Source organism: Poeciliopsis prolifica, unplaced genomic scaffold, assembly GCF_027474105.1.
Source record: "Poeciliopsis prolifica strain line A6 unplaced genomic scaffold, Auburn_PproV2 SCAFFOLD015, whole genome shotgun sequence".
NCBI lineage: Eukaryota > Metazoa > Chordata > Actinopteri > Cyprinodontiformes > Poeciliidae > Poeciliopsis > Poeciliopsis prolifica.
Window position 1 is genome coordinate 138,063 of NW_026562390.1, and position 72,089 is coordinate 210,151.

General features: G+C 41.4%; 1 protein-coding gene, 2 long non-coding RNA genes and 2 pseudogenes across 3 annotated transcripts; 1 reads left to right on the plus strand and 4 right to left on the minus strand.

The window, feature by feature from the left end:
* Positions 1 to 2,542: 2,542 nt before the first annotated feature.
* LOC129366563 (MAM domain-containing protein 2-like) lies at positions 2,543 to 15,155 on the plus strand. The gene is given in 16 exon segments (XM_055040508.1): positions 2,543 to 2,616; positions 2,709 to 2,806; positions 6,602 to 6,841; positions 6,844 to 6,887; positions 7,498 to 7,582; positions 8,607 to 8,744; positions 9,405 to 9,682; positions 10,250 to 10,343; positions 10,453 to 10,599; positions 11,198 to 11,317; positions 11,401 to 11,543; positions 12,049 to 12,145; positions 12,628 to 12,786; positions 12,861 to 13,117; positions 14,674 to 14,758; positions 14,833 to 15,155. Coding segments are annotated over 16 exon segments (2,106 nt in total). The 3' UTR covers positions 14,880 to 15,155.
* A 29-nt stretch (positions 15,156 to 15,184) lies between these two features.
* LOC129366562 (proton-coupled zinc antiporter SLC30A5-like) lies at positions 15,185 to 23,871 on the minus strand (annotated as a pseudogene).
* A 4,205-nt stretch (positions 23,872 to 28,076) lies between these two features.
* Positions 28,077 to 31,292, minus strand: LOC129366561 (uncharacterized). Its single transcript, XR_008606632.1, has 3 exons — positions 31,131 to 31,292; positions 29,118 to 29,164; positions 28,077 to 28,975 (listed from the first exon to the last, which is right to left on the minus strand). It is a non-coding gene; the product is annotated as an uncharacterized LOC129366561 (long non-coding RNA).
* A 1,051-nt stretch (positions 31,293 to 32,343) lies between these two features.
* LOC129366645 (NLR family CARD domain-containing protein 3-like) lies at positions 32,344 to 34,836 on the minus strand (annotated as a pseudogene).
* A 3,135-nt stretch (positions 34,837 to 37,971) lies between these two features.
* Positions 37,972 to 39,540, minus strand: LOC129366621 (uncharacterized). The gene is made up of 3 exons (XR_008606640.1): positions 39,452 to 39,540; positions 38,215 to 38,346; positions 37,972 to 38,080 (listed from the first exon to the last, which is right to left on the minus strand). It is a non-coding gene; the product is annotated as an uncharacterized LOC129366621 (long non-coding RNA).
* Positions 39,541 to 72,089: the final 32,549 nt, after the last annotated feature.

Here is a 72,089-nt window from a genome sequence, read left to right on the forward strand (position 1 = left end):
TAGAGACACAATAAAAAGTGTCTCTACTAAGATAGATTTCAGATTTTAATGAAAACCAGGCATCATTTGCCTTCCATTCCTCAACGAAGCATGTTTTTATGGAGGATTGATCCTGCCAAAATTGTTATAAATGCATATAAAAAAATGAAAATGGCTGGATAAAGTAAAAACTGTGAATCCAAAAATAATAAACAAAAAAATAGGAACATATTTTATTATATGTGTGATATACAATAATATTTTCTCATAATTTTTAAAGATTATTTCTATTAAATGTTCCTATTTTATTTTCATCTTATTGTTTAATGAATTAGCTTATTTTATTTCATTAATTTTCTTATAAATAATTGTAACTTTTAATATAATGAATAATCTTTTATTTACTGACAATCCATTGATTTAGTTTCTCTTTCCGTTTTCAGCTTTGCTCGATTATTACAGATTTTTTTTTTTTTTATCACATCCCTCATGTTTTTTTCCTCTTGTCCTCTTTGTAAGAGTCTTTGGAAATAAAAATTAAACACAAAATATTACAAAACAATTAAAATTCAAAGCTGAAATAAAACTTACCGACAATAAATAAAACATATTAAAAACAGAAGATGAGACAAAATAAATAAAATGTGACAAAACAAGTGAATAAATACAGAATGTGAGAATACAGACAAATTAATTATAAAATGTTTGAAAATAACTAAATTAAAAATATATATTAAATACAGAATATGAAAAAAAAAACTAATAGAAATTAAATGAGACAGTAAATTCTATAAAATAAATACATAATGTGAAAATAATAAGTTATAAGTAATTAATAAAATAAAGCAAGTTAAATAATTCTGATATCAAACCATTTATTTTATTTCTATATTTATTGTCAATCTTGGCAGCATAAGTCCTCCATACATTTGTGTCTGTGCATCACTTCAAGCCTTTGTAAATCTGTTTTACTTTAAGGGTTTTGCTCTTTTCCCCCTTCATGCTTCACTCTGAGTCTGAGTTCATTCAACTGTTACAATCTGTTACTGCAGTGCTTCTCAATTATTTTCCGTTACGCCCCCCCTAGCAAGAAGAAAACTATTCGCGCCCCCCACTCCCCACCGTGACTATCCATCTCTGCATAACATTTTTTCCTTAACATTTTTTTCGCTGAAAAAACTCTAGCGGCTTATCGGCGTGATTGGGATGTAACGTATTTAAGTGACGCGCTAATTTATTTGGCTTCATGCTGTCCGCTGCGAACATTTTTAGACACAGCAAACACACCGGTCTTTCCTCTTCTCCAACTGTAGTCACAGTGAAGCCAAGCGCTAAATACGCTTCGTCGTATTTCCTCTTCTTAGCTTTCGGTTGATTTTCTGTTGTCTCATTATCTTTGTCTCTCTCCGCTTTTCTTTTCATCCCTGTGAAAAACTTTTTCATGTTGGGGGTTGTTGAATAACGGAGGCCATAGACAGAACGCAGTCGGAGCTTTTTGTTGACGTAACACTGCTAACCAAGGCAAACCTGTTGTCTTGTAAGTCGTAAAATGTTGCACTGTTGCAAACGTGACAGAAGTAACAATGAGAGCGCCACTGCCGCCTACTGTGCGCAATTACACTTTATACTAGTTCGGCCAAAAAAAGCCCCAGGATCACACGCCCCCCCAAAGGGGGCCCGCCACACTATTTGAGAAGCACTGTGTTACTGTAACTGTTGTAATGCACTGCAAAAAACACAACATAAGACCAAGTTTTTCTGATCCAGTGGAAAATAGTGCTGCAACTTTATTTACTTAAGGGAATGAGAACATAACTGTCAAATATTCGTTGCAGTAAAACAATAAAAGGTTTTTAGGCTCATGGATAATCGGTATCAGTATGATTGGATCATAAACACATTTGCTGTGAATATGTTTTAGAGTAATAAGACATTTACAGTAGAAACACTTGGTAGATTGCAGTGCAGATTGATGGTGAGATGTTTTTTTGCAGTGTATATTGATGGTGAGATATTTTTTTGCAGTGTATATTGATGGTGAGATGTTGTGTTTTGCAGTGCAGATTGATGGTGAGATGTTGTTTTTTTTTTTTTGCAGTGCAGATTGATGGTGAGATGTTGTGTTTTGCAGTGTAGATTGATGGTGAGATGTTGTGTTTTGCAGTGTAGATTGATGGTGAGATGTTTTTTTGCAGTGTATATTGATGGTGAGATGTTGTGTTTTGCAGTGCAGATTGATGGTGAGATGTTGTATTTTGCAGTGCAGATTGATTTCCACTGAGCTGAATGGTGCCAGCTGGTTTTGATAAAGTCCAAAGTGCCTCTGATGTTTTTCGATCAGGTTTTGTTAACTCTCCACATCCAAGTTTTCTGCTCTTTTTAGCTCATCATTCACCTTCTCTCCTCCTCCCTCCCTTCCTCCTCCCTGTTCCTCCTCCTCCTTGCAGTGTGCTGCCAGTCTTTGAGCTGGAGAGACACTCAGACAAAACCTGCAAACACTTTTTCTGCAAACACAAAAAAACTTTCTCTGTTTCTTTTACTTTCTGGACTTCACCACAGAGCGATGGCGTTGTTCCTGAGACAGAAAGCTGCGATGCTGCAGATCTCCCTCCTGGCTTTTGTCGGTAAGCTCTCACTGCTGCTGGAGAGTAACGACACTTGCCGATGATTCATACTAACCGTCTCCTCTGCCTCCGTTTCTATTCCTGCGCTCCAAGCCGCAGTCGGAGCCACAGCCGGCTGCTGCCAGGCTCATGTAACTTTGAGTCCAACACCTGCGGATATGCGTCAGACTCAGACTTCACCAGCTGGACGCTGCACGGAGACGGTACTTTGATTCCCTACTGCACCTTTAACGCTACTGTGTGTCACCATAAAACATGTTTTTTTCCACATTTGTTAAGACTGTCACCATGTTGTGAATGTATTGCATAATAAATATCGATTTCCTTCACCTTCTCCCTGAGCTGCTCGCGACCGAAACAACCAATCAGAACAAGTTACCGTTACAGAAAAACGGTTTGTCCGCCATTATCGGTGCTAACTAGCATTAGCATTTACGACACGCTATGCTAGCTGAACTGTAGTGATTCCGAAAGCACTTTTTGTATCATCAGTATGATAAAATGTTTTTTCATTTTGTTTGTTGAGATTATCACTATCTTAGTTTAATGTATAATATACATTTATTTCCCCTCTGAGCTGCTATCGCCGAAATAAACCGAAAAACAACCAATCTGAACAAATTACCGTTACAGAAAAACAGTTTATCCGCTATGCTAGCTGACCGGATCTGTTCCGGAAGCCCAATCCGTACCATCACTGTGCTAAAATGTACGGATTGACCTCCTCCTCTCATGGCCTCCTCTAATGACCACAAACAACCAATCAGAGTAAAAACTTAACATTACAGAAAAACTGTTTATCCACAGTCATCAATGGCTATGCTAACTAGCGTTAGCATTCAGGACATGCTGTGCTAGATGTAACTGGTAGCTTGGTACCACTTGTTATAAGGCGACATATTTTCCAAGACAATGTTATAACTATCAATAATAACTGTCATCATTTAGCTCAAATATTGTAATTAGATAGTACACAAGTCCCACAAGTCTAAACCGGAAGTGATCCTGAACCGCCATCTTGGTAGGCAAGCATAGAGTAGTCAAAAATTGTAATCAAGTAATAACTGTAATTTGGTTATATTGGTCATAAATCAGATAACAGTGAGGCGAGGGATAGTTCTAAGATGGTGGGTTATTTTCTGTTGTCATCGTCACTCAATGGCTACTTATACCATTAGAAAACAAAACAAAAAAAAAAACAACAAAGAAGAGGAGCTCGATTTTTTTATATGTAAAATAAAAAAAAAAAAAAAAAAAAAAAATATATATATATATATATATATATATATATATATATATATATATATAAAAAAAGTTACATTCTGCAGCTGTAAGGATGCAGAATGTAACTTCAAGATGCTGTTATTGCTGCTGATTTCTTTGGCTGAAGCATTAAAGCCCTCCGTAGAAAAAGGTCCATCTGGTCTGCATTGAGTGCAGCATCAGAGAACATCTGGAGAGAGAGAAATAGCACATTTCGGCTTTTCCCCTCGGGTTTGTAGTGCAGCTCATATGAATGAGCGCTACATCCCCATATCGAAGTTATGTCATCGTATATTTGTGTAGCTCACAGCCTGATGAATGAAGCTCAGATCGTGTGATTACACTGATTACTCTGCCTTTTGTTGTGCGTTCATGTGTCTGTGCTGAAAAGCAACGATTATGCACAGAGTTAGGAAGAATGGGGGCATGGACCTCTGGAGCTAGCACAAAACAGCTGGACTGCGTCAACTTAACTGTCACATGGAGTGTGGCCTATTTCAAGGCCACACTCCAGGTCACTTTGTTCATGGTGTTTAAAGATAAGCAAAGGATCTTGTTTCTCTTAACTTTAAGGCAGGTGGTCATATGGTGGTTGTAGAATCCTGATATTTGAAACTACATCAGCTTTAAATGCAGAAGTGCCAAGTTTATTTTGATTTTTTTACACCAAATACACCTGGACACATACGGGTTGATAAACAAACACCAACTGGCAATAAATATACACTTTCCCATGATGCAAAGAAGCTAACTAGCTAACAAACATGCTTGTAAATATTCACTTGTTAGCTACCTAGCTCAAATGTTTGCCTAATGGTAAAGTACAGAGAAAAACATAAGCTACATATAATATACAAGACTAAATTAGACATTTTAATTATATCAGTGCCATTGTAGATAAAAATAAAAGAAGAGAACTTCCATTTTTTACTAGAAAATGTCTTTAGATGAACAATGAAATAAACATGTTTGCACCACAGCTTGCTACCGTTTCCAAGAGGAGCGGCCATATTGGATCCTGAAATCGATGTTTGAAAAACTCTGCAACTTTCAGAATATGAAATCTAACTTCTGCGGGCAGTGCAGTTGATTTTCTTTCCTTCAAAAATCAGTTTTACTACAAATGAAACATTTGATGCATTAGTACGAGCCAGCAAGCAGTCATAGTCATGCTAATAGCTAATCACAGAATGCTAATGTTTTAGTATCTGCTGTACTAATTAATGTGAAAACTTTTGTACTTTACAGTTGCTTACATTGTGATTGTTAACTCTGTGAACTCTGGTGCTCTGGGATTAGCTTAGTGATGCGAGTTAGTTTCTTTTAAGCTTAATTTATTGAATAACTGCTTTTCAGTATTTCTGAAGAGCAAAAACAGATATTCTGTAATTGTTACTGCACCACCCACAAATCAGACAGCGCTGGAAAAACTTCTGTAAGCTTTCTCTGTTTCCATCCACCATCACTGGTTGAACTAGACTAAAAACTGCCCTGCTGCGGCAGCGTGACTCATGACTCAGTCGCTTTCCTCCAACTGTTTCCATCCTGGTTGCTACATCCTGACGCTTGTTAAAAAGCCTCAGTGGCGGCGCAGCCTTTAATTGTCGATTCCTTCTTTCTTCTGCTTTTGTTTATGCTCTTCTCACACTAACCAGCACGAGCAAACCCATGTCAACTACTGTTCACTGGATGCGGTTAGTTGACATTTATTGACAAACACGAGTGAAATTAGTTTCCCATTAAGTGGCTGTTTGAGTCTCCATTTCTGGGTGTTTTCCTCTCATTCTGCGGAGCTGCAGGGCTGCAGAGCATTCCACCGGGGCAAATAATAAATGACAGACCACTGAGCTCTAAACGCTCTGAGGCACACAGGGGTCACGAAGGATTTTATGCTGAACTGGGTCAGAGATTTATGACTGGGTTTTAAATCCTGGTCTGGATCACCATATTCACTTCTGAATATTGTTTCAGAGACTCTCATATAAACAGCATTTAGTTTGTTGGGGCTTTTCCCAAAGGGAAATCCTTTCTCTTTTTGGACTGAAATTAGCTGTATAGTCCATGTTTCAGTATGTTATGTAACTTCAACGTATAAGAAATTATTTTGCTTCTTCTGCTGTTTTTGTTTTACATCATAACTGGGCGCTGAGGGACGGATGCTGCATTTGTTTTGGATGAGATGCTGGAGCGAGGAATGCACACCGGAGTAAAGAGCTTTGGAGTTGGAGAAAATGATGGAAATTATGTGGCTTTTAAAGCTGCAGTGTGTAACTTTGATACAGAATGAGGTGAAGATGGATCTCCTCCACCTTTTCCTTGAGCTACTGAAGAAATGCATCGCTCCCGACCAAAAACAACCAATCAGAGCCAGGAGGCGGGTCTTAGCGCTGCCAATCACCCTCCTGTACTGGTAGTGGAGAAACAACTTACAGGAAAACTTTATTTGTCATCATCAGAGGCCATGCTAACTAGCCTTAGCATTCACAACACAGCATATTACCCTCTAGTGGATTAAACCTGCTATTGCACAGCTTCCTGTATGGTTTGATTCTTTGGAATGGTTTTAGTTTTATAGTTGTTGAGTATTGCTAACTCTGTTGCTAATTTTATTTAGCCTAATTAACCAGAGAAAGCAGATTATAAACACTGGATATTAAACTACTGCCTGCTGTTTTTTTACAACATGAGCTAAATGTGCTAGATATTCTTGAAGTTAGCAAAAATGTTTTGTTTAGGACATTTTGTTGCTGTGGAAACCGCGAGCGACGACGTGGAGGGCAGCTCAGGTTCTGGCATCGAACCAAAGAGAGAAGCGACCGGAGTCCTGCTGAGCCCATCCCTGGAGCACGACGAGTGGAGCTGCGTGCGGCTGGTGTACCAGATCGCCGGGTCGGGTCTCCTGGAGGTTCTGCGGCGCAGCGAGGGGCGGAGCTTCGACACGCCGCTGTGGAGCAGCAGGACGCCATCGGACAGCTGGTCATCGCCAGCGTGGATCTGCACAACGCCTCGGAGCCGTTCAGGGTGAGGAGAGGGTCCGCATCCAACCGTACAGCAAAACATCCGACTAAACATCCAACCGTACAGCAAAACATCCAACCGTACAGCCAAACATCCGACTAAACATCCAACCGTACAGCAAAACATCCAACATTAAAACTAAACATCCAACATTAAAACATCCATCCCTCCATGTTGTTTTGTGAATTTTCATCTTATTGATTGTTTTCCAGTGGAGTTCGGTTATTGGATCATTATTGATGAATTAATCAGAACTTTCTGCTGCTGCAGCAGAACCTCCTCAGCCCGGTTCTCCACGTCAGTCTAAAGTTAGTCCGATACGCAGAGCTTTTATCGTAGCGTAAACACAGAGCTGGTGTTTACGTTGAGAGGCGAGGCAGAGCCCGGCGGACTGGACCGGCACCACGATGATGAGGTGCCAGGCCTCCGTCATGTGTGGGCCCCTCATCACATAAACACACCGGCAGAGAGGCCTGCTAACGCCGCCTCGGCCTGCTAACCCCGCTTTCTGTCAAAGCATCAAGAAAAACTGCATGCATGTTTTCAGTTAGTGCTAATTTACAGTAAATCTGCTGCTTTCACTTCTCTGGTGTTCCCGTCCTGTTGTGAGCAGATTGTGATCCAAGGTCAGGCTGGAGCGAGCGCAGGGCAGCGTGGCCATCTTTGAGATCCACATCACCCCGGATACTGCCTGGTGGGTGACGGCGCTTCTGCTGTTCGACTCTCACATCTCCACTCAGATCAGAGCGAAACAGCACGACCTGATGGACAACATCTGCTGCTCGTTTCTGCAGCACTTAGAAAAACAAAACAAACACAAGAAGCAACAGGGTGAACCTTTGTTTTTTACTGTATTGTAAGTAGAGAAAGAGGGAGTACATTGCTGCCAAAAAGCTTTGAAATTTGGAGATTAATTCCAGAAATGACATAGGAAAACTTGGAAACTTCTTAGTTTGAAAAGTCAAAGATTTTAGAAAGGGTGTCAGAATAATCTGACACCCTTTCTAGAAAAACTGTAAATTTCTGAGTATGAAAAGATGAAAAAAACTGAGAAATGTTCAGATTAATGTAAGAAATGTTCTAGAATAACAAAATGTCTGAATGTGAAAAGTCAAACATTTGCTGGAAGAAACTTTGCAAGTTGTGAGTTTCAAAATTCAAAATTTTGCTAGAAAAAAGTATCAGAAATGTTAAAAAAAAGTCAGAAATATTGACCTTGAAAAGTTGAAAATTTGCAAAAACTCTCCCTAAAACAAAAAATATTCAAATTAATCTCAAAAATGATCTAAAATTAAAACCAGAAAATGTCTGAGCTTGAAAAGTCACATTTTGTAAAAAAAAATCCTTAGAAAACAATCTTAGAAATCTTCTCTCACTTGAAAAGAATTGTTGGATTTTCTACCTGCTAATGAATCATTTCAGTTTTTCCTTCCTTAATTTTCCTGATTTGTTGCTTAAATCCTGAACAAGCAGTTTCTTTAGCAAACAGCTTTGATTTGGCCATGAAATGCAGACAAACTAGAGACTCCAGGTATTTTTTAAATATAATAAACTGCATTTATCTTATGAACATGAACAGAAATAAGCAGATTAAATAAATTATTATAATTCTATGTTAATCTATAAATGTTGCCTGTAGGTTCTGGTCATTGCTGATAGCGGATGGTTTGGGTTTAGTTTTTGTCCAAACTGCAGGTTGATTTTTCCGTCTCCTGTCTGCAGAGTGTGATTTTGAGGAGCCTCACCTGTGCGGCTACAACAACCAGTGGAACGTAAACGTGAACTGGTACGTTGGCGGCGGCGGCGTCCAGCTGCTGCACAACGGCATGCCGGACGATCACACGTACCACAACAAGACAGGTGAGGCGGGGAATCCTGCTTTTAATTCTGTAACGACACAAAGACTGAAACGATTAATCGTGATTAATCAATCTTTGAAATAACCATCAACTAATTTACTAATCGATTAATCGTTAACTGGAGAGTCCAGCCTCTAAAGAGGCCGTTTGCTAGAAGAACAAAATAATCAAAACAGCCAAAAATTTTACAAATAATTTTACATTTGAGATAAAAAAAACTGTCTGTTTATATTGTACCTAAAACTTATAAAGTCATCTAATTTTAGCTTCAAATTCTATCCAGTTACTAATTAATTAAAGCTAATTAATGGAAGCTAATTTAACTAAACCAATGGAAAATCTGCACTATTGATTAATCGATTAATCATCACAATAATCAATTACTAATTGACACCCAAACAATCTTTTACAATAAATAAACTAAAAAAGTAGTTTGCAGCACTGTGTGTGTCTGAGACTAAAAGCATGACTCAGCGTTATTTTTAGACTGAGAAAAAACAAACCAGCAGATTATGGACTCACAGCTGGAAACCTGCAATCAGGAGCATCCGATTGGATTATAGTCATTTAGCTAACTGCTACACCCTGAAGCCGCAGGAAGCTGCAGACTCCGCCTCCGTGGTGGAGGGAATCTTCTTCCAGGTTTGCTCGTCTTCCTCAGGTCACTTCATGTACGTCGACTCCAGCTACGCCAAGACCTTCAAAGAGGTCGCCACGCTGGTCTCCCCCATGGCCACCGCGCCAATGTCCGGCTGCCTGAGCTTTCAGTACCAGCGAAGCGAGGAAAGAGGGAACATGTTCACCGTTTTCACCCGGGACCGTCTGGGCCAGTACCAGGAGCTGTGGAAAGCCGAGTCCGACAACCGGGTCGACTTTATCAACCCTCCAGGAGAGTGGATCCCTGTGCAGGTGGACCTGAAGGCTCCATACCCAGTGCAGGTCAGGCAGTCATAGCTCTGTGGAACTTTATTCTATAAGCACATACACTGCCACGGCACCAGGCGTTTGGGTCAGTAAGAGTCCAACTGGTCCATCAGACAGCATACTGGACCGCGCTGCAGTTTGGGTCGACCTGCTGCCGTCTCACTACACAGTCATTGATCGTTGGACAGAAAATGTCCCTGCTTGCGCCGCACTAGTTTGATGTCATGTCAGGCATTTGGGTTCAACTGGGTTCACCGTCAGTTTCCAGTCCAACTGCCGGTGGAGTCTCTGGAACGGCACCAACCCGTGTGATACCTGAACTCTTCCACCAAACCCAAACGACTGGATTCTCATCCTGGCACAAGAACCAGAGACTCTCCTGTCCATGAAGAGTCTCTGGTTGTGTCCAGAGGATATCTCTCTCACTCTCCTCATTTTTACAGTAAATCCACATTTCCTTCTGCTCTGGTTGCCATGAATGCATAAAATATGCACACAGGAAACTTGCAATATTTTTCAGATTTGTGGAAGAGCTGACATGCAGCTTTTTTATGGGTTTCTGTTTCTCTCTTTTACTTCCAGGTGGTTTTTGAAGTGGGCTTCAACAGCCCGCGAGGCGGACATGTTGCTCTGGATGACATTTCCTTTTCTCCAGAGTTTTGTAACAAAGACACAGGTGAGCTGTGACATCATGAATCCCAACAAGCCAACCAAACACCAAGAGAGCCGCAGAAATCATTTCTCCCAGAGAGCCAACATGCTGATCCCTGGCATTACTTCCACAGAGCCAGCCTTCGATCCGTCCATCGCCAACTGTGATTTTGAATCTGGTCTCTGCCTCTACACCCAGGACCGCAGCGTCGCGTCGTCTTGGAGAAGAGTGTCGGTGAAACCCAACATATTCAGGAATGGAGACCACACCACAGGAGCAGGTGAGAGAAAACTGCAAACACGACTTAATGACATATTTCACCAAACCTCCCAGATTCAGCACAACATGGATGGTGAAATATGTTCATTAAACTGAATTAAAATTAAATTCCGTGCACTAACTAATCAGAAATATTAGTTCTGCTAATGCTAAAGAGCTATTCAAGAGATTATTTAGTAGAAGCTAATGCTAAAGAGCTATTTCAACAGGTTATTTAGCAGAAGCTAATGCTAAAGAGCTATTTCAACAGGTTATTTAGCAGAAGCTAATGCTAAAGCTTCAACTATGTTGACATCCATGTTCTGTAATGACTTTAGGTATTGATTTATGTTTTTATCTTCTTCTCTACTGTTGGTTTTATTTTGTTCCTGTAGGTTTTTTCCTTTTAAAAAAGAAATCGGGGGGAAGAAGGAGAGGAAATGGAACGGCTGCTATTAGCGGATTAGCAGAAGTGTGCTCACCAGTTTCACACTTTTTTCCTTCAGTTTCAAGGAGTTTTGTCAGAGAGGAATAAAAACCAATACTTTCTTATGAAATGCCGGCATTTGTAGTTGAAAACAGATTTTCACCAGAAAATAAATGCCACCTTCTCCCACCAGGGTCCTTCCTGTTGGCCCACTCCCGGATGGGCCCGCGCTCCGGCTACGTTAGCAGCGTGATCAGCCCCACGCTGCCGGGGAACAGCAGGTTCTGCCTCAGGTTCTACTTCTCTCTTAGAGGTGAGTCGACTCCGGCTGTGAAGTGTCTCTGGTGTGAACGGTTTGCAGGAATCTTGGGTTTTTCTGAATGAAAACTGTGGCAGGTTTCAACCAGACGGAGCAGGCGCTGGTGGTTTACCTGCTGCGGCAGGGAGGCCGGCGGGAGAAGATCTGGACCCAGGCCGAAAAGTCCAGGGGAATCTGGATCTCAGCAGACGTGACCTTCCAGACGTCGCAGCCGGCCAAGGTCAGTGGAAGACGAGAGGGAACCGCATGTGGAAGAACGAACAGAGAGAGACTGGAGGGAGGGAGAAACCACGGGAAAATGAGTCCTGACTGCTGCAGAGGAAAACGAAATGATAACATGAGAGAAAAAATACACAGGAACTTTGGATTAAAGTTGGAAAAACAATAAAACCAAAACGGATGGAAAAAATGGGCAGAATTCCTGGAGAAATTCTGAAGAGTGGAAGTTTGGAAAAATATATTTTCCAAAGCTTTCATCCATCCTTTTTATAGTTTGAATCTAAAAATGTTTGAACTTTGATAAATAAATCAAAGCCTGAAAATCAATAGAAGAAATTTCTAAACAAGTTCCACAGATGGACCAGAACCAACAGCCTTTCTTACATTTTTGCTTCTCACCTTTCCACTCAGCTAGAAGCTCCCACTGCTCCACTGATGTGAAGCAGATCACTGATTGGTCAGCAGCCAGAGGGAGAAGCGTCTCACTTCCTGTTTGTCTCCTTCAGATGGCGTTCGTCAGCACCTGCAGGAGTTTCTGGGACTGCGGCTCCGTGGCGCTGGACGACATCAGCCTGAAGCTGGGAGACTGTGAGCTGACGGCCGGTAACAACGACTGTCTGTTCCAACACTAAACCGGATTTAAGGATTTATACACGTTAATCTGACAATTTTAACATTTTTATATGTTAATTTGTTTTTGTTGGGGCAAACAGTTACTTTCTTGTCAGGTAAACATTTATTATTATGTATATTTTTTTTCATGCATTTTTAAATTTATCTTATTTGTTTTTACTTTGATTATTTTAACTATCTTTTTCATGTAAAAAGTTACTTTTTATTTTTTTAAATTTTTATCAAAAAATTTTTAAGCAGTTTGTTCTTTATATATTTTTTTATTTTGTACCTTTAAATTTCTTCGTTTAATTGGAGTAAGTGGGTTATTTTTTAAAATGCCTTCAACATTTGTATTTATTATCCATTTTGTAAATTAAATAGTTTTTTCCTGGTGTCGTATCAGTCGGTTGGTTTGTTCTCTACCAGAGATTCTTTCTCGGGTTTGGACCAATCATGTGGTTTCGTCTCAGGCTTCCTGTCGGCGCCGCTGCCCGGACACTGCGACTTCGAGGCCGGACTCTGCGGATACTCCCAGGACAAACACAGAGACGGCGCCGCCTGGCACCAGAGGAGGGGCCCCACTCCCACCTCCTACACGGGCCCCAGAGGGGACCACACCACAGGACTCGGTGAGGTCACCCCCCGTCACTTCCTGTTTCCTGCTGCAGCGTCCCTCAGACAGCGCCCCCTCTGCCTGCGACAGGGTACTACATGTACATCGAGGCGTCGTCGCCCATGCTGCCGGGTCAGAGCGCGCGGCTGCGGTCCCGTCCTGTCCGGGGGACCCGGGGCCCTCAGTGTCTCCGGTTCTTCTACCACATGTACGGGTCGGGAACCGGGAAGCTCCGGGTGTTCGCCGACGAGGACGGGGAGGAGGCGTTGCTGTGGCAACGGAGCGGCGAGCAAAGCGTGGCTTGGCTGAGAGCCCAAGTGGAATATCAGAGCCAGAGGCACCATCAGGTGAGACAGAGATAAATCCTCCTACTGTTGATTTATTAAAATATATTTTAGTCCCTTCACATGTGAAAAAGAAACAAAAAGTATATATACATTTACTTATATATTACTGTATATATTTGAGTATATCTATACATTAAGGATGATTATCTGATATAACACGTTTATGTTCTTGAGGATTATGAAGAAAGTTATTTTTAGAAGTGATATTAAGATATTGGTTTAAACATTCGTCATAATTAATCTGAGTTGTCTGAAAATCCAAACAATTGTTTAGTTTGCTGCTCCTGTAAGGTTCAAATAAAATAAATGCCTATAATAGAGCTGGTATGTTAAAATGATGCTATTAATAGTAGCTGAGTATCTTAGGAATCATAAAGCATATTGGTGTGAGGGGCCCCAAATGAAAATCTGCTTAGGGCCCCCAAAAAGCTTTGACCTGCCCTGTTTAAGCAAATACAAAGTATTTCCAATAACCTTTGAGTTTATTGAATCAATGTTGTTAATTTCTTTCTGAAAACAACAGAATCTGCTGTAAATAAACATCATGCATGTTGTTAAAGTTTTCAGGTTGAATTAGTGGAAACATTTCTCTTCTCTATCATCGTCTCTCTCCTGTAGAGGAATCCAAACAAACAGAGTGAAAGATGGTGAAACTAGAAAACAAGGATGACAACATTTGAGCTGCTGCCATGACATTAACCCAGATAAGGAGATAATTTTGGATTCTTACTCCCGTTTATCCATCATCACATGGAAGTGAAGCCAAACATCAGCCATAAATGGTTCAGTGTTTCATCCAGAGGCTTAAAACGATCAAGCAGTTGGAAAGAAAGACGACAAGAGACAAGAAAATCTGACTTTTTTAAACTTGACAAAATCCAGAAGTCACTAACATATTAGCTTAAGCTAAAATATCCTAGCATAGCCTTTAGTTTACGTAATTCCAGCTTATATTAGCTTAGTCGTTCTTGTCTTCATAAGGCTTAATGTATTATTTTAGCAGATCTCCTAAATCAAAATTTAAATACATTCTTTTAGTTAAATTTAGCTTCTTTAGTTCATTCTCATTCAGATTCTGTTAGCATAGCTAAGTTTAACTTAGCTCACAGTTTCTTGTCTTTTCTCTTCACCATGTCCTCTGGCTTATGTTTAACATTTTTTATTTGATTTAGTTACATTTTAAAAAGCAAGCTAAAATATTGATTTAGCATGTTTTTGTTGTTTTTAGTTTTTCTCAATATAAATTGTTAGCAAAGCTTAATTTATTCTAATTTAGTGTATTGAACCAGTGTCAAGGCTTATTTAATTTATATAATCACTCCTTAGCTTATTTTTTATTATATTAGATTCTATTTTCCCTTTAGTTTGAAATTTGTTGTTTTAGTCTCATATTAGCTCCTGTTAATTCAATGGAGCTTAGCTTTAGCAGTGTTGATTTAGTTAAGCAACATAAACTTATTTTAGCAAAGATATACCTCGATTATCTCAGCCTGTATTATTTTAAAGTTGAATTAAAGTTTAGTTGTCCAGAAAAGATTTAATTGTTTTTTTCCCAGATCGTGTTTGAAGCGACTCGCGGCTCTTCAGTCAGGAGTGACATCGCCATCGATGACATCATGTTGGACAGCGGTCCCTGCCCAGGTGACCCTCTCTCCCTCTCAACTACATCACATAATCCGAGATTATATTCCTGACTCCTCTGTGTTTTCCTGCAGAGACGGAGGTCGGCGTCGCCGTGGGAAGCTCCAACGAGATCGAGTAGAAATATCAGCAGTAGGATGCATGAACCCTCCACTTTCCTCACTTTTTATTTTTGCACATCAGACAACCCGAAGCGCTGTTGACTCCTACATGTCAGCTGGAACATGTGGATTAAAGAAACTCAGTTTTGAATGGGGCAACATATCAGATATATCAGGCTCTCTCTGCACTGATGCGCCACAGATTGTCAGACGGTGTTTTCCTTCACACTTATATGCATTAGATTAATGCTCATCGCTTAAATAAACCCAAGACTGTCGTTGAATAAGATTGTTTGTTGTCATTTTGAAATAAAACGTGCAGGAATCGTCAGAACAAGAATATGAACCCATCATATTCGGATTTATTACACAAACTGTACATCTGTAGGGTTTTTCTTTGAGTCTTTAGACGGCGCTACATGATGAGAGTCCCGTCGTTGGGGTATTTCATGGACGCCATCTGCTGCGTCATGGCCAGAACATCCTGAAAGCCGGTGCTGAGTCCTGACATGTGCTGGAAGTACGCCTCCTTTTCCACCTGGACCGACAGATTGTTCACCCCGGCGTCTTTCAAGATGGCCGTCACCTGGAGCCGCGGAGACGCCACAGTCAGATAATCGAGTTGCGCAACTAATCTGCGATAATCGAAGCTGTGGAAGGAAACTGGCTTGAGCCGACCTGCTGGATGATCCGCTGCTCCACCACGTCTGACATGACCTGCAGGTGGACGGTGCCGGCGATCACGTTGGCCGAATGTCTCCAGAAGTGAAGGTCTCTGTACGACACAACTCCTTCAATCTTCTCAATCTGCAACAGGGCAAAATAAATGAAGAAGTCGGGTTTTAGCACTTAGCGGTACTTTCTGCTTAATACAATGTCGGTACAACACTTTAGCTTTAGCCTCCACCTAACATCCTGGTGTAGCGCTTTAGGGTTAGCTTTTGCTGAGTACCATTTTGATATTTCACTGTATCTTTACTTTACGGTCATAACATGCTAGTATGGCTTTAATTTCCACTAAATACAATGGTAATGTAGCGGTTTTTTTGCTTTTTCCTGCTAAATATTGCGTTGTTATAGCGCTTAAGCATTATCTTCTGGTAAATACCATCCTGGTTGATTTAGCATGTAGCATCGCTTTATGTTTAGTACCATGTTAGCATTAGCTACCGCTTAATAACATGCTGTTATAGCACTGTCGCTTTAGCATTAGCTTCCACCGTTACAATGTTAGTGTAGAGTTTTTGTTAGCTTCTGCTAAATGTTGTTAAATAACATCTAGCAGTATTAGCATCTGCATAATGATGGCAGAATTAACTCCAGTTTCTTCTTTCAGCTGAGATGATGTGTTGAAAACTCTCATTTTGTTGCTATAATCTCAAACTTTGGTGTAAGAAGTGAGGATCTGGGCCTCCTCACCTTCTCCAGCGCGCCGTTCAGCTCCTTCTCCTGTTCCAGAGGAGTTCTCAGGAGGAGAACCTCGCAGGCGTCCTTCAGCAGCGGGATGACGCTCAGGAAAATGAGCGTGGAGATGAAGAGCGAGCAAATCGGGTCGGCGATCAGCCAGCCGAACTGCCGGATGAGGATGGTGGAGATGATGACGCCGACGCTGCCCAGAGTGTCGGCCAGAACGTGGAGGAAAACTCCTGGAAGAAACGAAACGAATTCAGAGAATTATCGCGTTTCCACGAACTCCTCGGCGCCGCAGCGACAAACCTCGCATGTTGGCGTTCATTCCTCTGCTGCCCGAGCCGTGGGAGTGGGAATGGGCGTGGCCGTGTGCACCGTGGGCGTGGCCGTGACCACCGTGGGCGTGGCTGTGCTCGCCGTGGGGTGGCCGTGATGTGAGTGTCCGTGGTTCGTGAGAGGAGCAGCTTTTCCCGCCGTGGGAGTGGGCGTGGCTGAAGGCGCAGATTCCCACCAGGTTGACCAGCAGACCGCCAACCGACACCGGCTGCAGGAACCACAGATTATCGTTTCAGGTGAACGAGGATTAGTCACTGCAAAAAAATAAATCTCTTTTTCTCAGAATTCTGACTTTAATCTTCTGGCATCAAATGACAGAAATTGGAGGACAAAAAACTAAATTAAGAAAAACGATCGAATTTTGAGATTACGGTCAGATTTCAGAGAAAGGAGGTCAAAATTCTAGAAAAAAGATAAAATTAAAATTAAAATTTGGAGAAAAAAAAACTGAAAAATGGGACAAAAATTAAAAGGTAAAATACTTGGGGAAAAAAATCTGAGACTAAATTGGAATTTGGAAAAAAATGCCAGAATTTTTAGATTAAAATCAGAATTTGGAGAAAAAAACCTCAAAAATTAGACAAAAAACAGGCCAAATTCTTCTTAAAAAAAGGAAACATTTTGAGATTATATCACAATTCAGAAAAATACTTTTAAAAAAATCTGAAAAAAAAGAAAACATTCTTTGGAAAAAGAGTAAATTCAGGGCTAACTGAATTCAGAGATTAAAGTCAGACTTCTTTATGTTTAGTGGCTCTAATTGTCTTCCGTAGTTTTGTGTCTCTTTCACTGGACCTGGATGTTTGCAGGTTGCAGTGACCCGTAACCTGATCCTGAGAATCCAGATCATTTGTTCCGTGTGAGGTCCAATTAAACCCGACCCATCTGACCTGAGAACCGATTGTTTCTTCATCCACGGCAGTGAACGTGTTTAAAAGTGTAGAAAACAGTCGTGACACCAACTGTTTTCACTCGCACACATTCATTCATTCATAAAGCTCCTCTATAAATCAGAGCTCCATTTGGACCGGATCAGGTTTGGTTCTGAAGGCCACCCCGACCCAGAACTCTCTTCTTTAAATCCTGTTTGCTAATAACAACAATAATATTTTCTGTCAAACATCTGGAGGAGCTTAAATCACCCGACTGTGTTTACTCTGCTGACCCAACAAAGTTCTTCCAGAACCAGAACAAACCCGACTGTTTTCACTCCGTTTATTTTGGCTTTTGATCCGGAGTTTGTGTTGCTGAAAGCTTCGTGCCGTGGAGGGAAAACTCACGGTCAGCATGTCGGTGTTGATGTTGGGAGGATCCAGCAGGCGGGTGACCGACTCCACGAACACGAAGAAGGCGATGACCATGAGGAAGAGGCCGTTGATGAACCCAGACAGGATCTCCACGCGGCCGAACCTGCAAGAGCAAAACCCAGCAGACCTGAAAGCTACGCACAGCATGAGGGACACGAGACACGAGGAGCCATTTCTGATACAATTTTTAAAAATATTTCTAGAAAAAATGAGAAACTTTCTGAGCTACAAAAGTGAAAACTGCAACATTTAAAATTTTCAAATTAATCTCAGAAATTTTTTACAAGAAAAAAGAAATTTGAGCTTAAAAAAAATGTAGTCGAAAAAAATTTCAAGTAGAAAAATCTTCTCTTTTTGAAACAAAAAACATTTTAGAAGCAGATTTTCAGTTTTTCTAAGAAATTCTGATTAATCTCAAAACTTCTATAAAATTGTCATTTTGCTGTTCAGAAATTTCCTATTTATGGCAAATTATTCGAGTTTTCAAACTCAGAAATTTTCTTTTTTCTAACAAATGAGGGACACACGGAATGACCCTCATTTGAGGGACTTTTCAAATTAAAAACAATTTCTCTTTGCTCAATGGGACTTTTCAGCAGCTCTAAGCTTCAGCTGTTTATTAGCAGGAATTTGAACCAAGCTAAAGAAAATCATTACTTTTCCCTGAGTTTTACTGGACATCATTCAGTCCATGTGAAAAATGATGCTTTGACTTCTGTGCTTGTCTATAATAATTTTAAAAACTCTATTCCATAAAATTTTTGGGATGGATCTCTGGATTTGATAGAAAAGTTTTGGCATTTTGAGCCAAAATGTCAAAAAGTTGCATATTTTCAACTTTTTTTTCAATTCTGAAAAATGATCAGAATTACTCAGTTTTTCTAGCAATATTGGACTTTAAAACAAAAAAAAATGTGTCAGTTTTTTTTTCAAAAAATATTGAGCTTAATCTCAAGATTTCAGGGTTTTTTTGGCAGAGATTTTGTCCTGGCCCTAATGCGGCTCCGTAGAACGGCGGCGGCGGCCGGCGCCTCAGGCGGTTTTACCCGTAGGAGAAGATCCTGGTGGCCTTCCAGCGGGTCATGAGGGCAGCGAACAGGCCCAGAACCAGAGCGGAGCAGTCGAACAGCATGTGGAAGCCGTCAGAGATCAGGCCCAGGCTGTTGGTCCAAACGCCGTAGAACAGCTCCACGAACGTGAAGGCCTGCGGAAAACCATGAACAACTCTGGATGCTACGGTGATTTTAACATAGGGGTCAACTTCAGGTCAACCACTTTAAACCTTTTAAAGGTGCAGCTAAGATGACTTAGCATCGTTAGCAACCGTCCCTTGATTTATTCTCATAATGTTAAAACTTTTATCGTATCATTTGATCCTGGTATTTCTCACTTCAGTTTCGCATTGTTACGACTTTAATGCTGCGACCTTTGACCCTTGCACCATCACGATCTCTGTATTTTCTGGTGAGTGTCTCGTCGTCTTTGGTCGACCTACCAGGTTGAGACACAGGAAGTAGAAGATCTGCCGGGAGTCGTACTCCTCCAGGATCTGTTTGAGCGAATCCTTGATGAAGCGCGGCAGCGACTGCGACGTGTGCTGCAGGGCGTCGCCCATGAAGTTATACAGCGGCGTTCCCTCGGGCGAGTAGCCCACCAGCGTTCCCTTCTGCCCCTTCTTGGACGGCGCCGTCAGGATGCTGGAGGCTGCGGGGGGCAGAGTGGAGGTCAGAGGGCGAACTGAAGCGCGGTCGGTTCCGCCTCCGTTCGTCACTTACCCATGACGAAGAAGACGGCGCTGACGATGACTCCGCCGGAGAGCACGTGCTCGGTGGCGAGCTGCGGCGGCGGCGGGCGGCGCAGCGGCCGGTCCAGAAGTTGGCCAGCGCCAGCGCGGCCGGGAAGAGGGCGAAGGCGCCGTAGCGGGCGCAGCGCGGAGCCTCCATCTTGGCGCTGCAGACGGCTTCGACGTAAACTCCAGGATCACGACGGAGAAGATGATCATGGCGAACGGGACGACGAGCGAAGACCAGGAGTCCACTTTGCTCTGCACAACAAAATTATGTTCATTAACATTTGAAAAATATATAGAATAAGTGTCAAAATAATAAATAATTACACATTAAAAAATTAAAAACAGAGGTGGAAATATTTACTTTTATGACTGAAAATTCATATAAAGTTTATATGAATAAATATATGGAGAATTTTGTCTGTTTTTCTGATGACTTTCAATTAAATGGTAAAATTTCAAATATTTATTTTTATTGGAGTTCAAATAAATTCCTTCCCTTAAAAGAAAGGATTAAAAAAGGATAGATGAGAAGATTTAGGGATGAATAAATTAAGGGATTAAGGAAAGGAGTCATGTGAAGGATAGGAAGGATGAGAAAAGGACAGAATGATGTAAAGATGGAGGAAAACAAGGAATGAAGAATAAAAGAAGTAAAATTAAAGAACAGGGAAGGAAAGAAGGACAGGAGAAAGTGAGGACGAAAGGAAAGAAGGAAATGACAATAAAGGGGGGAAGTAATGATGAATGAAAGGACGGATGGGCGCTCTTTGATCGCGGCTCGTCACCTCGTGGTGGCGGTCAGGACGGCGGCCCAGGGCAGCATCACGGCGGCGGACAGCAGGTTGTCGAGCGCGTAGAGCCGCTTGGCTCCGCCGATCTCCACCGACAGCTTCCTGGACGCCGTGTGGAAGCCGACCTTCAGGCAGAGTGACATCACCAGCAGAACCACGCCGCCCTGCAGGCGGAGCAGAGGAAACAACACAAACATCCTCAGAAATAACATCAAGAACGTCCCTCACTTTGACTGAAAAGCCTGAAAAATTCAAGATAGCCGCCATAGTCAAGAAGGGATTTTTTTTTGCACCAATATTTATCACAGACACACATTGTTATCACATTGATAAAGTTGTGATCTTTCAAAATGGCCACCATGGCTATAATAGAGAATATCTGTTTCTATTAAAATCAGCACAGCTAACCAAAACATTAGCTTCACTAACCACTAATTTACTACTCTAGAGCCACACCTATGCTAATGCTAAGCTACTGAACACAAAGAATTAGCAGAAGCTAATGCTAAAGTACTAAACACTTTAAAAATTAGCAGATGCTAACACTAAACCATTAAAGTTTAGTGCTAGTAATTTACAGAAGCTAATATTAAAAATTTCTAAAGATAAAAACAATTAGTGTAAGCTAAAATTACATGCATAATAAAATTAGATAAAGCTAAAACTAAATACAAACTTGCAAAAGTTAACGTTAATTGCAAAACACATTAAGAATTAATGGACGGAAAGACTGAACCACAAAACATTCTAGAGCATTATTTAATTGTTTTGAAAGGCTTAAAATGGCAGACATCTTGAAAAATGTTGATCTTCCTGAAATTCAAAGATAAGCATTCCTGTTTCCTAATTGGAAAATGAGGGGCTAGCATGCTAATTTCTATATTTGTAGCCACCTGAAAGGTTTTTACAGGAATGTGCCGCTCTACACGTAGAGAAGAAGTTTTCCTCACCTTGTGATCTGCGACTCCAAGAGAAATGGCCGTGTAGAGGAAGTGTGTGAGCGCGCTGTCATGGTGTCCCTCCGCTGCGTTACGGTTCCAGTCAAGGCCCAAACAGAACCCACCAGTGAAACCAACTGAAGCCAAAACCGTGGGAACTCTGGGTGAAAGGATACGGTGATGATCTCCCATCTTCGCCATCAGATGGTCGTTATCGAAGAGCAGGAGGCAGATCACAGCGATGATGAACAAAGCTGCTCCTCTGGTCTGCAGGAAGCCACAGAAAAAGCTGCTCAGGTAACCAGAACCGGTTCAGGTACCTGGATCCAGTCAGAGCTACACATCCATTCATCAGCAGCAAGAATGCAGCGTCATATCTGGCCCCTAGAGGGCGCTTCAAGCTATCTTCTACCAGAGTCCATTTGACTGAAAAATTCTTTCTGCTTGATTTAGATTGAATAAAGTTTGACTAATTGATTTATAACTATACAGAAACAACTAAGGTCCTTAATAAATGTTATTCCAACAAAGAAAATTTTAATCTAAATTAAAAACAGAAATTATTGTTTCCAAGTTAGTTCTCTTTTTGTACTGCTGGGTTCAAGAGACGTCCACTCATTTCTAACCAAAAACAAACTAAAAATCAAAATCACATCCAGTAACCTTGGACGGTCCGCCTCCTGAGTTAGTGAAGAGAACGCCGAGCAGAGCGACGACCACAACGTCACTGTGCTCGAAAAGCAGCAAAGTCCTGAAAAATAAACAATTATTATTACAAGAAATGCATCTGAGGAGTTAAATAATCCTAACTGTTGCAATTAGAGATCATGCAGGGAAACAATGTGAAAATATATTGAAGTTTTGTAAAAATGTACCTTAAAGGTCCACAGAGAGTGAGACCAAAGAAGCCCAGGAGGGAAATAACGCAGCTGAAAACAGCATGTTTAACCAACTTTATCCACTAAAACAGAGAAAAAGGAAAACACTTCAATTAATCACAGCAGATTCATCTTTAAAATATATTTTGGTCTAGTTTTAGAGCGAATATCTTAAAGCAAAACTGACCTACAAGTAACTTTTCAACAGGAAATAGAAGTTTGTTTTAAGCCAATAATTCTTTAATATTGATGAAAAAGTTCAAGTTACCAATGAAATAATCTGCATAATAAACAAGTTAAAAACTTTTCTGTGAAAATTGTGGAAAATACTGAGTTTAAGTATACTGCAGGTGGCAGTATATTCTAGTTTACTAACTACATAGCCTTGATTTTTTTCTCGTCTTTTCTCTTCCTTGTGTCGATTTTGGACGTAGTTTAAAGAAGAAAAAATGTCTAAATTCAAAATTAGCAAATTTGATACTGTATAAAAACAATCCAAATCCTGGAGAGTAACTTTATTAAAAAGAAGTAATTGTAGAAAATAGTTTTTGGTCTCCAGATGAAGTTCTACAAAATACTAATCAATAGAGGACTATAAATGCCTGCCACACTTTTTAGAAGTTTATAGAGCAAATTTAGAAAACAAGAAAAAAAAATGAGAATCCAACAAACCTGCCGCTTGAGATACTTTCCCAGAAGAAAAGGGTTTTTGAAAGACAAGCAGAATAACAGCACTCCTGCAAAACAAACAAACATCAATGTTCTTAATGTAACATAAATACTAAACCATTCAAAAAGGAATCAGAGGAGCAGAAATACTCACCCTAACTTTAATATGAAGATGAACTGAACTATATGAACGACTTTCAGGATGTCATACGATTCAAAAATACCTAAAGCCTTCAGGATCTTTGAGAGGATCAGCAGAACAATGTATCTGGTTAACCTGCAGGAAAACAGTATAAATTAAACTGTTAGATAAATGAACTGTTTCAGAACACATTATAAGGGTTGAATAGATAAAAATAGGGAAAATCCTTTATTTTCATCAGAAATGTAAGCAAACTTCAGAATTTCAATCAAATTAACCTGGCGTCAAGGAAAATAACCAACTTTAATAATCCTAACAGCCAAAAATGGGTCAGGAAATAAAAGCTGTATTGAAATGAACTGAATTAATAAACAGATGTTACCTTGAATCAGGAACTTCCACCATTCCCAGTTTCCCTCCAGACAAAACGTTGCTGCTGTATTTATCCTCCATGTTGACCGGCAGCATATATTTATGTTCCCAGGATCCTCACCATCACTTCAGTGGAGAAATAAAACCTCAATGGCGGAACTACTGGAGTAAACAACCAGGCCTCCTCTGGTTCGGGTCCATTCTGCCGGTTCTGCCGCCGTCACGTCCTCTCTGGCCGCCGAATGTCAGAGAAACGCATCTGAACGTTTCGTTAGAGACTAAAAATAAACCCGCTCTCTTTCAAAATAACGATAATAAACGATAAAAGACAGAAAAGCAGAGTGAGAACGAGCCGAACCGTCCATAAAGCCCCGACGCTTCCGCATACGACACACAGTTTACGTCACGTCACAGACCTCGTGACTGTTGACGCTGCGTGGTGACGAAACCACAAACCGGCCGGTGCACTTCTACTATTAGTCCACTAGATGGAGACATGAAGCAACATTTACATAAAGTGACACTGATTCAAGCTGAACAGGAAGTACTTTAGTTAGTTAATTTTTAATCTATATAAGTGGATTATCTGATGCAAACCGTCCCGTAAAATCCTCCTGACTACCAGTAGTTCAAATTTGTCCTCATAGAGGTCATTTGTAAACTTGAATATTTCCCACCCACTGCATACTGCTGAAGTAAGTCCTTTAGCTATATACAGAGGACATTTAGGGCTTTTCAGGGATATCAAATGTTTTGAACCTTCCTTTTCCTCATTCAGAAAAATGGCGTCCATCTGTACAAGCAGATTTTATGGGAAGAGAAAAATTAAGTGCTTAATACTTTTTATTGTGCAATTTTTGGTTTGAAATTTTATTGGCATATTCTAAATAAGTCTCTTAGCAGCATATTAAAACATCCTATGAAGTATTTGGACTGTATTTTATTGTAGTATTTGAAAGTTGAAAAATTGTCCTCTGTAGAGGACATTTGTACTTATTTCATCTGTTTTGTTCTGTTTTTTTTCTGTTGATAGTTCTAGATAAAAAGAAAGAGAGTCGTTCTCAGATGCAGAGAGAATTGTACTGCTGATTATTGATGGAGGGCTGCACAGTGAGAAGGTCCTAGGTTAAATTCCTGGCCTGGGGTCTTTCTGCATGGAGTTTGCATGTTCTCCCTGTGCATGCGTGGCTTCTAAAAACATCCCAGAGCTACATAATGTAGAACCATCAGCAAATAAAGTAAATGTGAACCAGTTAGATTCATTGTAAATATCATTTATATAAAGTAAAAACATTTAGGACCCAGTACTCTAGATCAGTGGTTCTCAAATGGGGGTACGCGTACCCCTCGGGGTACGTGGAGGTACTGCAGGGGGTACGGGAAGCTTTTCAAAATATCTTTAAAAAATCAGTCGCCTCCTCATAATAAGTCTTGGAAAAAATTATTTTGTAAAAAGTTCGATAAAATATAAATGTGTGTTCATGCACTGAATTTTATATTCAGTATTTAGTTTCAATATCCTTTAAAATAAAACGGACCAGCGCACTGTTACCATGACTACACTGTAACTATGGAGACGTGGCTAAAGCGTAGCAGCAATGCTGCTGAAAGTTCAGATAAAGTGAAAAAGAAGGCAAAACCAGAGCCAACGAAGTACAGAACATACATGGAAAAGTATGTTTTAATGGGATTTACGTCCACGATCTCTGACCCCCCAGGCACTGTGGGTTTTTTGCTGGGAGAATTAGCCAACGCTAGCATGCAGCCGGCTAGCATGCAGCCGGCTAGCATGCAGCCGGCTAGCATGCAGCCGGCTAGCATGCAGCCGGCTAGCATGCAGCCGGCTAGCATGCAGCCGGCTAGCATGCAGCCGGCTAGCATGCAGCCGGCTAGCATGCAGCCGGCTAGCATGCAGCCGGCTAGCATGCAGCCGGCTAGCATGCAGCCGGCTAGCATGCAGCCGGCTAGCATGCAGCCGGCTAGCATGCGGTCTTTCCTGCTGTTAAAGTCCAGAACTGCGCGCCTGCAGGAAACTATCGGAGCGCAGCAGCGCCTGCAGCTGCACTCTGCATACCTTCACATTTTCCTTTAAGTAAAGAAAGAAAAGAATAACTTCTGGAGTTTTTATTATTTAACCCTATTTACTATTAACAAAATTGTGAAGAAAAATTAAATAAATTGCGCCAAAACATCTTATTCGTAGCGCACATCTGGGAATCAACACAACCTCTTTCCCTGAACCACCTGGAGAGGCTTCGCTTCCATGTCTTTATTATTTAGCATCGTCTGGAAAAAAGTCCGCTGCTCTTGGTTCAGGTTTGTGGTGATTTTTGCGCATTGGAGAGGTGCTTGTGCTCTTGCAGGTCAGGTGCAGTGATAGTTTTGTGTCGGACCTTTATTTTTTCCACATCTGCTGGTGTCAGCCAGCAGGTGACACGTCAGCTGTTCGGTTCACGAAACCACAAAAAAAGCGAATAAACCGGCGACCCGCCAGAACCGCGCAGACGGTCAGAAGCTCAGGCTGAACGTAGAACAACAGGAGGTTCATACCCAACTCGTTCATTTTTAACTTACAGAAAAACACAAAGCCGTTAAATTAATAAAAGCAAGCTGACCAATAAGACTGAGCCTTTGGGGTTCCCCACCTCACGCATCAGACTGACAGCTGTGTGTGTATAATATGTTTTGACACAAAAGATATTTTATTTTCCACAATTTTGCTAATAGAACAGATGGTTAGATAATAAAAATAACTCTCTTCTTTCTTTTTTATTTAAAGGAAAATTTCAAGGTACTCAGTGCTGTACAGCTGCAGGTGTTACTGCAACAATCCATCAGTTTGCTTTTGTTTATTTCAGTCACTTGTTTCCAGTTTAGAATCACAGAGAAAAACTCCAAAAGGGAATCAAACTTAAAACTCTGCAAGCTAAAAACTTCTGATCACATAATAGCAATTAACCATAGAATTATTACTGATAACTATTGTGAGTGGTCCTGACATTATTATGATATAAAAAATTTCCTTCTCACCCACCGCGGGTGGTTCTTATCCTCTGAGCTCGGGTCCTCTACCAGAGGCCTGGGAGCTTGAGGGTCCTGCAGTATCTTGGCTGTGCCAAGGACTGCACATTTCTGGACTGAGATGTCTGATGTTGTTCCTGGGATCTGTTGTAGCCACTGCTCCAGTTTGGGGGTTACTGCCCCGAGGGCCCCGATGACCACAGGCACCACTGTGGTCTTCACCTTCCAGGCCCTCTCCAGTTCCTCCCTGAGGCCCTGGTATTTCTCCAGTTTCTCATTTTTCCTGATGTTGCAATCACTTGGTATTGCTACATCTACCACAACGGCTTTCCTCTGATGTTTATCCACTACGACAATGTCTGGTTGGTTCGCCATTACCATTTTGTCTGTCTGGATCTGGAAGTCCCACAGGATCTTAGCTCTGGCGTTCTCCACCACCTTTGGGGGTGTTTCCCACTTTGATCTCGGGGTTTCCAGTCCATATTCTGCACAGATGTTTCTGTACACTATGCCTGCCACTTGGTTATGTCGCTCCATGTACGCTTTCCCTGCCAGTATCTTGCACCCTGCTGTGATGTGCTGGACTGTCTCAGGGGCCTCCTTGCACAACCTACACCTTGGGTCTTGTCTGGTGTGGTAGATCTGGGCCTCTATTGCTCTGGTGTTTAGGGCCTGTTCCTGGGCGGCCAGGATGAGGGCCTCTGTGCTGTCCTTGAGTCCAGCTTTTTCCAGCCATTGGTAGGATTTACTGATATCAGCCACTTGGGTTATTTGCTGGTGGTACATCCCATGTAGGGGCTTGTCCTCCCATGATGGTGTCTCTGGCACCTCAACCTCCGTTCCCTGTTGTCTGAGACATTCACTGAGCACATTGTCTGTTGAGGCTTTGTCCTTGATGTATTTATGGATCTTAGTTGTTTCGTCCTGGACAGTGGTTCTCACACTCACTAGTCCTCTGCCTCCTTCCTTGCGGCTCGTGTACAGTCTCAGGGTGCTGGATTTTGGATGGAACCCTCCATGCATGGTTAGTAGCTTTCTAGTCTTAATATCTGTGGCTTTTATCTCCTCCTTTGGCCAGCTGATTATTCCAGCAGGGTATCTGATTACTGGCAGGGCATAGCTGTTTATTATTATTTATTAACCTCCAGTAAATCTGAATTTTATCTCCTCAGGTTTTGGTTAAATTTCCATGAAACTGTCTGACTTTGTCAAATATCAGGGTTTCCTCCACAAGGTTCTCATGAGAGTTTGTTGGAGTTCTGGTCCATTCCTCCTGACAGAACCAGGAGAACTGGGTCAGGTTTGACGGCTGTATTTGTATAAATATTTTATGACCAATGTGATAATAACATGACAGAGAAGCAGAATATTTTCCTCTCTTCCTTCTCCAACATGGTGGATCCATTAAACTGAACCATGTCTGCTGTTGAAAAAGAATGCTGCTTTCTTTTTCTTTTTTTTTTAACAAAATAATATTTTAAATGTAGATGTGTTTATTGTTCACTAAAAACATGAAGTACAACTGCAGTAAAAATACAAAAAATAACATTTGAATCCAAGATGAATTTAAGAATATAGGAGATAACTGAAACAAAAATATTCAGTAATTGAGAAAAACTGCAGTAAATTCAAAGAATCTGATGATAAAAGAAAGAAAAAAAATCAAGAGAGAAACAAAACATCTGGAGATTCATTGTGAATCTTTGACTGGAAACAGAAAAAAAACATGTTAATCCAGTTATAATCTTGGAATAATCCTGGAATAATCCTGGAATAATCCCAGGATTTTGTAGAAAAGTTTAACCAAGAAACAGTTTGAATCCATAAAAATATGTTTCTGAATAAAACAGACATATAGAGACTGAACTATCTTTTAATCAGTGAGATTTTCTAGCAGGATGAAAAACTTTAGACTCTTTAGACTCAAATCAGCTCAGAAACACTGAAGAACCAGAACTGGACCACAAGAACCCAAATCCAGGAATCAGAGGTTCAGTGAATGTGGTGTTGAAGGTGTGGAGGAGGATCAGTGAGTCAGAGGAGACTCTGTAGAAGAACAGAATGCCAGCAGGACAGTCCACATACACTGCTACTCTTTTAGAGTCAGAGGAGGAGGAGAGACGAGTTTTTATGTTATTGTGCCAGACAGAGTAACCATGACGATCAGAGCAGATCAGCCTCCAGGAATGATCATTACATCCAAACAAACAGTCTCTACTGTCTCCTTTCCTCCTGATTCTTCTGTAACTCACTGATATATAAACTGTTCCTCTCCACTCGACCTCCAGTAACATCGACCAGTCAGACCAGTTCTACACAGCAGCTGAGCCCAGTAATCAAATCTGTCTGGATGATCAGGATATGACTGAAGCTCCTTCACACATGTCACCTTCCTGTTGTCTTCAGACAGTTTGAGTTTTCTGTTCACTGTGTTTGTGTCGATGGTGAGTTGACAGGAATCTGATGGAGAGAACAAACACAATCCAGCTGCAGTTATTGATCATTTTTGACACTTTGACTCCTGAATGAGTGATGTGACAGTTTGAAGATGGTTGAATGTGAGCTGCTTTGTTGTCATGAATCAGATGAAAAACACACTTACATTTCCTCAGACCTGGAGTCAAGAATCGGCCTCCAGCAGGCTCCACCCTGAAAGGAGGAGGGGGGTCAGACCATCAGTCTCTTTCAGCACTTCCTCTACCAACCAGCACCACCAGGTGGCGCTGCACACATTTACAATGAGCCCAAGAAGAAGCAGCAGCATCCTGAACCCAGCAGCTGCAGTAATGGCTTGTGAAAGTAATCCTCCCTCCACTGCAGAAGTTCTGGATGAGCTGATCTTGTCTTTTATCTTTCCTAGTAAATTTATCAGAACTTTCGATCTGAACCAGTTTCTGCTCTCATTTTTACTTTTTCTACTTTTTTCCCATCATTCACTTCAATTCTTCCTTCCTTCTGGAAAACAAGGGATTTAATTTATTTCCTGATTTCATTCATACTTTTTGATCATTTTCCAGATGTCGCCCCCTGGTGGAGAAAACTGCCACATAGATGGATCTACTAAACTTCTAAATCTCTTTTCCTGATGAATAGTTTTTCTTCACTTTTTTATGTGTTTTATATTTTAAAACACATAAATTCATTAAAGTTGAGAGGTTTGCTTTAATCTGAATTTATTTATTTCACTCTGAGATCTTTAAACATCCATCTGATCACCATGGAGCTGCTTTTCTTTCCTCTTTGCTTCTGGGGCTGATTGGTCTGAAGCTCCATCCAACATGGTTTTAATGTTTCTATCCTCAGTAAAACATCATAGGAATCTAACAGCTGAACTCCTTAGACCCCTGAATGAGTGATGTGACAGTTTGAAGAAGTTGAATCAGAATAAATTCATTATTATTTCCAGTTCCTATTTAGCTCCAGGCTCTCCTCACGTTCTTAGTCAGAAGAATTTTCCACAATCAGCTGAAATCTTCCTAAACACGAGTGTTAAATCAAGAACTGATCCGTTTCCTTCATCAACATCTTTTGTCTCTTTTCCATCATTCAAACATCATCAGTTCATATCTCTAAATGTTCTTCTGCTCTTTCAGTTACTTTCAGTTTTCTGTTTCCATCCCATTATATTCCATATGCATTAAAGTTACTACATGTTATTGATAATTATATCTTTCTTGATCAGTTCCTCTATTTATGTTTCTTGTTTCTTTCTTCCTGTCACTGAAACATTTAAACTGATTCTAAAATCTATATATTGCTCTCAGCCATGTCTCTTTATTACTAATTATTAGCGACTGTCAAACAAAATCTCTGATCAAAACTTAAATCCAATCTGCAGTTAAGATGATTTTATTTTCCTCAATATTATCAAAGATCCAGAACATCAGTGGATAACAGATATTTGTGTCCAAAAGCATTAAAACCAGATTAACAGCTTTAAACAAAGATCAGAGATAAAAACATAAAAGCTTAAAGTGATCAGTAAAAACTAAACCTCCTCCATCATCACTGACTAAAGTCACCAGGTGAGCAACAGCTGATCTATAATCACTAATAACACCATGTGATCCAGCACTACATCTATACAAAACACCGATAATATCTGATCTATGATGTTATTAATCTTCATATTTTAACTCCCTGTCCATCAGCCAATCAGCTTCTTGTATTCCTCAGTAGATCATCAGTGGAAGCCCCGCCCAGCCCATGATGCTCCTGTTTGTGAAGACAGAGAGACAAACTGAACTCTGATAGGAAACAGTTTCAACTGATTTTCTCTCTCCAACCTCTTGGTTCCACATGGAGCTATATTGGCCCCCTGCTGCTCTGAATACCATGTTATTGTGGTTCAGTAGATGGGTTGGTTTCCCAGCTTCATTCAGAACCATGTGAAAGATTCTTCTAGTTTCTAATTGGATGTAGTTTGCAAACTTACACAGCCAAAATTACCAGCAATATTTATAATTTAACTGTAATAAATACAAGCCAGATACTGAATTGCCATAATAAATTTTAATCTCCAAACTAAATGTTTCCCAGCAGACCGACTAAAGACATTTCTCCCTCTTCCTCCTCTATCAGACCTTCTCTGCTCCTGCAGCAGGTTCCTCCATACCTGAGAGCTTCCAGTCTCCAGTGTGGATCCTTCAGTCCAGCCGACAGCAGCTTCACTCCTGAGTCTCCTGGATGATTGCAGGTCAGGTCCAACTCTTTCAGATGGGAGGGGTTTGGAGGTCAGAGCTGAGGCCAGAGAAGCACAGCCTTCCTCTGAGAGCAAACAGCCTGATAAGCTGCAGACACACAATTCATCACATGATGAGAAAATAGAACATTGAGGTAGAAACCAAAGACTGATATTTTTATGGGAGACAAGCACGCAAGAATAAAATTAATTATCATGTTAATATAAAATGTTCATAAAAAAAACACTAAGAAACTGGATATTCATCTGTTAATAACATAAAATAGAAATAAAATTGTATTTTATTCTGTAGGTAATAAAAATCAAAATTTTTCATTTGTAAAATGGATGATAAAGTTTAACAACTGGTTGGAGGAAGAATCTACAATAATGCTTCTTTGTACTCTGATGATGCAACAATCTGTCAAGTGTCCAGCGTTACACTAACAGTTAAAGCCTGATCTCCATCTTTCTACATTTCTCTTCTTGGTTCTTTCAGCCTGGAATAAATGAAAACCAGCTGAGTTTATGTGTCAAGACTTAGCATGATTAGCCTCGTCACAGTCACATCTACTGATGTTATAATCTGATACTGAAATAAAATTTACATAATATATTATAGCAGGTAATGGACAGAAATCTGGTTTTCACCAGGATGTAGAACATTTTACCTGAGAGTTTCCAGGTTGCAGTTTGGACTCTTCAGTCCAGCAGAGAGAAGCTTCACTCCTGAATCCTGCAGGTTGTTGTTACTCAGGTCCAGTTCTCTGAGACTGGAGGACTGGGAGCTGAGAACTGAGGACAGAGCTTCACAGCTTCTCTCTGAGAGGTTACAGCCACTCAGTCTGAGGAGACAGGGAGGAAATATGTTATTAAAAAATTCCTCATAATTTTATTTTTTTTCCTATCAAAAATATTTTTGGAAAACTTTATTTTACTAGGGATGCTTAAAACAATATTTTAGTAATCGATATCTATCAATTATTCTTACAATTAATTTTGTAAAAAACAATGATAAAATAAAATCTTGGAAAATCTGGCATAACACCGGTGTTTATATTGCATTAAAATATCAGTCCAGTTTATTGATCATCTCTAACAGTTACTTTTTCGTTAGTTTAGAAAATTAACTTGTAACAGAAATAGCTCACTTTTCCAAGTTAACCTGAAGTAAGACAAAAATCTGAAATACTATTCAATTTAGACACTTTGAAGAGATAATACACCTATAAAATAATCTGAAACATAAATACATGTTTACCTCATCAATAGCAGATTTTTATGCAAATAACTGCATTAACAATCTGTGTCCTTACAGAGTTTTTGTTGGAGGCTTTAACCACTGGCAGCAGCCTCAGAAGAACCTCCTCTGAAGCAGAGTATTTCTTCAGGTCAAACACATCCAGATCTATTCCTGATGACACTAAGATGAAACCCAGAGCTGACCACTGAGCAGGAGACAGTTTATCTGTGGAGAGACTTCCTAAACTCAGAGACTGTTGGATCTCCTTCACTAGAGAACGATCATTCAGTTCATTCAGACAGTGGAACAGATTGATGCTTTTCTCTGCAGACACATTCTCACTGATCTTCTTCTTGATGTACTGAACTGTTTCCTGATTGGTCTGTGAGCTACCTCCAGTCTGTGTCAGCAGACCTTGTAGGAGTCTCTGATTGGTCTGCAGTGAAAGTCCCAGGAGGAAGCGGAGGAACAAGTCCAGGTGTCCATTTGGACTCTGTAAGGCCTGGTCAACAGCTCTCTGATGGAGAGACTTTAGTTTAGGTTTATTAAATAATGAAGATTTTTGATGTTTGTGTTGCTTTCATCAGGTTGACCCCAGAGTTGATGAAGGTCAGATGAACATGAAGAGCAGCCAGAAACTCCTGAACACTGAGATGGACAAAGCAGAACACCTTGTCCTGGTACAGACCTCTCTCCTCTTTAAAGATCTGTGTGAACACTCCTGAGTACACTGAGGCTGCTCTGATCGATGCCACACTCTGTCAGGTCTGATTCATAGAAGATCAGGTTTCCTTTCTGCAGCTGATCAAAAGCCAGTTTTCCCAGAGACTCAATCATCTTCCTGCTCTCTGGACTCCAGTGTGGATCTGTTTCAGCTCCTCCATCATACTTGACCTTCTTCATTTTGGTCTGAACCACCAGAAAGTGGATGTACATGTCAGTCAGGGTTCTGGGCAGCTTTCCTCCCTCTCTGGTCTCCAACACATCCTCCAGAACTGTAGCAGTGATCCAGCAGAAGACTGGGATGTGGCACATGATGTGGAGGCTTTGTGATGTCTTCATGTGGGAGATGATCCTGCTGAACTGTTTCTTATCTCTGAATCTCTTCCTGAAGTACTCCTCCTTCTGAGGGTCATTGAACCCTCTGACCTCTGTCACCATGCCAACACACTGAGGAGGGATCTGATTGGCTGCTGCAGGTCGTGTGGTTATCCAGAGGAGAGCAGAGGGAAGCAGTTTCCCCCTGATGAGGTTTGTCAGCAGAACATCCACTGAGGTGGACTCCGTAGCATCAGTCAGGATCTCCTTGTTGTGGAAGTCCCAGTGGAAGTCGACTCTCATCCAAGCCATCAAAGATTAACAGAACCTGGAAGTGTTCAAAGCTGCAGATTCTTTTGGTTTCAGTAAAGAAGTGATGAACAAGTTCCACCAAGCTGAACTTTTTCTCTTTCAGCACATTCAGCTCTCTGAAGGTGAATGGAAATATGAACTGGATGTTCTGGTGGGCTTTGTCTTCAGCCCAGTCCAGAGTGAACTTCTGTGTTAGGACTGTTTTCCCAATGCCAGCCACTCCCTTTGTCATCACTGTTCTGATTGGTTGATCTCTTCCAGGTGGGACTTTAAAGATGTCTTCTTGTCTGATTGTTGTTTCTGGTCTGTGTGGTTTCCTGGATGCTGTTTCAATCTGTCTGACCTCATGTTCATCATTGACCTCTCCAGTCCCTCCCTCTGTGATGTAGAGCTCTGTGTAGATCTGGTTCAGAAGGGTTGGACTTCCTGCTTTAGCAATCCCCTCAAACACAGACTGGAACTTCTTCTTCAGAACAGATTTAAGTTGATGTTGACAAATTGCAGCAAAATGTCCTAAATTAACAAAATAATTAAATTCAGATATGAAAGAAAATCATCTTTTGAATTTGATTACATCACTTCAGCAAATGTGTAATTTATCTATCAATTCAAATCTCTTTAGAAATCCTCTTACTGCTCTGCAGATGGTCAGCCAGCTTTTCCTGCTTCATCCTCCTCAGGAAGTTCAGTGTGATCTTCATCACTGCCTCTCTGCTGCTCCTCCTCTGCTCTTCATCATCACCTTCTAACACCTCATCTCTCAGGCTCTCTGAGCATTCTGGGTAATCTGGACTCAGAACTTTCTGGATCTTCTTCAGTTCTTTCTTCACAAAAGTGACAATGTTGTCCTCCAGCAGCTGGAACAGAATAATAGATGAAGGAAACATCAGAGTGAAATCATGGAGCCAAACACCAGATGGATGTTGGACAGACTGACAGTCCTCTTGTCTACAAAGTGCAGCATGAAGTTGATTTTGAACAGAACTCATGAAAAAGTATTTGTTGTTCATGTACAGACCATAAATATGGAGTCCAGCTGTGTTTGATGCTGCTGGCAGATGGACCCTTGGGAACCTCTGAGCTCTGCTGGTCCACTCTGTGGAGGAACCAGGAACAATTAGGAAGTCATGAAATATTCATCCAGCAGTTTTCACATAGGAAATCTCCAGGAGTTTCACATTAAAAGTCCTTAATATAGAAAAACAGAGCATCACATGAACATAATTCAAAGTTAGAAAGAGGAAAATGATCTACATTGATGAATACCAGTGTACAAAAGACTGTTAATTATTTATTTCCAGCCCTCTAATTTAGTTTTCTTTTTAATCAAGGTGTTTTAGATGTAGTATTTTTTTTTCACCCACTTGGTGGTTTCTTGTTCATTTTTGCTACAGCTTGCTTAAAGATCTGAACATTGAGTGTTCAGATATGTTGGCTTTTGCAGCAAACTTTGTTTATTACGTCTTTCTAATGTGTCCGTCCATTGAATCAAAGTAATACTGTTGGTGGTTTAGTTCAGTTTCATACATTTCTAAGAGCTGTATTTGCACTTTGTCCTGTTGAATATTATGGTTGTTTATTGTGGTTTACTCGTTTTAATGTGAGTTAAAAGTTGTTTGTTTAACATTAAGCTATTAGGCTCGATTAATTAGATGCAGCTGTTATTCCTGTTAGCATTTCCAATTGAAATGCCTTATTTCTCTTGTGTGTTTTATTGTGTGATGCTATAATTTGCAGGGTTGATTATTATTGATGTGTAATTATTGCTTACATTCTCAGAGTCACATATTAATCAGTTGCTAGTCTTTAGTAATCTTTAAACATGTTTATTAATTTTGTAGACATTTGGTTTATTTGTGAAAGTATTTACAGGTAAGTTCTCATAATTTGCATTTGTTAATCTTTATAGAAAAACACAAACACACCACACATTCCTTTAAATGTATGGAGGAACCTCAAGAGCTAATTAAACTCAAGTAAAGCTCAATTCTGGACTCGGAAATTCATTTCACTAACTCACCTAAACTTATATATCAGCTGTCCTAACCAGACACCCTTGGAGTGATTGCAAACCCATAACCAAACCAGCTTCACCCTTCAGTCTTCATTACAACCAGTAACACCAGAATAATCCAGTAGCCATTTTAAAAAGTTGATTTTGAACTTGGACTTCAAACACTCCAAACTGTCAGCAGATCTGATGCTGGTGGAGACAGTTTCCCAGAGCTTGGGGACAGTGGAAGTGAAGGCTCTGTCCACACAGGTCTTCAGGACAGTGTGGGACATCCATCAGGTTCTGATGACTAGATCTGAGGTGATGTGGACATGGAGGAGGTCTGACATATGTGGGTTTGTCCATGTGGGATCCTCTCCTGGATTTTATAGAGGATTTTAAAATGGATCCTGTAGATCCTTGGAAGCCAGTGAGCTCACATTGTATCTGTCCACACAGAGACAATCAGAAGGTCCATGAAGTGATATTTGGATGTGAGCAGTGAACCAGGTGATCTAAGTAGTTGTAAAGATTTAATGTTCCTGCTGATCCCATTAAGAACCAGCAGAACCTCTGATGGTCCACATCTCAGTTTGGTTGAGTTCCAGCAGATCTCACCAACCACATCATGAAGCTTTCCTTCCCTGCTGAACTGCTCTCACAATGCACACAGGAACCAAGTCCTGATGGACCAGAATGGCTTTACCAGGTATTTCCCAGTGGAAATGTGATCCACTGTTAGTCTGACATGGAGCCAGGAAGCAACAGAACATCATCATCAACATCCAGAGATAAAGATATGAAGGTGTTTTCATGAGAACAGAGCAGCTGATTTCTGTAGATAATGGATCAAACCTCTGGAAATATAACTGGAAACATCTGAGTTCTTACTGGTTCAGTTTCTACAGTTACAGCAATTAGATACAGCTCACCTCTCTGATGATGGAGATCCAGGAGATTTAAAGTGAATGAACTCATTCTTTGACCTGTCACTCTTAAAGGAGACACAGCTGGGTTCTGGTTCTGGTTCTGGTTTGAATCTCTGATGAATCCTGAAAGAAAAACTCTCCTTAGAAACTTTCTGTTTTTTGCTTTCAAGATAATTTTTATGTGACTGTAAAATAAAAAGCTGTAAACCAAAACCAGAACCAGACAGATCGTCAGATGTTCTAAATGATTCCTATCAGAACCGGTCCAATCCTCCAACATGTTCCTGATCATTGATCCTCCTGAATAATGTCCAGCCTTCTTTAAAGAGCAGAAAGATTTGTTTCTGAGACCAACATGTTGGTTTGAAATGACTGAGAGAACAGTTTGGTGATCTTAGTGTTGAGCTCTGACATGGAGCAGAACCAGGAATCATTTCCACTCTGACCATCCAAGGAGGATCTGATGGAGCTTCAACCAGAACCAGTGGTCCGTTAGAGACAGTGAAGCCCACTGCTCAATCAGATCCACTAAATATTTAGTTTCACTGGGAAATGGTTGATAATCTGCCATGTTGGATGATGTTTGAACTTCAGAGGTGGAATCATAAAATAATTCATAAAAAATGTTTTATTTCAGAATGAATCTGTCTTTTGTTAGATTTTAGAGAAAGATGCAAATATCAGCCTAGAAATAAAATTCACTTCTTTCTATTTGTTCTTGTGTTAATATTAATATCAGACTAAATAAATGAGTGTTTCATCATGAAAAATTAGGCTTAAACAAACCAGAATAAAACCCAGTTAAATGTTTCTGGTCCAAATGTCATGTCAACATAATAGTTTATAAGAGTGAGTCCTGACTGAGGATTTATAAGATTCTTTCTGTATGGAGTCAATAACTGTCCAATGAATGATGGTTAAATTGATGTCAGGTAAACATCAGATCAGATTTAGAGATTCTGTTAACTAGTGAAGCTCTGGGTAGAGACTGTGGATCCAAACGGACCTGTTTGATTTTTATACAAAGGATCCAGTTGAACTTATTGTGTTCATAGTAACATGTTCATTATTGGAACATGTTTTCATGGAGACATCATACGTGTTACATCTTTGACGTATGAAAAGAAAAATAACCTGAAATTCAGTCCAATGTATTTATGACAACAGAACCCAACAGAACTTATCATCACATGGCCACAATAACAGATATAAACAGAAGTTACAGCAGTTAGAAACAGCTCACCTCTCTGATGATGGAGATCCAGGAGATTTAAAGTCAGGAGGACCTTCCTTTGACCAGTCACTCTTAAAGGACACACAGCTGGGTTCTGGTTCTGGTTCTGGTTCTGATTTGAGTCTCTGATGGATCCTGACAGAAACATGATGATTAAAACTTAATCAGCAAAGAGGAGCAGCAGCAGCTTCATCACCACGTCTGTTCTGGCCTGATATAGTGAACGCTGTGTGAAAAGGGCTGTGGACAGTTAGAGATGGTGACCTCACCTCTGACCTTTGCTCTGGCTCTCATCTTCCCCACACAGAGTGGTTTTAGAGGGAGGGACTCCCTCCTCTCTGTCCTCACACTGATCCATGCTGCTGAATCCACATCAGCTCACACACACTTTCTAGCTTCACCTGCAGAGGAAACACACATCATTCATCTGCACATCAACTCTGATCATCCTTTACATCATTAGTGCTGGAAAAAGATCAGCTGCTCCTCCTCTGATTGGCTCTTCTTCTCTGCTTCATATCAGTGTCAGGTGAATGCAGTCAGACAGCAGAGAGGCAGAGGAAGCAGATTGTTGGTAACAAAATGGTAACAAAACATTCTAACTATGACGATTGTTCTTTGTACTTTTACATAATAAACTTGTCAGATCCTTAAAATCTAAAATGTTAAACAATTTACAATCTTTTATTTTATCTATGCTGAAACAAAACAAATTTAACAGCATTGACATTCTCAATAAACACATTAAATTTCTATATCTATGGTCTATGTTAAAATGTTAGTAATTATGGGGATCCTGAAGGCCTGACGGGCCATAAGTAGCTGCTTAGTTCATTAATGCAATGGGCGGCTCAATGTGATCACTATGACATCATGTTTTCAGATCCACTGACTGCTGACTTAGTTTGGATGTAAAGGTAATGCAGATAATTCATGTTCATTTTAATTGTATTCTTTATTTGTTATTTTTTAGACTCTATAGTTGTGGGTTCAAGTCTTGTCAGGAATGTCATATGAGTGTCTGGTGAATGCAGTGGGAGGAAAAGGAAGCTGCCATCAGCTGCTTTACGTCATTCCGTCCACTAGATGGAGACATGGAGCAACATTTTCATACACTGACTGAATATTAGGAGCTATTTTAGTTCACAAATATTCATTTCTACAAGTAGATTATCTTCTCCATCAAAGATTAACTATTTAATGTGATTAAATGAAACATTTATATCAATATTTTATTTTGAAAGTAAACAACAGGAAACTAGAGTTTAATTCCAGGAAACTAAATCAAAGATCAGTATTTTTGGAGAAGAAAACAGAAAACAAATAATAAGCTGTTCATCCTGTTGTTCCAGTTTCCAGTTCATCAGTAATTTAACAGTCCTGTAGATCAGCCTTCAAACAGCAGAGATTAAACTTTGAGCTGAAATCAGAAGTTAACCTGTTGACCAACAACCAGCAGGAATGTTCATGTAGAAAAAGGTCAAGTAGGAAACAAAGAAAACTTACAGTTTGTTCAAATTATCCAAACAGTTGAAGAAAAATATCTGAACAACAAACTGAGACTCAACAACTGGACCGGGGTCGCCCACTTTCAGTAACATGAGATGCTGCATAACTGATGACCTCACAGCTCACATGGTTTGTAGTTTCTTATTTCAGAGCAGCAGAAGCAGAAAGTGAAATGTCTGTAGTGAAATCAGGCAGGTTGATAAAGTCTTCATGAGGAAGGAGAGAAGTTTTTAATGGAGTTCAATTAAATCTAGTTTTTAGTTTCCAGTCAAAATCTTTCCAGTTTTGGTTTCCAATCCCTTTATGGCACAAAAATGCACAGAAAAAACTCCACTCTGTGTTTTATCAATCTCCAGTTCAATCCAGTAAATTGATGCTGTCAGTTTTCCAAACAATCCACAAATGGAGACCCACTGGTGTCTCCATCCTGTGTGTGTGTGTATGTGTGTAGGTGTGTGTGTGTGTGTATGTGTTTGTGTGTGTGTGTGTGTGTGTGTGTGTGTGTGTGTGTGTGTGTGTGTGTGTGTGTGTGTGTGTGTGTGTGTGTGTGTGTGTGTGTGTGCGCACATCTATTCTGCACATACAGTAGCAATATGTGGTACTGTTCACAGCAACAAATGAAGTTCAGCCTGTAGCAGAAACAATCAGCTGATTGGACCCACAGTACTGGTTCTGGTACGACCCAATATGAGAAGTCTTCCACTTTAGCTATAGCACATTTGGTCAGCTGGTTTTATGCAAAGCCTGTGTGGTGGAAATTATCTTTAACAAAAAGTGATCAGAGAAAGATTAACCTTTTTGCGTGATTTCCTAGTTGAACTTTTTCTTCAGGAACTTTTCTGCTTGTTTCTTCTGTCTGATGTTTGGAGAAAATATTCCCCATGATTTGAACTCAAAGTTTAATCTCTCTTCCTTTTAATCTACAGGATTATCAGATTATTGATGAACTGGAATCAATCAACATGATGAACAGCTGATGTTTCTTTGTTTTCTTCTCTGAACAAACTGATTCATATTTTTGTTTCCTGGTATCAAATTCTTGTTTCCACCATTAAAGTCAGAATCAACTATTTCCTGTTGCTCCCTTTCAAAAAAAAAAAAATATTAAAATGGGTTTGATTCAATCAGATGATTAAATACTTTATCTTTAATGGAGCAAATAATCCACTTGAAGAAATTAATAATAGTGAACTATCAGACTTGTTCAGGTTGAATCAGTGAATGTAAATGTTGCTCCATGTCTCCATCTAGTGGACTGATAGTAGAAGTGCAGCAGCTGATGTCAGCTTCCTCTGCAAATCTTTTTTTGCTGCTGTTGCCAATTTCATCTAACAGAGCTTGGAAATTAATTTCTTCCACAACAATTTGGTGCCAACCTGGACACTCGGCTCCAGCCTCAAACCTGGATTAGGATTAAAGAGAGACGAGGGCTGCTGGTCGGCTCCACGGCTCCAATGCTGAGAACAACAAATTCATTCCACTGATACCTGGTGAGACTCTCAGTCAGGTAATAAATTAACTTAAAACTTTAAATTATAGAATCTAATATAGTAAAGGATCTAATAAACCTTTCTCCCTGAGGATTGAGATTGACCAGATTAATAGAGATTACAAAGATAAAGAAAAATAAATTAAAAAGAGGAAAAGAATAAGAAGGAAGAAAAGTAAGAGAAGAAGAGAAGACAGATCTTTCTAAAAGTGTGAGATTATTTTCTTGAAGAAATTGAGAACTTTTAGAGATTTTATTGTTTTTCTTGGAAAGCTGAAGAAAAAAACAGGTTCCAGGATGAGTCCTAGTTAAAGTCCTTATCGGAGAATAAAGCAGGTATTTACTAGAGTTTTGGTTTGTAAATTCAGGGAACCAAACTTTAGAGAATCCTAAAGACCTTTATCAGAAATAAAGAGCCTCTTAGAGGATGAAGAGGCAGAGCGACCACAAAGCTGATTGGTTGGATTCTGTGAAGACGTTTGCAGTCTAAAGAGGAAATCCCACCTTTTCAGAAGAATTTGTCTGAGTGATTCCCTGGTCTTTTCTCCTCCTCAGGGTGAATTGTTTCACTATATAACCATGAAATATTGAGGAAAACGTCTGCATGGTGTGAATGAATGGATGAAAAATATCTTTTTTCCTGCTGGTGGTTTATTGAAGCTGATTGTTTTGAAATGAAGAGAAAGAGAATCAGAAGCAGAGGAAGTGAACTGAGGCAAAGAAACCAGAAACAAAGAGTCTAGTTGATCTGGAGAAACACAAGGAAAGTTTGGAAGGTTGGATGAAAGAGAGAAAATGAAGAGAAAGACAGAAAAATGCTAAACAAATGGAAATGCTTCTATTTCTGAACATGAATCTTTAGTCTATAAATTATAGGCCTCCATCTAGAAAAACAACAAAATGAACCCAAATCAATTTCTATTGCTTCTTCTTCTTCCCTCTGTCTGAGCCTCATTGAGGTGCATCTGACCTCTGACCTCAACTCCTCCACCCTGTCCTCCAATGCACCAGATGATGTCCCTCTCACACCATCAACTGATGAACGTGATCCAGTAGATCCAGTGGATCAAGAAGATCAGGAAAATGAAGAAAACCTTCATCACCTCCAGGCACTGAAGTGTCTGTTGATCCTAATTTTAATGTTTGACACCAGAGAACTGATGAAACATTTCCATCCAGGGGACAACTGTCAGGTCTCCTGTTGGACATTTGGACTGAAACTGTGTGACTGAACTTTAACAACCTCTGCTGGTCTGCTGTCCAGCATCAGCATAGAGAAAGAAAAGATAAACAGGATTCAAAGCTGAGAGAGGAGAAGACACCACCCTGAACTGGTGATGCTTGTTTCATCTGTTGACAACATGGATATCAACTGAGGAACGATCTGGACAACCCAAAGATCCAAGACCAGAACCAGTTGGACTGACAGGGAGTCGGAGGAGAGACGGGGAGGATTTCACTGCACCAATGCCGATAGCAGGAGGGAGAGAGAAGAGAAAGGAGATATTTAAGATGAGATACACACACACACACACACGCACACACACACACACACACACACACACACACATCCCCTCCATGGCTGCCACCTTATCGTGGTGGGGGGGTTGCGTGTCCCAGTGATCCTAGGAGTTCTGCTGCCCAGTGCAGACGGGTTCTAGATGAGGGACCAGACCAAGTGCAGCCCAAAGATCCCTTATGATGATACGACCGTTGGAAACAGGGGTTGTTCTCTTCGTACATGAGGTCCCACCCTGGAGCCACACTGGCCTGGGGCTGGGGCACGCTGGGGAGCCCCTGGTGACCGGTGGTGGTATGACAATAAAAACCCTTGAATCCCTGAACTATATCAACAATATGTGCACCAAGCAATACGTACACTTAGCATTCCACAGATAAATGCTTTTAATCTGGTTAAGAATAATAATTGTACTGTCAATAAATGACGTCTAATCGATGTTCTTAGTGACCAGAGATCAATAAGGCCTTAATCAGCCCAGAGGTTCAAACTGATGAAACATGAGGATGGAGGCTCTCTATTAAAACATTCCTCACCATCTTCCATGTTCTTTCAGCAAACAGTTGAGACAGAGCTGGTTTTGGTTCCACCACTATTGACCTGCTGCTTTAGCCGCCATTGAAAGTTTTCTAAAAGTCAGTCAGTCTGCAGATCATGTGACCAAACCAGAAAACACACTGAAAACATAGAGAACAGCAAGAAAAAGTGAAAGTTATCAAACATTTTCATACTAGAGGAAAGTATGATGTACTCCAAAATATACTTAAGTAAAGTAGTAAAGTATTTTTACTTTGTTACTATACAACACTGAATCAAATAAATACACCACAAGATTCAATGTATTTCATTGAGATGTTAAGGAACAGACCACCACAAGGTCCAGAACCTTTGTGAAGTCAATAAAAGCGATTGATGGTTTTAAATACTTTACAAAAGAAAGTAAGATGCTTTTGTGCGAGTCAACGTGTCTCCTGCATCAGGTAAAGCTGCAAGTCTTTCAGGTTTTGTTTTTATCACCTTTGCACATCTGATAGGCAACATTGTTGCCATTCTTCTTGACAAAATAAAAAAAAAACTCATCCAGTGTGAATGGAGACTGTCTGTGAGTATCGATTTACAAGTCTTTTAAGAGATGTTAAATTGAGGTTTGGATTTTGTCTGCCTCATTCTAAATCAGGACATGGTTTAAGTAAATGAGTAGTTTTGACTGCGTGTCTAGGGATGTTGTCTGAGGTTTGTTCTCTAACAAACATCTGAGTACATCAGTCGACTGCTTTCTGACATCTAAAAATCATTTTATTTTGAGGAATCAAACTACAGCATATTTAAATTGATCTTTTTCTTAAGAAAACTTGAAAAACCATAGAACTATCTTCTTCCACTGTGAAATTATACATTGTCTTGTGTTGTAGATAATGTAACATCCATTTGCTGCTGTAATGAGACAAATTATTAAAAACAGTTCAAGGATAAGTAATCTTTTGTAAGGCACACTACTTCAGTATGGTTTAAAACATGGTGGCACAAGGCTGTCAGGTTCACCATCGCCCTCCACCTGGACAATTTAGCTGAACAAAACCAAGGTCCAATAGGACAGGCAGTCAAAGTGAATGATTCCCCACATTGATCTGTTCTTTTTTTCTGCTTTCTCGTGGGTCTCAAAACACAAAAGACTTGACATGTGTGATGTTCTCTTTGATAACTGCCTTTTCGGAAGGCAATTGTGAGCTGATAGAACCAATGAACAAATTGATTTACTTGGTGCTTGTGAAAGGTAGTTTCTTGTTTCAAAGGCTCCTGAAGTTGTCCACAGATCTCAGTCCTTGCACCTTTTTCAAACGTAGCAGCAGGTGTTTTTATTTCTGGCCATGTCTTTTTGTCTTTCAAATATCCCTCTTTGACAAAATCCTTCAAAGCCACTGAAGCAGAAATAAAAGCCCTTTGTGGGATGGCTCACTCTGCCAAAGTTTTATAGAGTGGACTTTAGCTCTGGCATATTCTTGTTTATATCCACATGTATTCCACACTCAGCACAAGACTAAGAAATCATGCAAGAATAACATGCAAGAAAGAGCATGACATGTACCGACCATCAGGCATGGAGTCTTTGAAATATAAACTGATTGGGTCTGGTTTTAATTTACAAAGTCAAACTGAAAATAGCAGCACATTAAGTCACAAAGCTGATAAAAGTCTGTCTTTAAAACATTGCTAACCTGTTTTTCACTTTTTGTCAAAAGATACTCAAAGGTTGTTGGCAGGTGGGTGACAATATGAATCTAACTGGTCAGTGATGTTGCCATGGCCGTTTAAAAGGTTTAGTGGTCGACATAAAATGTTTGTTCAGATTAAGGAAGATTGTCTTCATTCATGTTTGAGCAGTCAATGACGACTAATCTGTGATTTGGTAAAGCAAAATAATCCAAATCAGAGCAGGAAGCAAATGGCACTAAATTCATGCAAATGCAAATCTGCCCATCAATAATTTGCACTTGCTTATGCGACAGGTTGGGGTTGTTTTTAGTTCAGCCACAAACACAGAACATGCAGGAAAATGTTCAGAGAGAAAGATGAGGTTCTTTCACTTTTCATAACTTGACTGAGTAAAAACAGAACTGAGCTTCTGAATGCATATAATGCACAATTGTAGATTCCTAAAGGCCACAGAATAATGTGTTTCTGTAGCTTGTTGATTTTATATCACAGAATGACAAGAATGCATCAAAAGCATTGAAAGCACTGATTAAAGTTTAGAAGGGATACGATTGGACAAACTGTTTGCACAAATTAAGGGGCAAAATCACAAATATATTTCCAGTAGCTAATTGTGTGTGGACAATTTCAGCTAATTCTGAAACCAGCAACAGAAACATGTTTTCTAATTCCTTCACAAAGCCAATAGTCTTTCTCAGCTTCTCAGCAGTTTGTTCACTGATTTAGTTGATTATGTCCTTGTCTGTCTGTCTATTTACGTAAAAAGTAGTAAAATAGTAAAATAGTTGCAGAATTTGAAAAATTAGAATTTATTTGCACAAATTAGATTTCATGGCAAAAATACTGTGTGGTTAGAACTCCTGACAAATGGGAAAATAAAACGGTTGGCAACTCAGGTGTGTCAGAGACGTTGAATTAATCTTCTCCTTTATTGAGGTATCCCTTGTATTTTTACAAATAATTTCTCTATTTCTTCCAACAGATGCTTCACATGATCCTGCAGAGATTACTAAACTCAATTCAACAAATTTAACTGAGCACAATTTGGGTGAGTTGAACTGAGGAATCTTCTGCTTATTATGCTGATGGCCAGAAAAGGGATATCCAAGGAAAATGTTGAAGAGTCAGCTTCCTCATCATTTACTTTATACTATGCTACTATTAACTTGTACTTGTATCAAACTTGGAGAAAAAATAAAACATGTGTCCAATTAATAACTTGTCTGTGGATGCTATTTTGGGACACAACAGTGGAGCAGTCCAGTCCCAACAGTTCCCCCAATAGTACCATAAACAATGGTACCACTTGTACCATTGTTTACCATGTTGTCATTGTCAAACAATGTCCCTGTCCCTTTACCATCATTCCTCATTTCACAATGAGAACAGCAGTCAAACAGGACAGAGAATTAGGTTTTTTAAATTAGCACTAGATCTGCCAGCCACATTCCTGCACATATGCCAAACATACACCCAGCCCCATTACACACATCTTCACAAGCTGCACCTCATCATGTTCCTGCACCTTTAGCAGAGACACAGATGCAACCAATTCAATAGCATCTTCAAAATAACAGCCACAGATTCACCTGCAGCAGAACGTATGAAGAAAATAATAAAACATATTGATAAGGGCTGATCATCATCATCAGTCGTGTTCCTACAATGTCACTGCTAGTGCATGTTTTTGTGGTCAAATAAAGCTGAGGACAATAATATCTGTTTAGGTAAATACATTTTAATATCTTACAGGATGCAGCATTTATTTTTGATCAATTATTCTCCAACAATCATTTTTACAAATACATGTAACCCATTTAGAAAGAAAAGAGGAGAAAAATGTTGATCTTGAAATGTTTCTATGCAGATGATGGAGAGAGAGGAGCAGAGCTGCAGAGAGGGTTGAGACGAGGCTTTATTCACAAGATCCATCTAATGGCCGTCAGAGTTTAGTCATTGTTTTACTAAAGTTCTCTGATTGTAAAACCAGTTGGGGACAAACAGAGTTTGGTTTTTGTCAAGAATATTCTGGTTATTCCAGATGAGAAATGTGTGAGGAGAGAAATAATGTTTATAAATTAGAGACCAAGCAAGAAGCATCTGATAATGGGCTGGTTTTAGTTAGACTAACTAGTACTATAGGTTAGTTAACTATATTATAGTCAGTGTTACGGCCCGGCTCAAAAAGCCGCAACAAAATTAGGGGGACACGGCAACTAGTCGATGTTAAGCCCATGAAAGGCGTTTATTTTTAAAAGAATAAACTTGTCTAGGAGACATCAGTAGACGGCCCAAGGGGTGATCAGTCCGGGCCCCTTCAGCCTGATCTCAGACTGGATCTCCGGGTCATCTGCGCGTGGTGGCTTCTGCAGCCACCCCCATGAATGGACCAGCGCTCCTTATATACCATCCAGGTGTTTGTGATGGAAGCGCCTCCCACATTGAGGACCTTAATTGATAGTTAGTAAATCACATGACACACACAGGACTGTGACACCCCCGCCCATAAAAAGCAGGTTCCTATATGGAACCCTGCTCCAAACTCACCACATGTGTAAAACAAACCCAGACACCATTAGTATGTTGCCCTCATCCAGGTTATAGTTAGCCAAGTTGTTTAATGTACAGGTTTCCTCCTCAGCTCACTCTCCAGACCAGCAACTGATGGACTCAGAAGCTCTTTAAGGAACATAGAAAGGGAACAGGGAGAAGAAAAAAACACACAAAAAACAAACCTGCTACAAAAGTGGAGCACGAGAAAATGCATCGGCCATGATATTATCTTTTCCTTTAATGTAACGAATATCCAGGTTATAGGACTGTAGAAACAATGACCAGCGAATCAAACGATGATTTGGGCATTTCAGTGAAGCAAGAAACGTCAGCGGATTATGGTCTGTAAAAACCACAATGTTAGCACCACCACTTAAATAAACATCGAAATGTTTCAGGGCTAAAATCAACGTCTCCTTCTCGACCACGGAGTAGTTCAACTGATGCTTATTGAATGTTTTGGAAAAATAACTCACCGGCCTGCCAATACCCAGATCATCAGTCTGTGTAAGGACAGCTCCAGCACCAACCTGACTAGCATCCACATAAAGTTGGAACGGATGTTGAAAACGTGGTGCAGCCAATACCGGAGCAGCACAGAGGAGTCTTTTCACCTGCTCAAAAGCCTGTTGACAAAGGGGAGACCACTCAAACTTGACATCTTTACGCAGCAAATCTGTCAGAGGAACCACCACAGATGAGAAGTTTCGACAAAAACATCTGTAATATCCTACCAGCCCAAGAAAACGCATTAGCTCCTTCTTTGTAGCTGGAACAGGAAACTGCTCTACCGCCTGAACCTTTGCTGCAACAGGGCGGACCTCACCTTGGCCAACCACACGGCCTAAATAGGTAACGGTCGCCCTTCCAAACTCACATCTGGCCAGGTTGACCGTTAACCTTGCCCCCGCCAAACGAGTGAAAAGCTCCCGAATGCGCTCCACATGCTCTCCCCAGGTGTCAGAATACACCACCACGTCATCCAGCTAGACCGCACAACCAGTCATGTCACCAACCACTCTGTTCATTAGTCTCTGAAATGTGACTGGCGCATTTCTCAGACCAAATGGCATGACTGCATAAGAATACAAGCCTGTAGGCGTAACAAACGCAGACACTTCACGTGCGCGTTTGTGGCAAGGTGACCTTGTTTTTCCTTTTGAGTTAGATTTTGATATTGTTTTGGATTGTATATTTTGAAGTTATTTTCTTAGTTTATTTTGGATTAAATGTTTTGTTTTTGCATGTTTTGATTGGTTGTTGGTCACGTGCCGCATGCGCCCCACGGCAGCAACACAGCTGATCCGCATCTTCATCAAGTTGTTTACAGATCAGGAGGAGTAAAAAGGCCATTGGGACTGTGACGGCGTGAAGGAGCGGCAGACGGCTCGGACTGGCTTCAGGCGTTGGCTACAGGAGGGACCGGCCCTGAGGACTGCTAATCTGGTCGCGGCAGAGGAGCGGGCGGCCGGCTAAGGAAGTGGAACTGCTGGGCTGAGAACCGGAGATCAAGCTGGACGTACAGAAGCAGTAAGGACCGTGTTCCCCTGAACGGAGCTGTTGGCTAGCGCTCACTGAGGTCCGTGTGGACTGGAGGATTGTTTGAACCCGGCTGGACGCGTGAGCAGCAGCGGACCGCGCCCCTTCCTCTTCCCCCTGTTGTGGGCCAGTTAAGACTTTTTTTTAATGGACTTGTATAATGATCCTTCTTCAGCAAATGTTTCCTTTTTAACTAGTTGTTTTTAAAATAAATTATTGTATCCCTTTTATCAGTTTGTTGCGCCTCTGTCCACAATCCTGCAGGTTATTTTGTATACAGAAAATTTGAGCCTCTCGGCCTTCACAACTTGGCGCTGTGAGCAGGGCCTGCGGGATTGTGAACAGTGTTTTATTAGACTTTTTTTTTAAAAAAAGGGAAAAGATGATGATGCCCATTTATCCTGGTGCCCCATGGATTCCTAAATTTGAAGGGCAAAATGATGATGTTAAATATAACGAATGGAAGGAGCAAATACAAGGTCTTTTAGATGCAAATGATTTGCCTGAATCGCATAAGGTAAAAATTTTGATTGGTGCCTTGTCTGGGTTGCCCAGACGCCAAATTAATGTGCTCTGTGATGATGAACGTGATAGGGTGACAAAAATATTTTCAGTTTTGGATGACTTGTATACAAAGAAGGTTCCTGTGTCTGCTTTACGGTCACAATTTTTTGGTTGTGTGCAGAAACCAGGTGAGTCCGTTCAGGCATACGGACTCCGGTTGAGAGAGCTGTACCGTAAACTACAGAAACACAATGCAACTGAAGCACCCACTGATATTCACCTTAGGGACCAATTCATGCTTGGCCTGGAGGATGGCGCCATGCTTCAGCTGCTAAAGCGAGTTGTGCGCCTAGACCCTGATGCGACCTTCAGCGCTGTTCAACAAGAGGCTCTTCTATTAGAAGAGGAACAAAGTCCAAGATGGCCTGAAGCGACATGTGCCGCGGTAAGGGACCCTAACACTGTTCGATCTCAACAGAGTGATGTGTGGAAACAGGAGCTGAAAAAGGAACTTATGGAGGAGGTAAAGGCCCAGATGAAGGACCTGGCCTGTGAACTGATCAAGGACCAGAGGACAAAGGGTCCCATGCCAACATCAGCGTACCCCAGGATTGTTCCCCCACGTCGCCGAGGGAAATGGCACCCGGACCGTGACACCAGTTACCAATGGGATGAGGATGGTAGGCCTATTTGTAGGGTGTGCAAAAAATCTGGACATATAGCCAGATTTTGCAGAGAATCCTCTGTAAATCAGCCAGCTTTAAACTAGCACACCCTACTGTAGCGGCCTATACAGTGGGGTCAGGTCAGCGAGACCAAAAGGCCACGACCGATTTAATGGGGAACTGCCCCTATGTGGAGGTGTTTGTGGGAGGAGTCAGGTTGGAGGGACTTTTGGATACTGGCTCACAAGTGACACTTATGCAGCAGAGCCTGTTCCTCGAACATTTCCCTGACTGTGATGTTAGTAATGCACCTACCTACATCCAGCTTAAGGCGGCAAATGGCCTTAAGATCCCCTGTATAGGGTACGCCCTAATGGACTTTAAGATTGAGGGTGTTGATATTAACCAGAAGGGTGTTTTTGTAGTGACTGATGAATGTTCTACTAACCCCTTTGTCATTGGCATGAATGTAATTAGACCCTGTTGGGATGTAGTCTTCTGCAACCCGGGGAAGCCTTTGTCTTTTTGCTGCCAGAGCCCGAGGTTCCAACGGGCATGGCGGGAGGCTTTTTCTCTTTGCCGGAGGATAACTGTTGCCACAGAGGACGACTTCAAAGGATATGTCTGGCCAGCTCAGCGACGAGGGGTTAAGATCCCGGCAAGAAGCGAGGGTGGTGATCTGGGGACGAGCTCGAGCAGGACCAGCTGGGAGAGACTATTGTGGCCTGGTGGAAGCCTTGGAGGAGCCCGACACTGTTTCAGTGGCCCGCACCCTCGCTGTCGTCAGAAATGGTAGGCTCCCTGTTCGGCTGAAAAATTTGAATAACTTTCCAGTTACTTTAGGGCGCTACCGGAAAATTGGCCGCCTCTATCAGGTTGATGACGTGGATGTCCATGGAGGTCGTGATGTCGGCCTCACTGTTGATGACGGCGGTGTGGTGCAGGTTGGACTGGTGGAAGCTGTGGATTCCTTGGAGGAGAGCCGAAGCTTCAGCCTACAGAGACTGGTGGAACAACCAGTTTTAACGCCTGCTGAGGCCAGTAAGTTGGCCACCTTATTACAAAAATGGGAGAAAGTGTTTTCTAAACATGATGAGGACTTCGGTCGGACGGATGCCGTCAAGCACACCATTCCGACGGGAGATGCATGCCCCATAAGGGAGAGATTCAGACCACTGCCACCACTCATGTATAAAGAAATGAGGTCATTATTAGCGGACATGTTGGACAAAGGTGTGATAACTGAAAGTTCCAGCCCCTGGGCCGCACCTATTGTCATGGTCAAGAAAAAAGATGGGAGCTGGAGGTTCTGTGTCGATTACAGAAAACTGAACTCTGTTACTCATAAAGATGCCTTCCCTCTCCCTAGGATTGAAGAGACTCTGACCTCCCTCTCCAAGGCAGAGTGGTTTTCCACCTTAGATTTGGCCAGTGGATATTGGCAAGTCGAGGTTGATCCTAAGGATAGAGAAAAGACTGCCTTTACTACACCTTTGGGCCTTTTTGAATTTCAGCGCATGCCATTCGGCCTCTGCAATGCACCTGCAACATTTCAGAGATTGATGCAACAATGCTTAAGTGGTCAGATCGCTGAGTCTCTGCTTGTATACTTGGATGATATAATTGTATATTCACCTGATTTTGATACCCACCTACAGCACTTGGAAGAAGTCTTCATGTGTTTGTGGAAGCATGGCCTGAAGTTGAGACCTGACAAGTGTAACCTGCTTCAGAAAGAGGTGAGATTCCTGGGTCATGTGGTCAATCAGAGGGGAGTTATGCCTGATCCAGAGAAGGTGACTGCAGTTACAGAGTGGAATGCCCCAGACTGTTAAGGAAGTACGGGCGTTTTTGGGCCTGGCAGGCTACTATAGACGTTTCATCCAGGGGTTCTCTAAGATCGCATACCCACTTAATTCTCTGTTAACAGGCATCCCTACTGACAAGAAGCATGGTGCAAAATTAATTGATTGGACATTAGAATGTCAAATTGCATTTGACAAACTGAAGGAGGCGTTAACTCAAGCACCAATATTGGCCTATGCAGACTACACCCAGCCCTTTAGGTTGTACACTGATGCCAGCAATTATGGATTGGGTGCAGTACTGGCACAAAATCAAGAAGGAGAAGAGCGAGTAATCGCTTATGCTAGTCGTAGTTTACACCCTACCGAGAGAAATGATGCAAACTATAGCTCATTTAAATTGGAGCTTTTGGCACTGAAATGGGCAATTACTGAAAAATTTAAGGACTATTTGACTGGTGCCAAGTTCACAGTATTTACGGACAATAACCCAGTTGCCCACCTTCAAACTGCCAAACTAGGGGCAGTGGAACAAAGATGGGTTGCTCAGCTGGCCTCATTTGATTTTGAGGTAAAGTACCGAGCGGAAAAAGAGAATGTTAACGCAGATGCATTGTCTAGATTCCCCAAAACTTCCATCAACAGTGGCTATGCTGTGGCGGCTTTAACAGAGGCGGATACAGAAGACGTGGCTTTACTGAAGTGGGGTGAAGATTGGCAGGCTCTACAATCGGCAGACCCAGACATACATCAGGTACGAGTGTATGTGGAAGAAGGGAGAACCCCAAATACGACTGAGCAGGCAACTCTAAGTGAACCAGCAAAAAGTTGTTAAAACACTGGAAAAGACTCTGTATACACAAAAGGATTCTCTGTAGACGTGTGTTTGACTCATATGTATGTGAGCCCCGTTTTCAGATTGTGTGCCCAGATCTTAAGCGTCAGGAGGTCTGGGAGAAATGTCATGAAGCTACAGCCCACGCAGGAGTGGAGAAGACCCTCGCTCACCTAAGGCGCCATTTCTTTTGGCCAAGCATGGAAAAGGGGGTACAGTGTTTCCAGAATGGGTGTGTTGTCTGTAGTTTACAAAAAGACCGTGTAGAACCTCGAGCACCTCTTAAGCCCATAGAAGTGTCCTACCCGTTAGAGGTAGTAGCTCTTGATTTCCTTTCCTTGCGTCGGCCGAGCGACACTTATCAAAGTATTCTAGTAATGACTGATATGTTCACTCGTTATTCATGGGCTGTTCCTACACGGGATCAAACTGCGCAAACTACTGTTCGTGCAATTTGGTCTCATGTTATCCAACAATTTGGTTGCCCAGTGCGTTTCCATTCGGATCAGGGACCAAATTTTGAATCGGAACTTATGAAAGAGCTATGCAGTTTGTATGGCATTTCTAAAAGTCGCACTACCCCCTATCATCCAGCAGGTAATGGGAGAGTAGAAAGGATGAACCAGACGTTATTAAATATGCTTCGCACACTTGAGGTTGAAAAACAGAGTAGGTGGCCAGAGCATTTGCCAGAGTTATTACATGCTTATAACAATGTTATCCATAGCGCTACAGGGTTTACGCCATCTTACCTTATGTTTGGGCGTCATCTGAGGCTCCCGGTCGACTTGAGTTTGGGGGTGTTAGACACACAACCCCGTAGAGATTTGCAAGGATGGGTCTTAGAACACCACCAGAAGTTATCTTATGCTTATGAGGTAGCTCGGAATAGGATGAGTAGTGCTGCAAATAACGAAAAACGGCGTTATGACAAAAAAGCAAAGGCCAGTGCGCTTCTCCCGGGGGAACGCGTGTGGGTCCGTGATAGGAACAGACAAGGACAAGGGAAACTACATAGTTGGTGGGATCCAGAGCCATATGTGGTTGTGGGGGTTGTTGGAGATACAGGGCTGGTTTATCGGGTTAGGCCAGAGAAAGGTGGGAAGGAGCGAACTTTGCATAGAAATGCTTTGAAGATTTGTATTGCTCCTTCCATTGATGTGTTGAGAGAACAACCTTCTGTTGAGACACCTGAACTGCCGTTAATGCTCTATTACCCTGTGGTTAATGAAGAACCGGAACAAGGATTGCGCCGTTCAACACGCGCTACGAGAGGACAATGTCCTTCTCGTTATAGAGACTAAACATCGGCCGGGACGGGCCTCATTAAAGTGTGGGGGGGTGTGGCAAGGTGACCTTGTTTTTCCTTTTGAGTTAGATTTTGATATTGTTTTGGATTGTATATTTTGAAGTTATTTTCTTAGTTTATTTTGGATTAAATGTTTTGTTTTTGCATGTTTTGATTGGTTGTTGGTCACGTGCCGCATGCGCCCCACGGCAGCAACACAGCTGATCCGCATCTTCATCAAGTTGTTTACAGATCAGGAGGAGTAAAAAGGCCATTGGGACTGTGACGGCGTGAAGGAGCGGCAGACGGCTCGGACTGGCTTCAGGCGTTGGCTACAGGAGGGACCGGCCCTGAGGACTGCTAATCTGGTCGCGCAGAGGAGCGGGCGGCCGGCTAAGGAAGTGGAACTGCTGGGCTGAGAACCGGAGATCAAGCTGGACGTACAGAAGCAGTAAGGACCGTGTTCCCCTGAACGGAGCCGTTGGCTAGCGCTCACTGAGGTCCGTGTGGACTGGAGGATTGTTTGGACCCGGCTGGACGCGTGAGCAGCAGCGGACCGCGCCCTTTCCTCTTCCCCCTGTTGTGGGCCAATTAAGACTTTTTTTAAAGACTTGTATAATGATCTTTCTTCAGCAATGTCTCCTTTTTAACTAGTTGTTTTTAAAATAAATTATTGTATCCCTTTTATCAGTTTGTTGCGCCTCTGTCCACAATCCTGCAGGTTATTTGTATACAGAAAAAATTGAGCCTCTCGGCCTTCACACGTTCAGTCAGTGGTACCTGCCAGTAGCCCTTTAAAAGGTCAAATTTACTAACAAAGTTAGCAGAACACACTTGATCGATGCAATCATCCATTCTCGGCAGCGGGAAACAATCTGGTTTAGTAACAGCGTTAAGCTTACGAAAATCTGAGCAGAAACGCAGCGTATTGTCCGACTTAGGGACCAAATACACGGAGATGCCCAACTGGACCTACTCGGTTCTGCAATCCCAGTACGAAGCATATAATCTACTTCTGCATCCAAGTGCTTACGCTTGTTGCTTGATTGGTTTAGCGTCTCCCACATCCACATCGTGTTCGATCAAATGTGTGCGACCTGGCGTGTCCGAAAATAGACATGGAAATTCACTTATCAACTCTGCCAACTGTTTAGCACAACCTGCAGGTAAGTGAGCCAACAACGTGTCCAGCTCACCCAAAGTTTCAGAGTTTTTAAGACGCCCATGAATCAGAGCGCTGTCCAACCCATCCGTACCGCTGTCATCTCCCACAGGTGACAGTGCGCTGTCCGTGGTGCTGAAAGTCTCGCTCCCCCCAGCAAGGCTGTTTACGGCACATGCAGGCGTGGCATCAGTAAACTGTGGCTGAAATAAATCATCACGAGCATAAAATGGTTTTAATGTGTTAACATGACACAACTGGGTTTTCTTTCTCCGCTCCGGCATCGATATTAAATAGTTCTGATCGGAAACCCGCTTCAGAACTGTATATGGGCCAGTAAATTTCGCCTGAAAAGGAGAAGTCGTGACCGGACACAAAGCCAAGACTTGATCACCAGACAAAAATGAGCGCGCCTCAGCACGACGATCAAACCAACTTTTCATGTTTTTCCGCACCACAGTCAGTTTCTCTTTAACGAGTTCCCGTGCCAGATATAAACGTCTTCTAAAACCATTTACGTAATCCACCAAGTTTTTCGGTGGAACAGACTCTTTCAGCCCGTCCGCCACCACAGCCAACGGACCCTTCACGTCGTGTGCAAAAACCAATTCATTTGGGCTAAACCCAGTGCTTTCTTGGGTTCTCTCTCTGGCGGCCAGCATCAGCCAAGGCAAACCTTCCTCCCAGTCGCCCACAAGAGAGACTTCAGAGACTGGTGGAAGCGCTCTAATGCCCCCTGACTCTCTGGATGATACGCTGTCGCTTTACTGTGTCACACCCGCAGCTGTTTCAAAACCTGACTGAACAAATGTGATGAAAAATTTGTTCCTTGGTCAGACTGTATTACTTTAGGGATGCCAAACACCGAAAAGAACAGAGTAAGCGCACGTACAACTGACCTAGCAGTTATCGTACGTAACGGATAAGCTGCTGGATAACGTGTAGTTTGACACATCGCAGTGAGTAGATATGAAGACCCAGCCTTTGACCGAGGCAACGGACCCACGCAATCTATGATCAAATGTTCAAATGGGTCAGACGCAGCGATAATTGGGCTTAAAGGGAACGGTTTCAAAACCTGATTGGGCTTAGCAATGAGCTGACAGACATGACACATCTTAATATAAGACGAAACGTCCTTTTTAAGACGGGGCCAGAAAAAATGTCGCAAAACTCGATCATAAGTCTTACTACACCAGAATGGCCAGATTCATCATGAGCAACTTTCAACCCTGCGGAGCGTAGCTTAATGGGAACCACTATTTGTAATACTGGCTCACCCACAACGTCAGCATGTGGGAACCATTTCCTCACCAACAACGAATCCTGCAGGAAATATCCGCAACACAATCAGTTATTTCACTTAATGGGCGAAAAGATCAAAAGAGTCTTCAGTGAAACATCAGCTTGTTGTTCCGTCACGAACTCACTGCGAGACAGAGACGTGGGAAAACTAGACAAAGGCAAATTCATTTTCACACATTTCTCGTCTTTCACGTTCTGACCGCGCACCACGGCCGAGTAACTGCGCATGCGCTAAACACATCTGTGAATTTCCCGTTCCCCTCAGTCTGAGGAATGAGTCGCTCAACTGGCTCTGAAGTAACCAGCCCGTCTAACGGCGCAGCGTCCGCCCACAAACGAGTTCCTGATAAACTGTAACCCAAAATCACAGAGACTCCATCAATTGGCAAAGCAGGGCGCACAGCCAACTGCATGTCACCAACAAACAGTTCGCAATCTAGAAACACGGTATGTAATGGAACAAACATCATGTTAATCCCATTCCCAGAACTGGAACACAGGCACCTGTCTCAGACTCAGCCGAGAACGGCAACACGTCAGCTCTAATAAAAGAGTCAAACGCCCCAGTGTCTCAGAATCTTAACTCGAGCCTTTACCCCGCCATTTGGCAGTGACACGAATGAAAGGTATGTATGAGACACCTACTACATAAGACCGAGTGTTCTTCGTATCCTCTAAAGGACTCCGCACCGGCGCAGCCAAACCAACTCCTTTAGGAGCAGTTTGAAATATGTTTGTTTCACCCTTAAGCTGATGACAATCTGTGACAGTAGTGACAAACCCGATCATCATCCCGAACAACCGGATTTTTAAACTGACTGGTCTCCATTTGCTTAGTGACACCACCAACCCGATCACTGCGGCTCACTTCTCGTCCAAAATAGCGTTTAAAACCCACAGGACCCGAATAATCCTGATGAGTCAGCACGTACTCGTCCGCCAACACCGCGGCCACAGAAACGTTTTTAGCTTTCTGTTCATTAATGTAGGTTGCAATGTCTTCCGGTAAGCAGTTTTTAAATTCCTCCAACAACATCAGATCGCGGAGCTGATCAAAGTTCTTAACATCCTGTGCAGCACACCACCGATCAAATAAAGCAGTTTTAACACGACCTAACTCAGTATAACCCTGATGGTCGGCTTTTTTATAGCGGCGAAATGTCTGCCTATATGCCTCCGGCTCGAGCTCAGAAACTTTTTCCACTGCACTCTTCACTTTATCATAATCTAAACTGTCAGTAGGCGACAGCGAGGCATAGGCTTCCTGTGCTTTACCAGTGAACACACACTGCAGAAGCAGCGGCCAAACATCCTGAGGACACCTCAGTGTTTCTGCCACGCGTTCAAACAGGATGAAATATTTATCCACATCCAATTCGGTAAACTGTGGAACCAAGCGAATACATTTGTTGATATCAAACTCTGCCCCTGCAGAACTGCCATCTTGATCGACTAAAACGCGCACTGAGTCGCTCCTCGCAGCTGCCTCCAATTCTAATTTGCGCATCTCCACTTGATGCTGCAGCTCTTTCTCTCGGAGCTCCAAACGACGCATCTCTAACTCCAATTCCATTTTGTGCACCTCACTGTAGACGCCCCAACGTCACCCTGGGTGGTTGATTCGGGAGGTGGCAAAACGTTTTGCTCAATTAATGCGACATACAGTCGCCTTCTAATAACCTCCTTTTTCTCTTGTTTAATCAGGTATCTCAAACTGAGCAGCAATGGCTACGAGATCACTTTTACGAGCAGCATGAAACTTCAAAGAAGGTTTAGCTACAAAGTCGTCCAGATCAAACTCCATATTTTTAAGAAAAACCGCAATCATACACTACAGGAGAAAAACACAAACTAAACGGCAAATACAGCGTAAAGTGAAAGAGTGCGTAATGGTTCCAAAGCAATCATGTCCCCACTAAACTTTACCTGCCTGTCAGAACTCACCTGTTTAACTGATTCCTGGCTCTTCACGTGGATCGGCGGCGGGTTTATTAAGCACCAAACCAGTGAGAAATTAATTCCACGGATTGCCCCCGAGATCACTGCTTGCACAGTGAACGCCAACCGCAAACCCCCACGACTCTACTAAAACAACAAACAGGTGAAGTCTAAAGCGACAACACCTCTTAGCCTATCAGGAGACACAATCACAGAAAGAGAACCACACTGACGCACAAACCCCAAAACATTTCACTCACCTGTCTTTTAGACCAACCGACAAAACGCGCCACAGCTGCCTACAACAAACAAACTGGTTAACAAAGCCGTGTCCCATCCCAACCGTGATGTCACTGCTCACTCCTACAAACAGGAAAAAGGTGAATGAAAACGTCACACACTCAAACCAACAATTTCCCAAATTGCAAAAGTCTTGTGTTTGACGAGCCCCCATTTGTTACGGCCCGGCTCAGGAAGCCGCAACAAAAATTAGGGGGACACGGCAGCCAGTGATGTTAAGCCCATGAAAGGCGTTTATTTTTAAAAGAATTGATTTGTCTAGGAGACATCAGTCCAGGCCCCTTCAGCCTGGTCTCAGCCTGGATCTCCGGGTCGTCTGCGCGTGGTGGCTTCTGCAGTCACACCCATGAATGGACCAGCGCTCCTTATATACCATCCAGGTGATGGAAGCGCCTCCCACATTGAGGACCTTAATTGATAGTTAGTAAATCACATGACACACACAGGACTGTGATAAACAGGGCCCTCACATGGACAATTTGGGATTTTGATTTAATTTTAGAAAGGCTAATTTTCATTAAAAGTGAGAACAGTATTTTGGAGAAGAACCGACTAGAAACATCTTTTGGGGGATAAAAGGAAATGTTCTACCTTGTGAAATTTGACAAAACGTTATGATAGGTAGCAATTCTTTGAAGACACTCGGTTAATTGATCAAATATAAAAACAGAAACAATAGTAGCGAAACTAAAGGTGTTGGATGTAGAAAAATTAACTATCATGCATAAAAGATACCTGGAACAGTGAAATGGAGAAAGAAAACTTAGCATTGAATACTAAGGATTTGTTTTAAGGTACAATGATGAATCTGTTCCATCTGAATTTTTATTTGCAATAGTGGACTTTGATTGATGTATTTCCATATAGAAAATACTTCAAAAAGGGGGGAATTGTTGAGATTATATTGAAACTTATGAAACATAGAAAACATTTTTAAGAAAGAAAGAAAAAATAACTAAATATTTATTTTAAAATGTTTCAATATGGGAATGTTTAAATGTAAATTATAAGTCAGAGTTGAAATTGAAAAATAATCTACTGACATTTAAACAGGAACAGAACAGGATGAGCAGCAAATGAATAAAATATGTTTATTGTTCAATAAAAGCATGAAGTACAACTGCAGTAAATATGCAAAAAATAACATTTGAATCCAAGATGAATTTAAAAATATAGGAGAAAACAGAAACAAAAATATTCAGTGATTGAGAAAAACTGCAGTAAATTCAAAGAATCTGATGATAAATGAAAGGAAAAAAATCAAGAGAGAAAAAAAATCCTGAGATTCATTGTGAATTTTTGACTGGAAAATGATAAAACATGTTGATCCAGTTATAATCCTGGAATAATCCTGGAATAATCCTGGAATAATCCTGGAATAATCCCCGGGTTGTGTAGAAAAGTTTAACCAAGACACAAATTGGATCCATGAAAATATATTTCTGAATGAAACAGACATATAGAGACTGAACTATCTTTTAATCAATGAGATTTTCTAGCAGGATGAAAAACTTTAGACTCTTTAGACTCAAATCAGCTCAGAAACACTGAAGAACCAGAACTGAACCAGATCCAGAATCCAGGAATCAGAGGTTCAGTGAATGTGGTGTTGAAGGTGTGGAGGAGGATCAGTGAGTCAGAGGAGACTTTGTAGAAGGACAGAATGCCAGCAGGACAGTCCACATACACTGCTACTCTGTTAGAGACAGAGGAGGAGGAGAGACGAGTATCTATGTTATTGTGCCAGACAGAGTAACCATGACGATCAGAGTAACCATGACGATCAGAGTAACCATGACGATCAGAGCATCTCAGACTCCATGAATGATCATTAAATCCAAACAAACAGTCATCACTGTCTCCTTTCCTCTTGATTCTTCTGTAACTCACTGATATATAAACATATCCTCTCCACTCGACCTCCCAGTAACAGCGACCAGTCAGACCAGTTCTACACAGCAGCTGAGGATCATCAAATCTGTCTGGATGATCAGGATATGACTGAAGCTCCTTCACAAATGTCACCTTCCTGTTGTCTTCAGACAGTTTGAGTTTTCTGTTCACTGTGTTTGTGTCGATGGTGAGTTGACAGGAATCTGATGGAGAGAACAAACACAATCCAGCTGCAGTTATTGATCATTTATTGACACTTTGACTCCTGAATGAGTGATGTGACAGTTTGAAGATGGTTGAATGTGAGCTGCTTTGTTGTCATGAATCAGATGAAAAACACACTTACATTTCCTCAGACCTGGAGTCAAGAATCGGCCTCCAGCAGGCTCCACCCTGAAAGGAGGAGGGGGGTCAGACCATCAGTCTCTTTCAGCACTTCCTCTACCAACCAGCACCACCAGGTGGCGCTGCACACATTTACAATGAGCCCAAGAAGAAGAAGCAGCATCCTGAACCCAGCAGCTGCAGTAATGGCTTGTGAAAGTAATCCTCCCTCCACTGCAGAAGTTCTGGATGAGCTGATCTTGTCTTTTTATCTTTCCTAGTAAATTTATCAGAACTTTGGATCTGAACCAGTTTCTGCTCTCATTTCTACATTTTCTACTTTTTCCTCATCATTCACTTCAATTCTTCCTTCCTTCTGGAAAACAAGGGATTTCTTTTATTCCCTGATTTCATTCATACTTTTGATCATTTTCCAGATGTCGCCCCCTGGTGGAGATAAACTGTCACATAGATGGATCTACTAAACTTCTAAATCTGTTTGCCTTATGAATAGTTTTCTTCATTTTCATGTGTTTTATATTTTAAGGTTTGCTTTAAATCTGAATTTATTTATTTCACTCTGAGATCTTTAAACATCCATCTGATCACCATGGAGCTGCTTTTCTTCTCCTCTTTGCTTCTGGGGGCTGATTGGTCTGAAGCTCCATCCAACATGGTTTTAATGTTTCTATCCTCAGTAAAACATCATAGGAATCTAACAGCTGAACTCCTTAGACTCCTGAATGAGTGATGTGACAGTTTGAAGAAGTTGAATCAGAATAAATTCATTATTATTTCCAGTTCCTATTTAGCTCCAGGCTCTCCTCATGTTCTTAGTCAGAATAATTTTCCAAAATCAGCTGAAATCTTCCTAAACACGAGTGTTAAATCAAGAACTGATCCGTTTCCTTCATCAACATCTTTTGTCTCTTTTCCATCATTCAAACATCATCAGTTCGTATCTCTAAATGTTCTTCTGCTCTTTCAGTTACTTTCAGTTTTCTGTTTCCATCCCATTATATTCCATATGCATTAAAGTTACTACATGTTATTGATAATAATTATCTTTCTTGATCAGTTCCTCTATTTATGTTTCTTGTTTCTTTCTTCCTGTCACTGAAACATTTAAACTGATTCTAAAATCTATATTTGCTCTCAGTCATGTCTCTTTATTACTAATTATTAGCGACTGTCAAACAAAATCTCTGATCAAAACTTAAATCCAAGCTGCAGTTAAGACGATTTTATTTTCCTCAATATCATCAAAGATCCAGAACATCAGTGGAAAACAGATATTTGTGTCCAAAAGCATTAAAACCAGATTAACAGGTTTAAACAAAGATCAGAGATAAAAACATAAAAGCTTAAAGTGATCAGTAAAAACTAAACCTCCTCCATCATCACTGACTAAAGTCACCAGGTGAGCAACAGCTGATCTATAATCACTAATAACACCATGTGATCCAGCACTACATCTATACACAACACCAATAATATCTGATTTATGATGTTATTAATCTTCATATTTTAACTTCCTGTCCATCAGCCAATCAGCTTCTTGTATTTCCTCAGTAGATCATCAGTGGAAGCCCCGCCCAGCCCATGATGCTCCTGGTTTGTGAAGACAGAGAGACAAACTGAACTCTGATAGGAAACAGTTTCAACTGATTTTCTCTCTCCAACCTCTTGGTTCCACATGGAGCTATATTTGGCCCCCTGCTGCTCTGAATACCATGTTATTGTGGTTCAGTAGATGGGTTGGTTTCCCAGGTTCATTCAGAACCATGTGAAAGATTCCTACAGTTTTTATTGGATGTAGTTTGCAAACTTACAAAGCCAAAATTACCAGCAATATTTATAATTTCACTGTAATAAATACAAGCCAGATACTGAATTAGCAAAATAAATTTTAATCTTCAAACTAAATGTTTCCCAGCAGACTGACTAAAGACATTTCTCCCTCTTCCTCCTCTATCAGACCTTCTCTGCTCCTGCAGCAGGTTCCTCCATACCTGAGAGCTTCCAGTCTCCAGTGTGGATCCTTCAGTCCAGCCGACAGCAGCTTCACTCCTGAGTCTCCTGGATGATTGTAGCTCAGGTCCAACTCTTTCAGATGGGAGGGGTTGGAGGTCAGAGCTGAGGCCAGAGAAGCACAGCCTTCCTCTGAGACCAAACAGCCTGATAAGCTGCAGACACACATTTCATCACATGATGAGAAAATGAGAACATTGAGGTAGAGACCAAGGTCTGAACTGGTCATTTTCATGAGAGGAAACACTCAAGAAACTGGAGATTTACCTGTTAATAACATTAAAAAGTAATAAAACATTACTTCAATCTGTAGGTAATAAAAATCTGAATTTGTCATTTGTAAAATTAATGATAAAGTCTGATAACTGGTTGGAGGAAGAATCTGCAATAATGCTTCTTTGTACTCTGATGATGCAACAATCTGTCAAGTGTCCAGCGTTACACTAACAGTTAAAGCCTGATCTCCATCTTTCTACATTCCTCTCTTCTTGGTTCTTTCAGCCTGGAATAAATTAAAACCAGCTGAGTTTATGTGTCAAGACTTAGAATGATTAGCCTCATCACAGTCAGACATCTACTGATGTTATGATCTGATACTGAAATAAAATTTACATAATATCTTATAGCAGGTAATGGACAGAAATCTGGTTTCACCAGGATTGAGAACATTTTACCTGAGAGTTTCCAGGTTGCAGTTTGGACTCTTCAGTCCAGCAGAGAGAAGCTTCACTCCTGAATCCTGCAGGTTGTTGTTACTCAGGTCCAGTTCTCTGAGACTGGAGGACTGGGAGCTGAGAACTGAGGACAGAGCTTCACAGCTTCTCTCTGAGAGGTTACAGCCACTCAGTCTGAGGAGACAGGGAGGAAAATCTGGTATTAATCCATCAAATGTTTGTGTTACTTTACAGTCAATAATATTCTTCTTGGACTGATTGAAGAATAGGTCATATTTTTCAAGACTTTATGATATTTTTATTTTGAACTGGTTTCTTCTATAGTTGGGACTCAAGACTTGAAGAACTGAACTACAGGCAACAAGGACACTGCAAGAGAAATATGAAAATCAACAATAAACTGCATTAAATCAGTGACACTTTCAATAGAAAGTAAAGAATTTCTGCTGCTTCAACATGTAACATCATAAATAGTTGCATATGAGAGTCTGTCTCTCTTTTTCTCATCACCTGCTAGCAGCAGACTAGGAAACATGTACCGATAAATAATCAGTAAATACCAGTAGATGGTTTGGTTTCCTAGGTACATTAAGCACCAGGTGAAAGAATCCTAATGTTTTAATGGGCTGCTGTTTGCAAAGTTGTACAGTCCATTTAATCCTGTAACAGGGTGGCCTTTTTTGGCTGGATTTTTCAGGGCAGATAGATGAGATGAGGCAGTTAGGTGGAACAGCAGGTTTATTCCTCCCAGCATCACAATCACATCACAGGTGAAAACTACAATCTTAAATAGTCCAGCTGTGACAGACCAAACCATCTGTAAATTCATAAGATAATCCCATCTTACCCTGTTCCACTTAATTGAATAAAATACATGTTACTATAAACACATCAACTTTCTTTTTATAAATATTTTTTATGTTTTATTCTTACCCTTACTAAAACACCATAAAACAGTACACCATAAAACAATACACCCCTCTCCCATTCTTCTCAATGGTCTCTCCCAGGACCTATAACATTGTCCAGCCCCTTAGGACAGTATTTGTCCAAACATCCTGAGGACACAGAAAAGACAGATGAGTCACTCTATATTGGCACATTCCACACCTCATAAATTATTACTTAGTTTTATCCACCAATAGCTCATTGCTCTGAGTATCAATTCTCCTCTCTTCACAGTTAACCACCTCCACTGGCCAATGAGGAGCAGCTGTGCAGAACCCAGAACAAAGGCTACACACTAATCACTAAAATGCTCAATAAAAACAACTAAAACTTCCTGTGTGCAAAATGTTAATCATTTATAGATCTTTAAAGTGCAGTGCTAAATAAAGTGCATAGTGACAAAGTGCAAATGTTTTTTTACAGTGCTATACAATACATTGAATAAATTAACTCAGTAATGAAGGTCTCTTCATTACAAATCCCAAACATGTTTCTGCAAAATAAGAGTATCCATTTCCATCCTTAGACTTCCCTAACACATGATATTTATGAACTAATTAGAGGTGAGCTGATTGATCGGCCGATTTCCATGAAAAAGTGTGTGATCGCTGATCACTGTTTCCTGCTGTCGATCACATTTATGATGAGCTGCCAGCTCATCTCCTCTTTCCTTCTCACTGCACAGCAACAAATCCTGTCATGTGGAACTATAACACTCTGATAGTGAATGGGGAAGTTTGTGTTGCAGCGGAAAATTACCTCGGAGGTGAAGCATGTAAAAATACATCAAAAACAATCAAAAATGACATAACATTTTAAGCACTTGATGGAGTTTGGCTACATTGAGGCTCAATGCAGGAACAAAATGACATCCTGAGAGCGACCAGACAGCAGGTAAAGCAGCTCAACTACCAACAGTCACCTGGATCAGCATCACGGTCAGAAACCTGAACAAATAATCAGAAAAATAATCCAAGTCTTCAAGCTGGGGTGAAAGACGCTGGTTCTGCTCTTACTGTTGAACCTTCACTATTCATTACTGGTAGTTACATTTCATAAACATTGCGTTCTTCCCACCATTCGCTCTGAACCAGCAGCTCCCGGAGGAGAAAGGCTGCTGCCAGTCATTTTTACAATTTCAATTAGTCCCCCAGAAATGATAAAATCCCCAAGGGCCGAACTTGAAAACTGGACGTTATGCTGCCAACAATTAACTTTCATCAACAAACTCAGAGGCAGAAGTCAGAGCTCCGTGCAACTCAAATGATGTTCTGGCGGGAACCAGGTGCATGGGAAAAAAATAATAATTATGTTTTATAAGAGGCAAGAACATTTTTCTTGAGGAATTTCAATACTCCAATCATTAGCGGAATCGTTTCAGCCCTATATTTTACACCTATTTATGTTCATGGTATAATCCTCCAATTTTAAAGGACAGAATGACAGGAAACAAGAAAACTGGAAGGAGAATTATACAATTCCATAAGGAACTAAGTGAATCAATTTTAGCATTAAAAGGAGTTTTTTTACTACTTGAATATGTAACATTATGTCCAGATGCTCAAGGAAATTTGTCTCCCAGAGATACTTTGAAGACACAATGCACTGATACATAAATTGAAACATGAATATATGTTTACCTCAACAATAGCAGATTTATATCAACATAACTACATTAACAATGTGTGTCCTTACAGAGCTTTGTTGGAGGCTTTAACCACTGGCAGCAGCCTCAGAAGAACCTCCTCTGAAGCAGAGTATTTCTTCAGGTCAAACACATCCAGATCTTTTCCTGATGACACTAAGATGAAGATCAGAGCTGACCACTGAGCAGGAGACAGTTTATCTGTGGAGAGACTTCCTGAACTCAGAGACTGTTGGATCTCCTCCACTAGAGAACGATCATTCAGTTCATTCAGACAGTGGAACAGATTGATGCTTTTCTCTGCAGACACATTCTCACTGATCTTCTCCTTGATGTACTGAACTGTTTCCTGATTGGTCTGTGAGATACTTCCTGTCTTTGTCAGCAGACCTTGTAGGAGTCTCTGATTGGTCTGCAGTGAAAGTCCCAGGAGGAAGCGGAGGAACAAGTCCAGGTGTCCATTTGGACTCTGTAAGGCCTGGTCAACAGCTCTCTGATGGAGAGACTTTAGTTTAGGTTTATTAAATAATGAAGATTTCTTAGATGTTTGTTTCTCTTCCATCAGGTTGACCCCAGAGTTGATGAAGGTCCGATGAACATGAAGAGCAGCCAGAAACTCCTGAACACTCAGATGGACGAAGCAGAACACCTTGTCCTGGTACAGACCTCTCTCCTCTTTAAAGATCTGTGTGAACACTCCTGAGTACACTGAGGCTGCTCTGATATTGATGCCACACTCTGTCAGGTCTGATTCATAGAAGATCAGGTTTCCTTTCTGCAGCTGATCAAAAGCCAGTTTTCCCAGAGACTTAATCATCTTCCTGCTCTTTGTACTCCAGTGTGGATCTGTTTCAGCTCCTCCATCATACTTGACCTTCTTCACTTTGGTCTGAACCACCAGGAAGTGGATGTACATGTCAGTCAGGGTTCTGGGCAGCTCTCCTCCCTCTCTGGTCTCCAACACATCCTCCAGAACTGTAGCAGTGATCCAGCAGAAGACTGGGATGTGGCACATGATGTGGATGCTTCGTGATGTCTTCATGTGGGAGATGATCTTGCTGGCCTGTTTCTCATCTCTGAATCTCTTCCTGAAGTACTCCTCCTTCTGTGGGTCATTGAACCCTCTGACCTCTGTCACCATGTCAACACAACTGAGGAGGGATCTGATTGGCTGCTGCAGGTCGTGTGGTTATCCAGAGGAGAGCAGAGGGAAGCAGTTTCCCCCTGATGAGGTTTGTCAGCAGAACATCCACTGAGGTGGACTCTGTAGCATCAGTCAGGATCTCCTTGTTGTGGAAGTCCAGTGGAAGTCGACTCTCATCCAAGCCATCAAAGATGAACAGAACCTGGAAGTGTTCAAAGCTGCAGATTTCTTTGGTTTCAGTAAAGAAGTGATGAACAAGTTCCACCAAGCTGAACTTTTTCTCTTTCAGCACATTCAGCTCTGAAGGTGAATGGAAATATGAACTGGATGTTCTGGTGGGCTTTGTCTTCAGCCCAGTCCAGAGTGAACTTCTGTGTTAGGACTGTTTTCCCAATGCCAGCCACTCCTTTTGTCTTCACTGTTCTGATTGGTTGATCTCTTCCAGGTGGGACTTTAAAGATGTCTTCTTGTCTGATTGTTGTTTCTGGTCTGTGTGGTTCCTGGATGCTGTTTCAATCTGTCTGACCTCATGTTCATCATTGACCTCTCCAGTCCCTCCCTCTGTGATGTAGAGCTCTGTGTAGATCTGGTTCAGAAGGGTTGGACTTCCTGCTTTAGCAATTCCCTCAAACACAGACTTGAACTTCTTCTTCAGAACAGATTTAAGTTTATGTTGAGAAACTGCAAAAAATTGTTCTAATAACACAAAAAGTAAAATTAGTAACTAAACACAATTATTTTCTGAAGATGATGTCAATAAATGTGATTTTATCTCTTCAGTAAATGTGTAATTTATCATTTGAAATGTCTTTAGAAATCCTCTTACTGGTCTGCAGATGGTCAGCCAGCTTTTCCTGCTTCATCCTCCTCAGGAAGTTCAGTGTGATCTTCATCACTGCCTCTCTGCTGCTCCTCCTCTGCTCTTCATCATCACCTTCCAACACCTCATCATCTCTCTGACTCTCTGAACGTTCTGGGTAATCTGGACTCAGAACTTTCTGGATCTTCTTCAGTTCTTTCTTCACAAAAGTAACAATGTTGTCCTCCAGCAGCTGGAACAGAATAATAGATGAAGGAAACATCAAAGTGAAATCATGGAGCAAAACACCAAATGGATGTTGGACAGACTGACAGTCCTCTGGTCTACAAAGTGCAGCATGAAGGTGACTTTGAACAGAACTTGTGGAAAAGTATTTGTTGTTTATATACAGACCATAAATATGGAGTCCAACTGTGTTTGATGCTGCTGGGCAGATGGACCACTGGGAACCTCTGAGCTCTGCTGGTCCACTCTGTGGAGGAACCAGGAACAATTAGGAAGTCAGGAAATATTCATCCAACAGTAAACAGATTTTTTCACCAAAAGTTTCACAATAATCCCTTGAAGCAGAAAAATTGATTATCACAGAAACATAATACAAAGACATTAGAAATAGGAAGATGAAATACAAAGATGAAGTAAAAAAACAACAACAGAATCATCCAATAGACATTCTAAAAAATTGGTGCTGAACTTGGACTCCAAACAGTCCAAACTGTCAGCAGATCTGATGCTGGTGGAGACAGTTTCCCAGAGCTTGGGGACAGTGGAAGTAAAGGCTCTGTCCACACAGGTCTTCAGTGTGGGACATCCATCAGGTTCTGATGACTAGATCTGAGGTGATGTGGACATGGAGGAGGTCTGAAATGTGTGTCCATGTGGGATCCAGTGGCGGAGCTAGACTTTTTTCCAAGGGGTGGCCAAAGGGCTTTATCAGACGGGTCCATATACAAATGATGAACGAAAGGAAACAAATATTTTCTCAAACACACTCAAATTAAAATGGTTTATTTAACTAAGATTTGCCATGACCAAACAGGACATTAAACGGCATGGAACAGTGAACATGTAAATGTAAACTCAGAGCCCAGAATATAACCAAAAACAAATTCTCAAAAATAAATAAATAAATAAATAAAACTGGTGCTTCTGGTGTGCAAAAGGTTGTGCTGGGTGGGGCAGTTCAGTGCCATTTCCTTCTGCTTCACTGTCTTCCCCCAGAGTCTGACTCTGAATCTGTATCACCCTCATCTCTCTCTGGAACTTAATTGTGAAATGCATAAACAGACTCAAAATGCAAAAAGCATCATGCTAACCTTTAGAATTAGGCTTATTGGATTTTAATACTTAATAACTCTCTGTCACAGCCTCTAACCCGCTGGTGATGTTGGGCCTGGAGTCTCCTGGCTGGATTCTCCAGGTTGGTCACTGCTGCAGGGTTCTGTCTGGTCCTTGTCACTGCTGCAGGGTTCTGTCTGGTCCTGGTCACTGCTGCAGGGTTCTGTCTGGTCCTGGTCACTGCTGCAGGGTTCTGTCTGGTCCTGGTCACTGCTGCAGGGTTCTGTCTGGTCCTGGTCACTGCTGCAGGATTCTGTCTGGTCCTGGTCACTGCTGCAGGGTTCTGTCTGGTCCTGGTCACTGCTGCAGGATTCTGTCTGGTCCTGGTCACTGCTGCAGGGTTCTGTCTGGTCCTGGTCACTGCTGCAGGATTCTGTCTGGTCCTGGTCACTGCTGCAGGGTTCTGTCTGGTCCTGGTCACTGCTGCAGAGTTCTGTCTGGTCCTGGTCACTGCTGCAGGGTTCTGTCTGGTCCTGGTCACTGCTGCAGGGTTCTGTCTGGTCCTGGTCACTGCTGCAGGGTTCTGTCTGGTCCTGGTCACTGCTGCAGGTTTCTGTCTGGTCCTGGTCACTGCTGCAGGGTTCTGTCTGGTCCTGGTCACTGCTGCAGGGTTCTGTCTGGTCCTGGTCACTGCTGCAGGGTTCTGTCTGGTCCTGGTCACTGCTGCAGGGTTCTGTCTGGTCCTGGTTTTGCCTCTTTAAGAAGAACTGGGAGATTTCCCTTTTCTCTTCATTTGGGCTCTACACAAAATAAGAGCCTGGTATTTAGACTCCATGACTGTTTGGCAGAGACAACACTATTTTAACTATTATTTAAACTAGTTTTTAGTTTTCAGTAGCTAGCTAAAATAATACTAAATTAAAAATACATTAATTAAAATTAATTAATAAAACTAGTTTGGTTATAATACAAAGCTTTCATATGACATAGCCTACTTACATTTCAGTCATTATGAAACTTAATGGTTTTTCACATATTATTACCACACACATTTCAAGCAAGAGCTGGGAGATATAAAACATTACAGGGCAGCATGTCACTAAAACATATGTTAAAAGAATCTGTCTAAAACACGATCTATCAGCACTAGCATGGCTAATATAAGAAACGAGGCACTACGCAGCGGTGCACAACCATTTTTAAAATTTTTTTTTTTTTAAATGTAGGACAAATGCCGCCTCTCATTAGGAAGGTAACAGCGGTTACCGCTGAGCGGTAAAATGGAAATACCTGCAGAACTCCTTGACGGTGTAACTCTAAAGCCGTTGATGTGTTTTGGATCAAGCAGGAACCAACATGTCAGTTTAACCAATGAACAGCGTCCGGCATCGAGCTACCTTCAGGGACAGTCGGAAATTACAGTTTTCCTGGCAAATCTTTGCCGATCTCATAAGTATTATATTTTAAAATGAGCATTTCCAGTGGGGGTGGCAGTAGGAGTGGCAAGGCTCTGTTGGGGGTGGCAAGTGCCACCCCGGCCACCCCTCTGGCTCCGCCACTGGTGGGATCCTCTCCTGGATGTTATAGAGGGGATTTAAAATGGATCCTGTAGATCCCTGGAAGCCAGTGAGCTCACATTGTATCTGTCCTCACAGAGACAATCTGAAGGTAAAGGTCCATGAAGTGATATCTGGATGTGAGCAGTGAACCAGGTGATCTAAGTAGTTGTAAAGATTTAATGTTCCTGCTGATCCATTAAGAACCAGCAGAACCTCTGATGGTCCACATCAGCTCAGTTTGGTTGAGTTCCAGCAGATCTCACCAACATCATGAAGCTTTCCTTCCCTGCTGAACTGCTCTCACAATGCACACAGGAACCAAGTCCTGATGGACCAGAATGGCTTTACCAGGTATTTCCCAGTGGAAATGTGATCCACTGTTAGTCTGACATGGAGCCAGGAAGCAACAGAATCATCATCAACATCCAGAGATAAAGATATGAAGGTGTTTTCATGAGAACAGAGCAGCTGATTTCTGTAGATAATGGATCAAACCTCTGGAAATATAACTGGAAACATCTGAGTTCTTACTGGTTCAGTTTTCAGAGTTACAGCAATTAGAAACAGCTCACCTCTCTGATGATGGAGATCCAGGAGATTTAAAGACAACCAAAGGATGATCCATTGACCCATCACTCTTAAAGGACAGACAGCTGGGTTCTGGTTTCAATCTCTTATGGATCCTGAAAGAAAAGCTCTCATTAGAAACTTTTTGTCTTTTGCCTTTAAGATAATTTTTTATGTGACTGTAAACCAAAAACAGAACCAGTCCGATCATCAACCTGATGTTCATAATGATTCCTATCAGAACCGGTCCAATCCTCCAACATGTTCCTGATCATTGATCTCCTGAATAATGTCCAGCCTTCTCTAAAGAGCAGAAAGATTTGTTTCTGAGACCAACATGTTGGTTTGAAATGACTGAGAGAACAGTTTGGTGATCTTAGTGTTGAGCTCTGACATGGAGCAGAACCAGGAATCATTTCCACTCTGACCATCCAAGGAGGATCTGATGGAGCTTCAATCAGAACCAGATGGTCCGTTAGAGACACTGAAGCCCACTGCTCAATCAGATCCACTAAATATTTAGGTTGACTGTAGAAATGGTTGATAATCTGCCATGTTGGATGATGTTTGAACTTCACAGGTGGAATCATAAAATATTTCCTAGAAAATGTTTTATTTCAGAATGAATCTGTCTTT